General features: G+C 38.3%; 2 protein-coding genes, 1 long non-coding RNA gene and 1 pseudogene across 4 annotated transcripts in view; 3 read left to right on the forward strand and 1 right to left on the reverse strand.

Moving 5' to 3' along the window:
- The first annotated feature begins 2,487 nt into the window (after window positions 1-2,487).
- Window positions 2,488-30,561, forward strand: LOC146458841 (uncharacterized; annotated as a pseudogene). The gene is made up of 20 exons (XR_014858116.1): window positions 2,488-2,867; window positions 9,812-9,882; window positions 21,747-21,830; window positions 21,927-22,010; window positions 22,210-22,272; window positions 23,923-23,988; window positions 24,087-24,138; window positions 25,557-25,627; window positions 25,777-25,851; window positions 26,412-26,468; window positions 26,543-26,663; window positions 26,768-27,048; window positions 27,248-27,409; window positions 27,560-27,607; window positions 27,698-27,769; window positions 28,045-28,116; window positions 28,721-28,800; window positions 28,929-29,037; window positions 29,146-29,190; window positions 30,314-30,561. The product of XR_014858116.1 is annotated as an uncharacterized LOC146458841 (transcript).
- A 16,704-nt stretch (window positions 30,562-47,265) lies between these two features.
- The window catches only part of LOC146458842 (sepiapterin reductase-like), a 36,944-nt gene continuing 12,120 nt past the window's right edge, over window positions 47,266-72,089 (forward strand). The window contains exons 1-3 of the mRNA XM_085090251.1: window positions 47,266-47,514; window positions 48,786-48,936; window positions 49,714-49,833. Of these exons, the coding sequence (XP_084946377.1) occupies window positions 47,504-47,514; window positions 48,786-48,936; window positions 49,714-49,833 (282 nt within the window). The 5' untranslated portion in view covers window positions 47,266-47,503. The remainder of the gene's footprint in view (window positions 47,515-48,785; window positions 48,937-49,713; window positions 49,834-72,089) is intronic.
- Window positions 60,376-72,089, forward strand: part of LOC146458843 (uncharacterized) — a 16,326-nt gene continuing 4,612 nt past the window's right edge. The window contains exons 1-19 of the mRNA XM_085090250.1: window positions 60,376-60,438; window positions 60,537-60,715; window positions 61,053-61,287; window positions 61,800-61,936; window positions 62,184-62,296; window positions 62,517-62,667; window positions 63,057-63,245; window positions 64,317-64,428; window positions 64,598-64,762; window positions 65,013-65,171; window positions 65,261-65,374; window positions 66,118-66,298; window positions 66,637-66,774; window positions 67,559-67,626; window positions 67,825-67,893; window positions 68,052-68,088; window positions 68,229-68,321; window positions 70,748-70,837; window positions 71,812-71,892. Of these exons, the coding sequence (XP_084946376.1) occupies window positions 60,406-60,438; window positions 60,537-60,715; window positions 61,053-61,287; window positions 61,800-61,936; window positions 62,184-62,296; window positions 62,517-62,667; window positions 63,057-63,245; window positions 64,317-64,428; window positions 64,598-64,762; window positions 65,013-65,171; window positions 65,261-65,374; window positions 66,118-66,298; window positions 66,637-66,774; window positions 67,559-67,626; window positions 67,825-67,893; window positions 68,052-68,088; window positions 68,229-68,321; window positions 70,748-70,837; window positions 71,812-71,892 (2,344 nt within the window). The 5' untranslated portion in view covers window positions 60,376-60,405. The remainder of the gene's footprint in view (window positions 60,439-60,536; window positions 60,716-61,052; window positions 61,288-61,799; window positions 61,937-62,183; window positions 62,297-62,516; window positions 62,668-63,056; window positions 63,246-64,316; window positions 64,429-64,597; window positions 64,763-65,012; window positions 65,172-65,260; window positions 65,375-66,117; window positions 66,299-66,636; window positions 66,775-67,558; window positions 67,627-67,824; window positions 67,894-68,051; window positions 68,089-68,228; window positions 68,322-70,747; window positions 70,838-71,811; window positions 71,893-72,089) is intronic.
- Window positions 68,760-69,777, reverse strand: LOC146458844 (uncharacterized). Its single transcript, XR_014858117.1, has 2 exons — window positions 69,425-69,777; window positions 68,760-69,009 (listed from the first exon to the last, which is right to left on the reverse strand). It is a non-coding gene; the product is annotated as an uncharacterized LOC146458844 (long non-coding RNA).

The following is a 72,089-nucleotide window of genomic DNA, read 5'->3' on the forward strand; positions in this document are numbered from 1 at the left end:
TGTGTAATATAACATCACCTCACTGGTGTATTTCTGCTCACTAAGCAAGGAAATTAATGAACATGGATGGGGAAAATATAACTGAAAAAATAACAGCCTCGTTCCAACGGTCTCTTCTCTTGCCGTCCCCTGGAGTGAGAGAGGACGGAAAGAAGAGAGATCCTGGAAACGAGGTTGAAATAATCATTCAAAAAAGTGATCTATCTATAGATTTTTGGGGGGAGAAGGGTGGGGGGGGGGGGGGTGTAGGGAGGAGGTAGGATGAACGTGAAACGGTACTGAAATTTCCGTTTCATAATCACCTTGTGGTCAGCAGTGTTTGTGTTTCATGTGTGTTTCTCATGGGAGCAAATTTAATTTGGATAAACTTTTTTCACTAAACTTGTCAGTTGTCTTCAAAATCCCTATGGTCAAGTATTGGTGTGTAAAGATAAAATAGTGCCTGCCGTCCACCTTAGCGAGAGTTTAACAATGAAATATTTAATCCAGATATAAATTCGCGAGGACGTAATCTCGTACCCAGATCCTATCACTTTTCTGGAGAGAACATCTGGTAAAATTCCTTTTCATGTGTCAGAAATACGACACATAGCACAACTGCTCATGCTCAACATTTGTAGCAAAAAGAAGAATTGGCCAACACGGATTTTAAAGATCAGTTTGTCGGTATAAATGTCAGTAATTTTCGCCCTGGCTGTATTCAGGGAAAAAAATCAACGAATTCAAGTTTCTGGGAAAGATGAAAGCCGCCGCTAAAGCTTTGTTGAAGATGTTGGGCAATTGACGCATACAAGCAAGACTGTCTTGATACAAGTTACATATTTGTACGGAGAGACAATGCAAGAAAGAAATGTGTGTTTTTAAGAACCTGTCGAAGTTTAATGAACGTTAAGTTCAGAAGGACAGAAGTGCCAGTCTTCGCGGGTACAAAACAACGGATATTGGGCAAATGTTGGACAAATGTTGAACGGAGAGTTCAAACGGCTTCAACGGCATTTAACATTTCTGAGACGACCTGTTTAAACAACCCCGACATTTGGTTCAAGAAAGTGTTGAACGCATGTTGAGGAAAATGATTGATGGGGCCTTACATGCAGGCCTCGCCCGGTGGTAGACTGCAAGCAGGCCCTTTCTGGATAGTCGAGAGGTCGCGCGAAATAGGCAAGCGCGACAAAACTGGAGCAAACGAGCGGAGGGAGGGCTTGGGGAGAGGCGTGAAAAAGGGGAAAGGAAAAGAAAGGGACTGCGCTCTTAGCTGTAACAGATGCGTTCAGGGTAACTCCGCCCACAATTCGTTAAACTCATTAAAAATCCAATATACTGAATGACAGCTAATAAATAACAACTCAACATTGTTATTCAATCACCAGAATATAGGAGCGAAGAGGAAGAATCGCTGAGCTTAGGCATTGATCCAAGCTTCTCTGACAAGCCAAAATCTCTAGAAGTTGTGGTGCATTTGAATTTTTCTTCGAGGCCCAGAGTAAAAGAAATCGACCACACAAACGCCCGAAGTGTAATTAAGAACAGGACAACTGGAAAGCTGTTGTTAATATCATGTTTAAGCATCCTGCGGTGAATTCTGTCGACAAAGCTTGTTCCGCGGATGTGAAAATTACATTGTACTAGTTGGCACCAATGTCTTTTAATAATTTTAGGATCTTGCCGAAGGCAACTGCTTTTAAACCAAAGTCATTTGACTGCAACCGGTCTTCGATAATACTGCGAAGCGGAACAACAACCACGATCGAAGCCGTGATAGCCTACAATGCAGCGTATTTTTGGAGCGGGAACGCCAAATAATCCTTCGTTGTTGTCATCTCTCCCCCAGTGTCTTCTCATTTATTTCTCCTCGCTCCAGTCGCGCTGCGCTGTGAGCGCATCATCTCGACTGACCAGAAAGGACAGGGCTGAATAACGTCTGCGCATGTGCAACATGTCATGAACAATCCAAATTTTTGGCGCCAAAATGATCTGTAGTTCGTTTTCATATTTGAAAACACAATGGAGAAGAGACGGGAGAAAATGTATTTTATTTTTGGACAGAATGTTAATGTGTTCTCCTTCTCCGTCGTAAACAATAATTAGTATTCTTATAAGTTGACGAAATAGTTTGCTGGACGAGAAATAACGTGAATTACGAGAATTTTGAAACACATAGGTACCGACTTTGGTAGCGAGGGAGCTGTTTTTATTGTGTTCAACAACCGTACTTCCCTTCCTGAGAGAAATTATGTTTTGTGATGCATCGTCGGCGAAATGAGAGATAAACAAAGTACCACTGGAGGTGAGTATTAGTCCTTTAATTTTAAATTTCAAGAATTTTAAATCGAAACGAACGCATCTTTTCGTGTCGGCGTTTATTTGCTGAAATGAATTTTTCAGCACGCTGCCGTACGACGTGAAAATTTCCATTTATATAAACCACCTCTTCCATGTACACCAGAAATGGACTGCTTGCAGTCTAGTGGCCGCACGCATCGGTCTCTGTCACGCAACTCTCGCCTCAGGGACTGCACAAAATCACGCGATTTCATGATCATTTTTATTGACCAATCAGATTGGAGAACGTGTCGATTAGCGCGGATGCTAAGGCATAGGGACGCCTTGTTGTTTTTCACTTGTCGCCATCTTGTTTGTATCTGAAGAAAGTTAAGATTGCGCGAAGATGTTGTTTGTCCCTGGTTCTCGAGTTTGCTGTGTAATTACTGGCGCTAGTCGTGGCTTTGGAAGATCCGTAGCTGTCGCTTTAGCGCGTCAGTGTGCTGATCATAAAACTGAGGGACATTTTATTCTGGTTTCACGTTCTGAGGAAGGACTGCGAGAAACGAGGGATAAAATCATCAAGATTTGCTCAGCCACCGAAGGTAAGCTTATATTGTAAGTTATATTACATCAGACTATTTCTGTACTTCCATACACGAAGAGATTGATTCCCATGAAAGATTCCACGTGTTCACGACAAAGTTCACTACTAAGTTTAGTGAAGTCGTCCACACTTGAATCGGTGGGACAATCTGTACCATTTGAAATATCTGACATGGTTGGTCGAGAGGAAGAAGAATGAAAACCAAAATAATGCTCTTAACCGAAAAAAAAAAAAAAAAAAAAAACATTGCAGCTGCAGGTTATAAGTGTCCAGTGAAAATAGAGCTTTCGTAAGATGGAGGACTGCTAGGGGGTGGGAGAAGGGGGTGGGAGGGGGGGGCGAGTGTTGACTTAGCAAATCGATGGCAGTTTTCTAACATCTATACTCTCTAATTAAAATCTGAACAAAAGGCCATTTTCATGATCGCATCATTTGACTACAACTACCAGAATTCATTTCGTTTTCCTTTTCAAATTCAAATTTTGTAATCCCTGAGTGGACAGCAAAGAACAATAGCTCTAATTAGCATGAGAAAACAAAAACCAGAAGGATTCTGGTAGTTGTAGTCAAATGACGTGATAGTGAAAATGTCCTATTGTATAATGCAACTAACCTGACACACGCTACTGGTGTACACAACCAAAAATCAAGGTTTATTTCATTTTTGTGAAATAATTCGAACTTGGATCAAATTGAGAATTTCCATAGATTTCAAGTTTCTAGACAACTTCTGGTTGGAGGAATGTGTTTTCATTGAAAGGTATTGTGAAAAGAGAAAATAACGTCGCAATGGTAAAAAATATGAGTATTTTGAAGGCCACACGTAGCATTTGCAGTCTGATTGGCACATTTTTGAATTTCTCGGCTTCAAGTAACAGAACACAAATCTAAGTGAAAAAAAACTTACGGGTTTTCATTGTCTTGAAAACTGTGTCTAAGAATTAAAAAATAAGTACATGTAAGTTATTAAGTAACGAACAGCAAGCTATTAAGGGGACTGATATTTTACCTTCATTGTAAGGAACAAGGTCAACTACATGTATGTCTTTTTTTAAGACTGGCTTTCCTAAATTTTTAGTCCTTACTGAGATGCAAATAAAAGACATTTCAAATGCTCACAAGCTGAGCTTCCATCCCTATATAGGGTATTGTTTTTAATAATATTTCAAATTTGGAGAGCTTGTCCTTAAATTGCAACATTGTTTTCAAGATACGATCAGACTGTGCTTTTGAGACTGAACATACATGTACAGTTCGGCATGCCTTAGTGCAGATTACAAAATTCTGAGTGTGCCAGAAGTGTGCATAACCTGTGCATGAGCTGTGCTTAAAGTGTGCTCAAATTTGTGCCAAACTCTTGTTGTGCCAAAACTGTGCCAAAGTTGAGCTTGTGAGTTTCGCTTTGTGGTTGTTCTTTTGCTGCTTTCACAGTGTGTTCATGTTGATAAGTTCTACAATGCTACATATTTACACTGATGAGACATTTTCAAAACCGTTTCATCTTCTTATCCTCGCAAGAAAACAACATCTTAAAATGAATAAGCGCTTGCAAGAAGACAATCCAAATTTTGTTTTATACATGTACAATAACGTGGAAAAAGTATGACCGGAAAAGGCTTTATTTTCAGTTGAGAAAGCACTTATGCATTACATTTGGCATTGCTTTCATTGTCTGTACTCTAAGAGACGATAGCTACAGTATGAGCCAATCAGCACACTGGAATTTTGACAGTTATTGTAAAATGATGCATGAATAAACACAAAAACATGAGACCAAAGCTTTTAAACTACTGTGGAATATATTTTTGTGCTCCAATTTTTTTTATCCATGGTTTCATTTTTAGTTTCCTTTGTTTTTGTACGCGGTAATTAATGTATGATAATGAGTATGAAACAAGGGAAAATAAAAAATAAACCAAGAATAAAATTGAATCACCACATATTCACTGCAAAATTGTAGCTACAGGGAAGGTCAGAAAAGGACATTTACAGTACCTGGTCTTCAAAATTGTATACTCCAAGGTTTTGCTTAAATTTCGTGAGACTCTTGATTTTTTAAGGGGCCATTTGGCACTGACTGTAATTAAAAACTCAGTTGAATGGGCCAATTGTTGCCCTTATTAATTTTCATTAGTAATCTGCCTGAATTAACCTTTAATGCTACACTTTACACTGTACTTATGGATAACTTAATTGTATGACAAGAAATAAAGCGTCGTTGCTCCCAACAACGAACCCTCTGTCTAGAGTAAGCAATAAACTCCCTTGGAACCTGTCCTATCTGTTGACATGTAGAGTGTCGTCTTGGACAATTCAAAGAGAAATATAAAACCATGCCTGCCCCCCTCCCCCCTCAATTTTGATTATTGAAAAAATAATTCATTTATCTGTGTATGTAAATCCATCATTGATTTTGGAGGGGATTTTGATTTTCTTTGATTTCTTACATTTCTTGATTTTCTAACATGTATATTATCCATCTGGGTATTTTCACTGGATGGCAGACACTAGTATGGATAGTGACTTGATCTCTCTGCAGATGAAGACTATATCATGTCACATGATCAGTACTTACAGTCAATCATACATGACAACCAACCAGTATTTTTGAAACTGAACTGAGTTTTGAAATTTACAAGTCAGTTTTGAACATCACCAGTGAGATTTCAGAGTTCCCATAGAAAATTCCCTTAGTTTATTGATGGTACTGTATAAAGCTTATTAATGAATTCTTCTTTACATTACAACCTCAAGTACATGTATTTCAAAATTGACATTAAATTTATTTCCAACTGAAAGTATTTTTGAATTATTTTTGTGGTTTCACTGCCAAGTTTTGAACACTCAATCATTGGTTTATACAGTTAATGCATCTTTTTTTGGAAAGATTTCAAGAGAAATCTTCCAGATTCCATTCAAATACCGGACATTACAAAGGAGAATTTGAATGTTCATTTCATTCTTTAAAATACTGGTCATGCGTGATGTAGATTGATTGAAAGCCAATCAGACTCAGACAGAATTTAGTGGTGAACTGAGTGAGAAGAGTTATGAGTACATTTGGCATCACAATGGCGAGGGTGAGAATGAGAAATATGGTACAATTGGTGCAAGTATATTACAACTGTAGCTCTCTTGAGTCATAAACAGTGTATGTCCCAGTTCAAAATTTCATTCATGAGTGTTAACATTTGCTTATGATAGTTGGTTTATTTTAATTAATGACAAGTAATTCTCAAATGATTGAGTGTTCAAAACTTAGCAGTGAAACCACAAGCCATCACTTGAGTTTTTAACATTTTATGACATCATTTTTATGGTCTATTAATTTTAACAAATAATTATTTCACAAGTGCATTGGATATGAGATGATTGATAATCATAATTATCATATCCAAAAAATGCCAGTGGAATAATAATATAATTGTTCTTATTATTGACTTTAATAATCAAGAATTACAGTCAAATCTCTCATAGCGACCACTTCTCGTAAGCGACCACCTCCCGTAAGCGACCACTTTGTAAACAACCGTTTTGTTTCTCAGATAAATACTGTTTCAAGAGCTCTCTCGTAAGCGACCGCCACTCAATTTCTTTAGAGACCGCGACTACTTTTTAGACCAGAAATTACACATATTCTTTTGTTTTCTGTTTCCGGTAAGCGACCACCCAACATAATCACGTATGATCTTTAGTACATGTAAATCATTACTTAGAAGTGACAAAAGTTCAATTTTTAATGATGCTACCCCGGACTGCTGACAGATAATAACAGTTTACAGACAGAAAAGATAGTCATAATTAGATCTGTAGGTAAACGGGACAGATCTGTTCCGAAATGTTATACAAAGTTTCATCAGAAGAATGAATAAATGTTAAAAAGTCAAATAAATTAGTTTCTATTTGCCTAATTTAACTGCTAAGGTAAAATTACGCTCATTTTGTTGATCTTTCCCGTAAGCGACCACCTCCCGTAAGCGACCACTTTGTCGTGCACCAAGGGTGGTCGCTTACGAGAGAGTTGACTGTATAGCTAGATCTTGCTGATTTTGCTTTGAAAGAACAACCAGATGTCAATTTGTGAACAGTAAGGAGTCAGTTACGTACGGTGGCCCACAAGTGCACTCTGAATTCCAAATGACAAGTGCTCCCAATTCTAAACCTCACTCCCAATTCTTTAAGTCCACTCCGAATTCTAAAAACTCACTCCAAATTCTTAAAACTCACTCCGAATTCTGAAAACTCACTCCGAATTCATAAAACGCACTCCGAATTCTTAAACCTCACTCCAAATTCTTAAAAGTCACTCCGAATTCTTAAACCTCACTCCGAATTCTTAAACCTCACTCCGAATTCTCAAACCTCACTCCGAATTCTTCAACCTCACTCCGAATTCCAAAAACTCACTCCGAATTCTGTTGAGCTAGAATCGCCAGGGACTAGGTTTTCGAAAATGTATCACGGGATATTAGCTACATTTTCAAGATGGCGGCGGCAAACTTGACACCATCACTAAAATGTGAAGTTTGCACAGCAACAGTGATGCTTTACAGCAAATTTTGTGCCACCTGTGGTGCTGAACTTGATGAAGAAACACTAGCACTGAAATATTTCAACGAAGGATACGATTACGAGGTTATTCTGTGCTTTTTGCTGAAATACCATTTTCCCGTGAGAGGAGTGAAACGATGTAAAGTATATGAAATAATTCATATATGAACTGCGGATATAGATGAAAGTGAGAAGTGATCATCGCAGTGAATTTTCCAATTTATGCAATTGCAAATTGGAAATTGGAAATTGGAAAATGGGAACTTGCTCCCAATGTGTGGCTTCATAGCTCAGTTGGTAGAGCATTTTTTTCAGGCTTCCAATTTCCAATTGCATAAATTGGAAAATTCACTGCGATGATCACTTCTCACTTTCATCTATATCCGCAGTTCATATATGAATTATTTCATATACTTTACATCGTTTCACTCCTCTCACGGGAAAATGGGAACCTACAATTGACCTTGCTCCCAATGTGTGGCTTCATAGCTCAGTTGGTAGAGCATCGCACCGGTAACGCGGAGGTCACGGGTTCGAATCCCGCTGAAGCCTGAATTTTTTTCAGGTTTCCAATTTCCAATTGCATAAATTGGAAAATTCACTGCGATGATCACTTCTCACTTTCATCTATATCCGCAGTTCATATATGAATTATTTCATATACTTTACATCGTTTCACTCCTCTCACGGGAAAATGGGAACCTACAATTGACCTTGCTCCCAATGTGTGGCTTCATAGCTCAGTTGGTAGAGCATCGCACCGGTAACGCGGAGGTCACGGGTTCGAATCCCGTTGAAGCCTGATTTTTTTTCAGGCTTCCAATTTCCAATTGCATAAATTGGAAAATTCACTGCGATGATCACTTCTCACTTTCATCTATATCCGCAGTTCATATATGAATTATTTCATATACTTTACATCGGAATAGAAATGAGCCTGCGAACGCTCAAGGATAGATTCAAGTCACTTGGCCTTCGACGACGGAAACTATTGGATTCAAATGACCAGGATGTCAGAGCTAGAATACAGGAGGAGTTACATGGGCCTGGCTGTCTGTCGGGTTACAGGAGCATGTGGCATACTTTGCGCCGTGAGGGTTATCAGGTGTTGAGGCAAGCAGTGGCGACCTGTTTACAAGAAATGGACCCTGAGGGGTGCGAAAGAAGACGAAGGCGGAAGCTCAAGAGAAGAGTTTACACTAATCCAGGACCGAACTACTGTTGGCATATTGATGGGTATGATAAATTGAAACCTGAAGGGTTCCCAGTCCATGGCTGTATTGACGGTTACGGGTTACTGTTTGTTCTATCCAATCTTAACCATATTACCCTTCGGCTGCAACCGCCAATACAGCCATGGACTGAGAACCCGTCAGGTTTCAATTTATCATACCCATCAATATGCCTACAGTATATACCACAATATGCCACATGCTCCTGTAGCCCGATAAACAGCCAGGCCCATGTAACTCCTCCTGTATTCTAACTCTGACATCCTGGTCATTTGAATTCAATAGTTTCCGTCGTCGAAGGCTAAGTGACTTGAATCTATCCTTGAGCGTTCGCAGGCTCATTTCTATTCCGTGGTATTTCAGCAAAAAGCACAGAATAACCTCGTAATCGTATCCTTCGTTGAAATATTTCAGTGCTAGTGTTTCTTCATCAAGTTCAGCACCACAGGTGGCACAAAATTTGCTGTAAAGCATCACTGTTGCTGTGCAAACTTCACATTTTAGTGATGGTGTCAAGTTTGCCGCCGCCATCTTGAAAATGTAGCTAATATCCCGTGATACATTTCAAAAACCTAGTCCCTGGTGATTCTAGCTCAACAGAATTCGGTGTGAGTTTTTAGAATTCGGAGTGAGGTTGAAGAATTCGGAGTGAGTTTTTAGAATTCGGAGTGAGGTTTAAGAATTTGGAGTGAGTTTTAAGAATTTGGAGTGACTTTTTAGAATTCGGAGTGAGTTTTTAGAATTCAGAGTGAGATTTTAGAATTCGGAGTGGGTTTTAAGAATTCGGAGTTTTTAGAATTCGGACTGGACTTAAAGAATTGGGAGTGAGGTTTAGAATTGGGAGTGTCATTTGGAATTCGGAGTGCACTTGTGGGCCACCGTAGTTACGAGTACAGTGTACATTAATTTTGGCATCATAATGGCGAGGGTGAGATGAGAAATACAAGTAGCTGTCTTGAGTCAATACTGAGTCATATACTGCACAGTGTACATGTATCTACCAGTTCAAAGTTTCATTCATGTCCGTGTTAAGATTTGTTTATGATAATGACGCGTTAATTAATGAGAAGTAATTCTCAAATGATTGAGGACTTTGTTTCTCCCCACCTAAATGAGGAAATTAAGATGTGTCTTCATTTAAGCTACATTTTTGTTTCAGTTCATGTTATTGTTGCCAGTCTTGGTGAGATGAAGACATTGGAAGAAACTGTAAATAATGCCTTCAGTAAGGTAATTGAATTATAAATACATTTATACTCTTCATTCTTTCAAATCTTACTTGTAAATAATTATCTTTTATTATTACACGTACATTGCTTAAGCTCAGGGCATACATACATGTACAGTATATATAATGGTAAACCAATAATTATCTTTTAAATTAATTTCTGTCGGAGGTACAGGCTAGAAAAGAAAATACAATCAACTCCCTTTATTGCAGACACCATCTGGGACCTCGTGTTAGTATCCTTAACAGCAAGACTCTGTAATAGCGGGAATTTTAATATTTCAGTAAAATGTCTACAATTTATTTTTTTCCGGGGATTTAGCTGCTGTCTGTATTGTCAGGGTGTCTGCAATAGTGAGGTGCCCACAAGGTGAGAGTTGACTGTATGTTACATGTTCAGCGACAAATTGTACAATGAGTTTTACATGTAACTGCACCTTATGTGGTGATTGTACATGCTTGGGAAACAATATAATTTTGACAGATGAAATCACACTCAGATCCTACATTGTAAAGCACCATATCACAGTCCAAGTTTAAGTTTACTCATAAATTCCAAAAGTTATATTAGCGAAAAAGAGAGACTGGCCTACAGGAAGTGAGAGCTAATCTTAAGGCGGGCCACACTTACAGTACAACTGTTTAAGGATAAAATTACTGTTATAATTACAGTTATTATAATCAAAGACAGAAATAGAATTAAGTGGAGGTAGAGAAATCACAAGTAAGACACACACACACAAAAAAAGGAAGAAAATTAACGAGTTGCAACTAATTGACCTATTTTCTGCACTATAATAGGCGTTTCAGTCCATACACACTGTACATGCAGAGTTCATTTCAGGAAGAATATTTTCAGGTCTGAATTTGGGGGTTCTTTTGAGGGCACTAATTACAGATGAGTGTACAAGTTTGTATGTCTGGAATATTAAAGTTCAATTATTAGAAGGCTTTAGTCATAACCACTAGAACCCATAACTTTATATAGTGCAATTGTTAGCTCACTTTAAGTTGTTAAAGCTCAGATTTGCTGGTCAGTGTTTTTTATGTGGCCTTCAATGGGTGGTAACTTGTTACATGAAGGCTTTTTTTGGTCCAGTTACAGCCCTTAATTCGTTCAGAAAACATTGCCCCCAGATTTTATTTTGGCTTAATTTACGCACTTCATTTTGAGTAAAAATTCATGATTAAGGCAAGTGTTCAATTCCATTTTTATCCCCACACAGCAGGAGATGAAAGATTAGAGCAACTGTCATCAGCTGAGGGAATTTAAGGGCACATACCAAAAACCTGGCCAATCTGATCAGCGAAAAGAACGAAAAGCAAGCTAAACATATCTGTAATGTTTGCTGGTTTTATCAACAGAGTTGGTATTATTTTTTTTTTCTAAAGAAATTTGAGTGCTGATGTTTAGAGCATTAAGAGCGGCTGCCTGTAAGAATCGAGAACTGCATTTCAGCGACCACTTGGTCGAATTTCTGATATTTCGTCTGAAGATACCCTTGGATTAACTGTTTTCGAAAATCATATTTTAAAGTTCCAAGGTATTTTATTTTTTGAGAAAATTGCAAGAGTTTGAAATGCGGCCTAGGTGCGGTCACGGGCCGATGAAAACCACGAAAATTTAAGTCAAAGGACGAAGCCCCGTTCACGGTGTAAAATAACCCAATGAACTTGAAACTTTACACAAACCTAGACCAACCATCTCACTAGAGAATTAATACAACAAACATGCCAGAATCGCTGGCTGCTTTCTAAAGCATGCAGATTTGTGTACGCTACTCAAAATGGCCTTGAAACTAATGCCTATTTTCATTGAAGTAAAAGTGTTTCTGGTATGTAATTTTCTCTAAATTAAATCTCATATATCGAAAGACAAAGAAAGGAACTTTATTTGTACCAAGTTTCAAGCTCTGATTCAAACTCTTTCCCACTCAAGGAAGATCGAATATGCGTGCGATACTTGCGGCTCGCAATTCACGTCACGAATTATGAGATCACAACCGATTCACAAACACTTGACATCTGGAGTCCGTGAATGTTTCCAAACATCACATATTGGGCCCTAAAACTAATCAGACGGACTGAAGACAGCCATTCAATGTTTTTCGATCTTTCCTACTCTGCTCTAAAATAATATAGTTATTCCGGTCAATTAGCCTACGAAACATGTGCAACAAATTTGCATACCATTTCGATGTCGCAGGAAAAAGTAGTGCAAATCATACTTTACGGCTCCTTTTTCTTCTTAAATGAATTAGTCGATCAGTAAACTGGAGAAACGCGTGGGACTTTGTTCCTGTTGTGTTGTTTTGAGTGTTCGTGTTTAGCAGCGACGGCTCAATTCAATAAGCCAGTGAGACACTGATCAACTGTAACTCGATATTCCCTTGGGTGATGTGGGTAACGCGCACGTGATCCTGGCCAGGCATTTCGTTATGGAATCCTGCGCGTACAAGCTAGGGCGCTTTAAGGAACTGTAAATAGTGAAAAGTACTGCTTGTGGGCCAAGCTACGACTACCCTGGTGATGAAAACCTTGTCAAGCTAAAAGACTGTACAACAGATGCGAGAGCCCATCTTGTCAGCTTTGATTTTTTTTTTTCGCGAAAAAAATTCAAGTATTAGTGTCATTTCGTTTTTTAACTTCAATTATACATACCCTGAAACGTCGATTTTTTTCGCGAAAAAAAAAAAAGAAAGAAAGAAACATCCATAACCGCCATCCTGACAATTAAAAGTATGAAATCTGTATATTTGAGAGCATAGTAGTGAGTTCCCCACCGACCACCAACCCGACCTCCCCCCTTCCCCCTAGCTACAAGCCTCAATAATATTGTGGTTATTGTTTACTTTCCTAGACCGTTTTCTCGCTGTTCCTGCCAGTTTCTTTCAACTCTATGAAAAATATAATAGCATGAAATCTGAAATTGGAAAATGAATAGGCGAAATACGGCCCTCACCCGCACGTGCTAGTGATAAGGTAGTAACGGCCCTCACCCGCTTGCGCTAGCAATAAGTTAGTTTTCGTGGCCATCACCAGACAGACCAAGGCTGGCAAGATTCCTATCTTCTCGAAAATTGAAAGAAATCGGCAGGAACAACGAAAAAACCGGTTTGGGAAAGTAAACAATAACCACAATTGACGCTTATCGCCAGAGGGGATGGGGGTGGGGGAGGTCGCGTTGGTTGGTGGGGAATTCACTACTCTGATACCCTCTTGAGACTACTCTGATACCCTCAAATTTTATATTATTAATTGTGGGGATGGTGGTTATGGATAGACTTTTTTCGCAAAAAATCCACGTTCCGGTATCTGCATTACTGTAAGTAAAAAAAAAACAAAAAAAAAAAAAACTGACACTAATACTTGAACGTCGATTTTTTTCGCGGAAAAAACAAAGGCTGGAAAGGTGGGCTCTCAGATCTCTTGAACAGTCCTTAAGCTCGTCAAGGTCATCATCACCAGGGTAGTCGTAGCTTGGCCCAGAAGCACTACTTTTCTAAAAGCGCCCTGAACGCACAAGTGCCTGGTCAGGATCACGTGCGCGTTACCCACATCACCGAAGGGAATATCGAGTTACCGGGGCATATGGTAAAACATGGACTGGAGTTGAGTGGACTGGATTTGTAAAACATGGACTGGATTAGTAAAAGGTGGATTAGTAAAAGGTGGATTAGTAAAAGGTGGATTGGTAAAAGGTGGATTAGTAAAAGGTGGATTAGTAAAAGGTGGATTGGTAAAAGGTGGATTAGTAAAAGGTGGATTGGTAAAAGGTGGATTGGTAAAAGGTGGATAAAAGGTGGATTGGTAAAAGGTGGATTGGTAAAACAATAAATGAAACAATAAACTTTATTTTGTTTGCAGATCCTTTTCGTTCTCTTTTTATCTTGATTATCCATACAGTGATCCGATCAAACAATGTCAATGGTATACATTCCAAATAATTCATTCTTTACTTTTACTATTAATTCACTTCAACATTAACTGTAACGAAATCATAATAAGCAATAATTCCCTAGTTTTCTTTGTATTGTATCAGAACGTAAATGTAATATTTCCGCATTAGTTCAACGACAACAACAACAACAAAAAAAGAAACGCTGTCTTAACACTGTTGAATCAACAAAAGTTTTACAATAATGTCCAAACGTTCGGCCTAGTAACGAAACAACAGAACTGAGACTGGGAGATGTTGTTTAGTTATTACCATTTTATAACATTTGAATTTATCAGCTTTTTTCATGAAATGGTTTCGAATTTATTTTTTGATGGCGTGACAGTGAAAACCACTGATACATGCATCCGTAAATAGTACGGCTGGAATGAATGTTTTGACCTTTGACCAATTTAATTTGGCATAATTTAAATTTTGGCGCGAAAGCTTCACGGCGCGCTCGTGATCGAGACGGCGGCTTTCAAGCTTCCATCTCTTTCTATTAAAAAGCGAAGACGGCAGTTTTCTTTGCCAGAGTTTAGATGGAATACAGTATGCATAAAGGAAGAGATAGGGAGTGGCACATTTGGATCTGTTTATTTGGCGAAATGCACCGACGAGGAGCATTGTGTTGTCATCAAAAAACTCAAAGGGGAAGCGGCAGATGCTAAACGAAGTTTCGAAAAAGAAGCTGCTATATTGCATAGCGTGAAAGGCCACCGAAACATCTCCTGTTTTTTAAAGTTTTGCCAGGAGCCCCACGCAATCATGATGGAGCATTCGTGCTTCGACTTCGGTCCCCTTGGCGTTGAGAAAAAAGTGTCCACGCGCCGTCCGACCTCGTGCCATTTCTTCTTCCACAGCACAAGGCTATGGCTTTCACCAGACTTGGCGTTTCTATTTAGTTTTTTTTTCTAAATTAAACATCCCGACACGGTAACTATTAGTAGTATAGGTAACTATTGCTGAAAAAAAAAAAGATGTTTCAACAAAAATCGCGAAATTTTGCATGTAGGTACCGTCTTTTTTCATTCTTTAGCTGAAGAGTGTAACGGGTTTGTTTTATTTAATTTTCAATTATGTGTAGAAAAATAAGGGGAGCGTCACAAACATAATTATTAGTCGCACTAGAACGATTAGTATATCAAACAAATTCTACACTTGAGAAAATTAGGTTTGGCGAAGTAACCGGCGTCACGTTTACATTTCCTATGACATCATTACATTGAGTAAGCAGTTTGGTGTAAATTTTAGCGTCTCCGTCATAGAATAAGAAAAAACATAGGCGAGGTTTAGTCTGACGGAAACTAACGCGCGCGGTTTATTAGATTGGATCATAGTCGTTATCGAGATATATATGTAAATATTAAGCAAGTAATGAACAACGTTTGTTAAAAGCGTTTCTATCACAGGTTTTTTTTTGCGCCTGCAAGAGGTTACGATTACGATCTTAAAAAAAATTGATGCAAAAAAAATCGCACTAACTTTAGTTCACAGCTACTAAGCTGACGAGTATAACGGTTTTTTAGATCACCTGTCGAATCAGGGGGGCATCATGATGTATTAGGTTTTTCATCATCTTGTATTAGGTTTAGCGAGGTGACCAGCGTCACATTTACATTTATTGTTGCTGTTGTTTCGTTACTAGGCCGAACGTTTGGACATTACTGTAAAACTTTTGTTGATTCAACAGTGTTAAAACAGCGTTTCTTTTTTTGTTGTTGTTGTTGTCGTTGAACTAATGCGGAAATATTACATTTACGTTCTGATACAATATAAAGAAAACTAGGGAATTATTGCTTATTATGATTTCGTTACAGTTAATGTTGAAGTGAATTAATAGTAAAAGTAAAGAATGAATTATTTGGAATGTATACCATTGACATTGTTTGATCGGATCACTGTATGGATAATCAAGATTAAAAGAGAACGAAAAGGATCTGCAAACAAAATAAAGTTTATTGTTTCATTTATTGTTTTACCAATCCACCTTTTACTAATCCACCTATTACTAATCCACCTTTTACTAATCCACCTTTTACTAATCCACCTTTTACTAATCCACCTTTTACTAATCCACCTTTTACTAATCCACCTTTTACTAATCCACCTTTTACCAATCCACCTTTTACTAATCCAGTCCATGTTTTACAAATCCAGTCCACTCCACTCCAGTCCTTGTTTTACCATATGCCGAGTTACAGTTGATCAGTGTCACACTGGCTTGTTGATTTGAGCCGTCGCTGCTAAACACAAACTCTCAAAACAACACGTCAGTAACAAAGTCACACGCTTTTCTCCAGTTTACTGATCGACTTGTTCATTTTATAAGAGGACAAAGGAGCTGTAAAGTATGATCATGATTTGCACTACTTTTTCCTGCGACATCGAAATGGTATGCAAATTTGTTGCACGTGTTTCGTAGGCTAACTGACCGGAATAACTGTATTATTTTAGAGCAGAGTAGGAAAGAAATCTCGGATCGAAAAACATTGAATGGCTGTCTTCAGTCCGTCTGATTAGTTTTAGGGCTCAATATGTGATGTTTGGAAACATTCACGGGCCCCAGATGTCAAGTGTTTGTGAATCGGTTCTGATCTCATAATTCGTGACGTGAATTGCGAGCCGCAAGTATCGCACGCATATTCGATCTTCCTTGAGTGGGAAAAAGTTTGAATCAGAGCTTGAAACTTGGTGCAAATAAAGTTCTTTTCATCATCTTTCGATACATGAGATTTAATTTAGAGAAAATGACATACCAGAAACACTTTTATTTCAATGAAAACAGGCAGCCGCTCTTAAGAGCTGTAAGAATCGAGAACTGCATTTCAGCGACCACTTGGTCGAATTTCTGATATTTTGTCTGAAGATACCCTTGGATTAACTATTTTCGAAAATCATATTTTAAAGTTCCAAGGTATTTTATTTTTTAAGAAGATTGCAAGAGTGTGAAATGCGGCCTAGGTGCGGTCACGGGCCGATGAAAACCGCGAAAATTTAGGTCAAAGGACGAAGCCCCATTCAAGGTGTAAAATAACCCAATGAACTTGAAACTTTACACAAACCTAAACCAACCATCTCACAAGAGAATTAATACAACAAACATGCCAAATTCGCTGGCTGCTTTCTAAAGCATGCAGATTTGTGTACGCTACTCAAAATGGCCTTGAAACTAATGCTTATTTTCATTGAAATAAAAGTGTTTCTGGTATGTCATTTTCTCTAAATTAAATCTCATATATCGAAAGATGAAGAAAAGAACTTTATTTGCACCAAGTTTCAAGCTCTGATTCAAACTCTTTCCCACTCAAGGAAGATCGAATATGCGTGCGATACTTGCGGCTCGCAATTCACGTCACGAATTATGAGATCAGAACCGATTCACAAACACTTGACATCTGGGGCCCGTGAATGTTTCCAAACATCACATATTGGGCCCTAAAACTAATCAGACGGACTGAAGACAGCCATTCAATGTTTTTCGATCCGAGATTTCTTTCCTACTCTGCTCTAAAATAATACAGTTATTCCGGTCAGTTAGCCTACGAAACACGTGCAACAAATTTGCATACCATTTCGATGTTGCAGGAAAAAGTAGTGCAAATCATACTTTACAGCTCCTTTATCTTCTTAAATGAAGTAGTCGATCAGTACACTGGAGAAAAGCGTGTGACTTTGTTCCTGTCGTGTTGTTTTGAGTGTTCGTGTTTAGCAGCGACGGCTCAATTCAATAAGCCAGTGTGACACTGATCAACTGTAACTCGATATTCCTTTCGGTGATGTGGGTAACGCGCACGTGATCCTGGCCAGGCATTTGGGTATGGAATCATGCGCGTACAAGCTAGGACGCTTTTAGGAACTGTAAATAGTGAAAAGTACTGCTTGTGGGCCAGGCTATGACTACCCTGGTGATGAAAACCTTGTCAAGCTAAAAGACTGTACAACAGATGCGAGAGCCCATCTTGCCAGCTTTGATTTTGTTTTTTCGCGAAAAAAAATTCAAGTATTAGTATCATTTCGTTTTTTAACTTCAATTATACATACCCTGGAACGTCGATTTTTTCGCGAAAAAAAAAAGGGAAAAGAGAGAAACATCCATAACCGCCATCCTTACAATTAAAAGTATGAAATCTGTATATTTGAGAGCATAGTAGTGAGTTCCCCACCGACCACCAACCCGACCTCCCCCCTTCCCCCTAGCTACAAGCGTCAATAATATTGTGGTTATTGTTTACTTTCCTAGACCGTTTTCTCGCGGTTCCTGCCAGTTTCTTTCAACTCTGTGAAAAAATAATAGCATGAAATCTGAAATTGGAAAATGAATAGGCGAAATACGGCCCTCACCCGCACGTCCTAGTAATAAGGTAGTAACAGCCCTCACCCGCTTGCGCGAGCAATAAGTTAGTTTTCGTGGCCATCACCAGACAGACCAAGGCTGGCAAGATTCCTATCCTCTCGAAAATTGAAAGAAACCGGCAGGAACAACGATAAAACCGGTTTGGGAAAGTAAACAATAACCACAATTGACGCTTATCGCCAGAGGGGATGGAGGTGGGGGAGGTCGCGTTGGTCGGTGGGGAATTCACTACTCCGATATCCTCAAAGTTGATACCCCCAGACTACTCTGATACCCTCAAATTTTATATTATTAATTGTGGGGATGGTGGTTATGGATAGATTTTTTTCGCAAAAACTCCACATTCCGGGATCTGCATTACTGTTAGTAAAAAAAAAAAACCTGACACTAATACTTGAACGTCGATTTTTTTCGCGGAAAAAACAAAGGCTGGAAAGGTCTCTCTCTGGAAAGATCTCTTGAACAGTCCTTAAGCTCGTCAAGGTCATCATCACCAGGGTAGTCGTAGCTTGGCCCACAAGCTCTACTTTTCTAAAAGCGCCCTGAACGCACAAGTGACTGGCCAGGATCACGTGCGCGTTACCCACATCACCGAACTGAGGTAATATCGAGTTACAGTTGATCAGTGTCACACTGGCTTATTGATTTGAGCCGTCGCTGCTAAACACGAACACTCAAAACAACACGACAGGAACAAAGTCACACGCTTTTCTCCAGTTTACTGATCGACTTCTTCATTTAAGAAGATAAATTAGCTGTAAAGTATGATTTGCACTACTTTTTCCTGCGACATCGAAATGGTATGCAAATTTGTTGCACGTGTTTCGTAGGCTAATTGACCGGAATAACTATATTACTTTAGAGCAGAGTAGGAAAGATCAAAAAACATTGAATGGCTGTCTTCAGTCTGTCTGATTAGTTTTAGGACCCAATATGTGATGTTTGGAAACATTCACGGGCTCCAGATGTCAAGTGTTTGTGAATCGGTTGTGATCTCATAATTCGTGACGTGAATTGCGAGCCGCAAGTATCGCACGCATATTCGATCTTCATTGAGTGGGAAAGAGTTTGAATCAGAGCTTGAAACTTGGTGCAAATAAAGTTCTTTTCTTCGTCTTTCGATATATGAGATTTAATTTAGAGAAAATGACATACCAGAAACACTTTTATTTCAATGAAAATAAGCATTAGTTTCAAGGTCATTTTGAGTAGCGTACACAAATCTGCATGCTTTAGAAAGCAGCCAGCGAGTTTGGAATGTTTATTGTATTAATTTTCTTGCGAGATGGTTGGTTTAGGTTTGTGTAAAGTTTCAAGTTCATTGGGTTATTTTACACCTTGAACGCGGCCTCGTCCTTTGACCTAAATTTTCGCGGTTCTCATCGGCCCGTGACCGCACCTAGGCCGCATTTTAAACTCTTGCAATTTTCTCAAAAAATAAAATACCTTGGAACTTTAAAATATGATTTTCGAAAATAGTTAATCCAAGGGTATCTTCAAACGAAATATGAGAAATTCGACCAAGTGGTCGCTGAAATGCAGTTCTCGATTCTTACAGGCAGCCGCTCTTAATTAGCCCTTTGTCGGCATCCAATCTTGAAATATCACCACTTAAATTGAGCTTAATGGTGGCCAAATTACCAAGTTTAGTTATCAACTCTGTTGATACACCAAACGTTTGTTTCCACTCCCCACCAACACGGTTACCACAGTTTCTTTACATTAAACCACCCACTTCCCCCCTCCCACCTCTTCCCTATCTAAATGCACTTTAGATTGGTTACTGGTACATGTATATGCCTCAAGTTAGTAGATTTGTTACACAAGATTAGCCTGCAAAATGACATGGAATATCACTTGATACTTAGCTGACGAGGCTGCAGTCACTGAGTTCGCTGAAATCAGGGGATATTCCAAAAGACTGAGCAGGATAACTGTTTAATTATTCAACACATTGAGACCAAAGAGCTCTCAGTTTTATTGCAGAAGAGTTTGGGATTATCTTGACTTTGCCATTTTTCTCCACCCAACAACTAATTGCATTTAGTATAAATCTACTAGTGTTCCATTACGAATGCCAACCTTTGATTGCCTACACTACTCGCTATCTATTCTGTGATAGATAGTGAGTAGCGGTTGTCAACAAAATGGCGACTGCTTCTTCGCGTTTCGAAGTGTCTGCGATGAGGAAATAGATAATTCACTTGCTTACAGTAGTTTGGACCGACTAGTAGATTTTATACTAAAACAATTCCCTGGTGAAAATCTTTTTAAGATCCTTGAGGATCTTTAAAAGATCTTGAGGATCTTTTGTGGATCTTTTTGAGATTCTTGATTTATATCCTCAAAGATCTTGTAGGATCTTGTAAGAACCTTGAAGTCCCTACAAAGAACCTTGGGGATCCTGCAAGACCTTTGCAGATTATGATTATGTATAAATGAAATAGGCTTAAAATAAACATAAAACAAGGATAATTTAATAGGAAAAAATGGAAAATGGTACAAAAATACCTTTAAAACAGGTTTAAAATAGGGCATTGAATGTATGTCATGCAAGTTAAAGATATAGGGTTAAATTAGGACTCTGCTGGTTTATAGATTCAGAAATAAAATAGCTGTAAACTACATGTAGGTTGAAAATAGGTGACGGTTTAAACAGCACATCCATGTTCTAAGCCTAGAATTATCATAGTTCATGTGTTTTAATTAGTTGTAGCATAGTGAAATAGTTTTTATGAATCCACCGCTGACCATTTACAACAGTTCAGAGCTGATAAATTGCGCACTTAGTTTCCAAAAGTGAAGCTTCTACGTTGATAGAATTAATTCAACTTTGCCCCGAAATGTTGCAACACGTCGAAAGGTTTTCGCGCCCTTTTTGTTTATTGCATGTGATTGACAAATGTTCCCTTTCCTTTACCCTTTTTTTTTTGTTCAGATTCTCAATTATGTGTCGTAGGGTTTAACTATTATTGTACTCGGGCTTGCTGGATATGAGCTGAAGGATTATTCATCAGTTGGTCATTGGTTATCTGTCATAACATATCCAGCGCGCCCTCGTTAAATAATTGTTACATATTGTTGTTTTACACCTCTGTGTGTTAGCTCCAGGCCATTTTTCAGGCCCCAGTTGTTCAAAGGTCGGATAACTTTATCCGCTGGATAGGCAATCTTCAGCGTCTAAAATATACTTCACGTTAAATGTTGTCCAAGGTTTTTGTACACTCCCCAACTAAGCTGTGGTTAGAGTGTGCATATGAGCTTGTTTACAACGAAATACTGAAATCTTTGCACTGATCGAAACTGTCGCATAGTGACTTATCCACTGAATAAAGTTATCCGCCCTTTGAACAACTGGGGCCAGAACTCCAACAGCGAAAGGATAAAAGCACAACGAGAGCGAGATAACTTTAAAGCGAAAACTCAGGAGGTAAATTTCGTTCATCTAATCTTTTCTTTTTTTTTGGGGGGGGGGGGGGTGGGGGGGGGGCTTTGGTATTGTTGACGTGGAAGGCAATTGACTGAAAACTAAAATTGTTTGTTTGTTAACTTTGTTTTCTTAATTCCCAAAGCTCCTTCGCATTGTAAGAGAGCTGGCGTTTGTTATCGACGACATGCAATCCCGCGAGCAGAAGAAACTCCCTAAACAATCGCAGGTTTGTCGCGTAAAAATAATTCACGTTATGTTTTCATCGATTTTCTCGAGGAAAAAACAGTTACCCTTTAAACTGTTCCGCCTTTTATATTTTCAGGTAATCAGCAGGTTGCAAGAAGAGCTTTCGTTCACAAAAGCCAACCTGGGTCAAACACTGCTTCTTAAAGTGAATGATGAGTTGGTAAGTCCCAATTTTATTCTGTCCTTCCCAAGTTTCTGGCAAATCCCGGAATTTAGATGCCAAAACCTGGCATTTCTCGCCAATTCGCGGAACAAAGTATTTACTGACATCCCCGAAACAGTCTCTATTAGAGGTGCCACCCCTCGTAACTGATGTTCAGGTTTTTGCTGACTGATATAATTGTATGAATCAATCACAGGAAATAGTAAGCAAGGGAAGTGGAAGCACAACAAAGACTGAAAGTAACACTTTTCTCGCAATGGTCTATGCTTGGTTCTTTATTTGATTAGGACGATTCGTCTATAGATATAGAATAACAAGAATACGTCAATCAGGAATAGTTAGCTGAAATTTGGAAAAACAGTAGACGTTGAAGACGAGTTTTTACATTATCATCATGAGTACCCAGCTACATACCTTTTTTTTTTTTCGGAGATAACATTTTTTAGGTTTTTCGTTAGCGCGCCAAAAATGTGGCACTTTTCACTGAGTAAACAGGAGATTTTTCCAGCTCACTGGAGTGAAGGAAACCGTTATGAACTGCGCGCAGGGCAGCTTTAATGACTTTGTCATCTTTTCCTTGTAGGAAGGTGTATGTTTTTCTTTTGCCAGAAACACAGCACCATGGAAAATCAACTGCTTCTGAAAACACCCTGTCTACGCTTATTTAACATTTACCCAACAATATGCTCGCCTTGTTTTTATGCTCCACGTGTTCTCGCGCCAATGACGTTTACAAGAAACAGGTATACCAAAATCGCCAAGATCACGCACTGCAATTATTGTAGAAGAAGAAGAAGAACCTTTATTGATTTATAACGCTCAGGGTAGCCCCTTCAGATGCAAAAAGCTCTCTGTTATCAATGGGAGCCCTGAGCACAACAATGTACTAAAACTACAATATACATATACATTAAACTAATAGTGATAATAAAATAGATAGAAAACTATGTACGAATAAAAATTTAGAAACAAATACGAAATACCATCAACATAGTTTGTTAAAAAGAGTGCAACTATAGTAGTAAAAGGATCGTTTTGCGATCTCAGTCCTCACACTAGGCGGATGTAAAAGGTTGCTTTGTCTAGTGGCGCGCGCGTGGATTATGTTATTACGTTTAAAATATCCTTTAAATTATTGGGGACATTGACCTTGCAGGCATTTCTTAACAAGTTTAAAAACAGCTTTACGACGGCGCTCCTCCAGTGTGGGCCAATTCAGAACCTCCATTGCCGGGTTGCTGCGCACAGTTCTTGCAACTATTCTGGCAGCCCGGTTTTGGAGGGCTTCAAGGCTTTGTTTGTGACCTTGTCCGCAGCAGCCGCACACACTTACACAGTATTGTAAAATCGGCCTAATTAGACTACAATAAACTATATTTGCACTCTCTCTAGAGAGGCTTCTACGAAGCCTGCCGAGCATTCCTACGCGTTTCCCCGCCTTTGAAATAAGGTGCTTTATTTGCTCGTTCCAGCTAAGGCGGTCATCAAAAACTATGCCGAGATAAGTGAAGTGAAAAACCCGCTTAATAACATTTTTATTTAAAGTAATAGAAAAAGAGTTTACGGCAGATAATCTAGGGGCAGTTCCGAAAAGCATAGCTTCAGTTTTTGATACGTTAATAAACAGACTATTGAAAGAAAGTTAGTGTTCAATTTCAGACAGATCAGCAATCAGCTTGTCTTGAATAATAGAGGCTTTAGAGGATGAGCAGTATAAAACAGTGTCATCAGCGTACATCAAAATACTGTATTCGGACACTAACTCCGGTAAATTGTGTACGTACATTAATGAAAAATTGCATCCTGGCCTAACTCGCCATATCCAAAGCTAGCTCGCTGAATAGTATCTTCACGAGGATTAGTTTATGACAGGTGGATATATTAATTAATAAGTTGTCTTGGTTGTTAGGGCAAAACTAAGAGCGAACGAAAGAACGGCCAGAAAACAAGGACAATGACAAGAAAGACAACTGAAGTAAGATCATCCATATTTGATTCTATTTACAATCTATCGTGCTCTTTTGGCAAAGACTGAGATGGCTATGAGCTGTTAATTTCCCTTACTCGCTGCAGATAAACTTATCGTCGGGAAGAAAGCTGTTACTCGATGACCAGTGCTGTTCGAGCGTTGTTGTTGTTGTTTTTTTTTGTTATTTGTTTATTTTTATTTTAGCACACGTTACAATACTTAAAGAAATTTTAAAATAAACTGATTGCAGTTTACAGTTTATCTACAACATACCGAGAGGAAACAAAGGAAAAGTTACAATTTACAAAACACTGCTCGGAATAAGTTACTTAAAAACACGAAACAGTACTTACAAATAACTACTTACAAGAACTTATTACAAAACAAAACATTGCTTTCAAAACTACGATTCGCAACTAGTGAAAAACACAAAAAAAAGGGAAAGACCGAAAAAATATGAAATAAATAGCAAATTTAAGGAGACCGAACTTAATGTAGGATATGATAAGGTTAAGTTAATTTTCTGCTAGGTGTTTAAAGCTGCTACTAACTTTTTCCCATTTTTTAAAATGAGTAGCGAGTTTATCCCTCTCCCTCGCAATATGGAGTTCGATATTATAAACACGTCTTATCCTGGCAATAAAGCCTCTCAACGAAGGTAAACTTCCAAGGCATTTCCTCACATAAATATAATATTTACCTAAAAGCATAACATGATTAATTAGAAAGAAATCTTCCGATTCTTCAAAAATTCCTAAAAAAAAACCTATCTCATTGAAGGATTCTAAAACAATGTTATATTCTTTGAGCCAGGACAAGACTTCTTTCCAAAATTCAGAGGACACTTTGCAACGAGAGAGTAAATGTTCTAAGGATTCTGGTTCTTCATTGCAAAAAGTGCAATGTGGAGATTGCGAAAGGCCGAAGCGAAATAATTTATCATTTGTAAAGACAATGTTGTTTAGAATTTTATATTGAAATTCTCTCAATTTGGAGTCAAGTGTAGTACGGAAAGGAAAAGAATAAACCTTTTTCCAATTAATGATCGTGTCTGGGTATTTGTCTGATATTTTTTGTTGGGCTGTCGGAGGGATTTGTTTTTTGCACAAAAAAGAGTCGTATATCTGTTTAGAGGTGACATCTGAGATAGGGAAAGAGCCACAGTTAAGTTTAATGTACGGTGTGTGAGGGATTGGTCTTTTATCGTTTTTACAGACCGAAGATCTAATAATTGTTTTCCAGTCCGATGGGAGAGAGTGAACAACTCCCATAATAAAGAAACGTTGTTCAGGAGAGAGCGTCACATAAGGATCTTCGTGGAGGGAAAGATTGTTATCCGTAATAAGGTCGCCCACCTTTGTGATTCCCAAGTTAACTAAATCACTTCTATAGACAGACTTTTTATCAATACATATAAACCTATTATTCCAAATGATCTCGTTCATAACATCATTAAAAGTGACGGGTGTTCTACTATTTAAACCTGACCATGTGTCAAAACATTCTTTATAATATTTCGGGAACTGAGTTTTTAATTTGACGGTGTCAAAGTTACAATGCATAATTAAGCTCGCGCGTTGTGCTCTCCTCATCAACGGAATCAACAGTGGAGGCCCTATCAGACGCAATACCAATGCCTTTTGTAGTAAGTTTCCCTTTATCCCGTTATACATCGCTATCATTAAGCAGCTATATCTACGTAACTCACGTTACAACCGAATTTTAACGCAGCAAGTAATACCCCACAAGAAGTGTTATAGAATGTTTAAGGGTCGATTTACTCTCCTTTCCTAGATAAGTGTCGACGAAGGACAACAAGTTCACGGAAAGAGAAACTCCAAAGAAATCGAGGAGCAGCTAATACCACTTGTGAGTGAAAGATTTGCCACGTAATTATTAAGTGCTTGCCCTGAATTCCTGTGAAGCAAGGATGTGTGTCACTTTTAAAGAAAATCTACTCTGCCTCATTTTTAGGCAAGAAAATCAAAGAAATCCATAAATACTCAATGGTAAAGGTGTACTGACTATGGGAAATATTTTGTCAAAGGCTGGGTGATCTATATAAATGAAAAGTGGGAACTGATTTGAAATTTTGCATGCATTCACTATTTAACTACGAGCCTCTCTACTAATGCGTTTGTGGGATGTACGAACGTTGACATAATAGGCTCCACCAGCTTTCATCTCATGTACTTTTATTTTTGTTTGCTTAGTATTTTTTTCTTTTGTACGACAAAGGCTAGTCCATGGCACCTCCCTGTCCCAACTAGGACGGTCTAGCGATCTAACCACCCTAGATCCCTAGCACTGAGATAGGGAGTGGCAAAGAAATATATAGTATAACCCATGGCACTGTTACCTGTGAGCCCATTTAGCTGCAGCGAAATTGTATTTGATCACCTCCTAATATGTTTGTCATTGCTTTTAAGAGTACCTCAACACCCCTGAAGAAAATGAAAGTTAAGTTAACCGAAGAGCCGGAATCGGTGAGTAACCACCCTTTCATTATCTATTTGAATATTGCTGTCAATATTAAACTTATGCCCGATTCTTTCAGCAGATGCCCCATAAAGATACCACCAGTAATATGACGCCACCAGGAGCGGCGGAGACGAGAGGGCGACAAGAAGTGGACGTTTTCGAAGAAAAAACAAGAACAAGAACCTTCGGAAAGACGTGAGGTAAAAGGTAGAACGGCTAAGTAGAAAGGAATGAATTATGTTGGTAATGCAAATGGTTTACTAGAAAAAAAAAATTACGACTGATGAGCTGTTTTCCTTTGCAGGTATCCAGTGACCTGTTTGTTGCTGTCGTGTACAGTAACTGTGATTGTTTCTTTTTGGGGAGAGTACAGAACACGGAAGGTGGCACTTTAACAATAAAATTTTTGGTGCGAATTGTTGGACGAAATGATGTGTTCGGTTGGCCTGCCCAGGCAACAGTGGAGACCGTGGACGCTGAACAGGTGTTCATCACTGACCTGGAAGCGGAGGGAGCTGACACAAATTGGCTAACATTCCCCAGAATACGAGAAGTCGAAGCAGCATTTCCTCAGTGCAAAAAGGCATTATTTAATAAAAAGACTTAAGATTTCTCAGGTAATTACCATAACTTGATAGCTGACATAACAAGCCTAAAAAGTGTGGTAGCTGGGAGTCACCAAGGATTGGCCACCCAAAGAGAACTAAACTAAAAGGAATTTTAACCCTATTATTGTAGTCATTTCGACGTACTTCTAAAGTATTCCCCCGGTTTACACTTTAACAATTTTGCAAAATTTTTCTGCTTGTCAGGTTCAAGCCATATGGAATGACACTTCCAAGGAAGGATGTCAAAACACTGGAATTAGGGATGCCAGACATCCACGAATCGGGTGTCTCTATTTGGGCCATCAACAAATTGGAAAAGAGGATGGCTAAATGATTCAGTAAGTCGGGTTTTATTGCGCATCCACCAAATTCGAAAGGAACAAGATTCGTTCTCTTAATTTTCGGTTTCGCTTTATAGAAACAAATGCAGAACAAATTTACACTCTTTTATCGTTGCCAGTTTCTAATAGTCTCCTTTAATATAACAGGTTATCAATGCTTACATGACACTATTTGAAAAACGGGCCAACAAAAACGTAAGTATAAAATGACTGTTACGGTAATTATTGCTTCACATCGTGAGTAGCAAGTAAAAGTAGTTTAATAGCTTTCTTTTACAATTGCAGGGCAAGTTCGTTATCACTGCGAATAGTTTTTTCTTGGAAAGGACTAAGCAAGGAAAGCCCTGGCGCAAAAGGGTAAGTAGGTGACATGCACGTTCTATTCATACCACTTTGAACGTGCAGACTTGATTTTTTTGAAATTGTTATGCGTAAGGTATACGCAAGGTTTCTTTAAAACTGTTAATGGAAATAGAGGAGAAAAAAGGGCGTTGGTCATTTTACAGTAAGACTATTGTGTTCTTCTATGTTCAGTCTTAACTATCCGTCATGTGACAAAGAAGAAACTGTCATAGTTATTTATCAAACAATACACTTTTTTTGCAATGTCTGCTTATTGCATTTTGTTACAGCTGGACATTTTGACATACAAGAAATTTGTGTTCCCCTGTCAGGCTACCCAGCGATATCATTGGATACTAGGCGTAAGCATACTTAAGGGGAAGTACGGGCTTAGTTACCTAAACATAACTGCCACTGATAACAATCACCTAAGACAAAGTGAAGCTCATCGCCTTTTCTTGTAATAACTCATCATTTTCAGATTTACAAAAGGACCATGGACATAAACAATTTATCGTATAACCTGGGACTTCCATCTGAAAAAGACGGGGATTAAACCCCCAACGGAGGCTAGGGCTTTGGGTGTGAATCAAACTTTATTTGATCCTTAAAAGGCATGCATAATTTCAAAACAGACCGACCAATATACACTGTATAAGAGCTACGGTGACCTAAACGGTATCATCGACGTTTGAATGCCTAGACCACAATAACTAGGAGTGCTTGTTATTTCCTCACGCTAAACCTTAAGCGATAGCTTGATGAAAGTATTTTCGTTCGACCCGTCTCGGATATCCAAAGTGATAATTTATTATAATCCGTTATTAAGACTTTTAAGAGATGACATGCATTTTGACTTACTCCTTTCACATTTTAAATAAAATGTCGTGCAGGAATTTATCTCATTACATTTTACTAAATAAAGTTATAGACAGAATTACATCTATCAATGCCTTGCTTTCGTAGGTAATAGACTTGGAAAACTGTACAATTTCCGAAGTGGATCCGGCGGGGAGGAGTAGCCCAGATTTCTTCGACGTAGTTCGGTACGAGATATACTGTCACTTGTGAAAGTAACTTGCACCATAGATACGTTTGTGTCAATCTCAGACCTAACTGGTAAACCTATTCACATTCATTATGCTCTGTATTAATTTCACAATTTCCTTGCAAGGGACTTCCTAACTCAAAGGAACGAGCTTGAAGGACGTCACTGGACTGACTTGGCCATTCCTCACCCCTTACAGAACGATGATGCCAGCTGTGGAGTGTACGTATTGAAGGTAATCCTTTAGACTGTGGTCCGCTTTCTTGATACTTGAACCGAAATAACCATGGATATGGTTATACTCTGACAGGCGTTGGTTGACACAGTTACTTTTCTTTCTAAGATCGCGGAGTGCATTACAGAAAGAAAGGAAATCGCATTCCAACAGGTATGTATTAACTGAAATCCTGTACTTCATACTCTTCATCACCCGAGCTAATTTTTAAATGTCATAACTGCGATGTAAGCAAAAACAGAACAAAATATTTAGTCAATTTTATCCCAACGAGCCGACTTACCAGCTATAAATCGAAAATGATGGTCAATTTGTAAGGGACCAGTTACTTGGCCATTCTTAACTCTTAACTCAGTTACATCAGTTACATTTGCAAGGAAATTTCTAAGTCCGTTGGTATAATGGACAGATTTCGTTTCTTTTTGTAATCAAACACTAAAAATATCTTTAAATTATACCTTAATTTATCCCTATTTAACTTATTGTACTACAGTTTGGTCTTCTACTTATGTAACAAACTTAAATCGCATTTTTCTTCTTCAAAAACGAGCTGTGCGAGCTATGATTGACAAATTCTAATCACCTTGCACGTTCTGCACCTTTTATTTGCACAATTGAATATCCTAAGTATTTTTAAAGTGAATTCCCTTTATATTGCAAAATTTATGTTTTCCTATCACCAACGTTGGCTGCCCTCGCCCTTTTTAAATTTATTTCCGACTAGTGGTCAAATTCATCATTATAATACTGTTTAGAACCTCAGCTCACACCTGCCGAACTAATATCAAGCAATTTACTATACTCTTGAGAGGGCCAAGAATATGGAATGCTTTGCCATTATCAATTACGTCTTCCCCTAGCCTATCCACCTTCAAAAGAAAGCTTCTTGATTTCCTCAGTTAATTGTATGAAACGTCCGACTCTTTTATGTCTTTATAGCCTTACCACCGTATGTTAAAAAATCTATTGTAAATACAATGTCTTTACTAGTCTTACAGTCCTAACATATCTCCGAGGAGAACTCTCAGTATAAGCCCGGGGGTTTCTTAAGGTCTCCTCGCAACTTCTTACTTCTTCCTTTACTGTTATTACTCACTGTAAACTTATGTAATATCTTAGTCTATTATTTACTGTGACTTTCTGTGAATGTATGTCGTGGTGAATAAATTAATGAATAAATAAACTTGGGCACAAATGTAGTTCTTTCTGCAAATGAAGTCAATTGCGTAATTCAGGGAAAAGTCAATTAATATAAATACGTTGTCTTCCCCTATAGCATGACATTGATGACTACAGATGGCAGATTGCCTACAGGCTGCTTAATGATGGCAACTGGTAGACATATTTTTTGTTAGGTGTCAATGGCTTATAGATCGGTAAACACTTTGTATACTTTAAAGTGGTAGAGAAGTAGAGCGAAGTTTCTGCAAATTTTTGCAAAAGCAAGCATTTCTTCAAAAGTATAACAGTGCCTCCAGTTAACGTGCTTACTAGCCTAAATAAAATGAACTTTGAGAAATCGTATTGAGAAATTTGATTTTGTAAAGACACACAAAATTGTCGATTCGGAATTGCAGGAATTTTGCCTTACCGCACCAGGCATATATGAAGGGAAAGTCGTACAGAAAGGGCAAAACAAGAGCAAATGTCTCCTTCGGCAAAGTTCATTTTAATTGTGTCGCTTGTAAGGCTGCTTTTGCTTTCAATGAATTCTAATAATAAGGTGTTGATTGTCCCACTCGTGATCACCAAGCCCATTGTTAGAGTGCGTGTGAGATAAAGCAACCCTTACGAGATAATCGGCCGCTTCAGCATTGCAATAAATGCTGGTTTCAAATTTGCTGATCTCAATACAGTTGATGGGAACTTCCAGGTTTTCTGTGATCTAGCCAGCACACCGCAGAGGTAGGCTATCTGGCTATACTGAGTACACAAAGCAACGTTCATTTCAGTGGGCGGGAAGTTAAACAAATCACTGATAATTTCATGTATCGCCAGAGTTATTAGTAGCAGTTAGTAAGGAGGGTTTCCTCGATAAGCCTAGAAAGGCTTCTGAGAATTCCTGCTCAGTGCTGTCACCACAGTGATGAATCAAAAATTGTAATAGTTGTTGATTTTGGGCAAATAAATAAATAAAGAAAGAAAGAAAGAAATGAATGAATAAATGAATGAATAAATAAATAAATAAATAAATAAATAAATAAATAATTAAAAATTGGCTGAAACCAAGAACAGTTACGCGAATGTTAAAACAAGAAAGCTCCGCGTCACGGAAATCGTTCAGCGACAACTCAATGCTGAGTCACCCTTAGAGATCGCAAAAAACACGATAACATGAACCCTTCGCTAACTCGAAGTGGTCTATTGTTCCCTCAGGTTATATTTGCTATGATTTTCGCTCGACTTCCAAGGTGTAGTGGGTCAAAAAATACTATAAAAAATTAAATTTCTGTCTGAATTAAGTCAGGCTCACTGATGTATCTTGAAAGTATTGTACGGTGTTTCACAGTACTGTTTCTCTGTTAACCATTTCCCCCATTTTGAACAGAATTTACTCAAAATAACCAGTTTGGTGTTAAGTCTTTGTGCGTAGTAAACACGTTGTTTGAAAAGCAATCACATGTAAACGAAACAATGTATCCGATATCCGCTCATTTTTTCCCATCTCTCCCAAATTTATGTTACTTCGTTTTGTTAGCAAAATAACCAGTTTGGTTTTTAGTCTTTGTGCGTTGTAAACACGTCGTTTGAATAGCAATCACATACATGGAAATGAAACAATGTATCCGATCTTCGGTCATTTGTTCCCATCTCTCGGAAATATTCGAACTCCCGCTAACTCGAACCCTTGAGATACGATAAGGTAGAGAGCAATAAAAACTAAATTACTCGGTTTCTAGAGTATAGAGCTACATGTACACTGGCATCTATTGGCTTCGACTGAGAACAGTTCTCACATTAACAATAAGTCCTTTTGACACGAAAATTGTTCACTCGGAATTAATTGCATGCCGTTTTCAGCTTTCACGCGTGGACAATTTTGTGGAATTGTTCCCGACAAGTTTAGGCGTATATGAAGGAAAAAGGGTACGGGAAGGACAAAACACGAACAAATGTCTTATTTGACAAACGTTTAGTTCATAGTGACGCTTGTAGTGCTGTTTTCGCTTTCACAACAAGCTGCCGATTATCCGGCTAAGACTGATAAAGGCAATTGAGCCGGAAACTGTCAAAATTATGCCATCATCTCTTCTGACGCTAAGTGGCTGAATTAGCGAACAGTTCTCGGTAAAAGAAAACGCTAATTGGCCCAATTGGCTGAAACCGAGAACAGTTATGGGAATGTGAAAACAAGAAGGTTCTGCGGCACGAAAATTGTTCAGCGACAATTCAATTCTGCGGAGTAATCCCGGTGGAGTGCACGAAAGAATTAATAAGAACCAGCAAGATTTTAAAGCCTTCTCACAGACAAGAAAGACAAGAAATGGTCGGCAAAGTTCTTTTTCACTCGTTCTACCCATAATCCATTAAACATGAAACCATAGGTCAAGCAGAGAGTAATGAAAACTAAATTACAGTCGACTCCCGATAACTCGAACCTTCAAGGGAAATTGAAAAAGGCTCGAGTTATCGGGAGTTCGAGTTATCGGGGGTAAAATTATGTAGAAAATGACATGAAGGGAAAGGAAAATTGGTTTGAGTTAGCACGAGGTTCGAGTTAGCGTGAGTTCGAGTTATCGGGAGTCGACTGTACTCCTTTTCAGTGAATGCCGAGGTACACGCTACATTCACATCAGTCTATTGCTAAGTAAGAGCATAGTTAGTACTACTAACTATGGTAAGAGTGAGAACAGTTCTCATAATTTAACAATAAGTCCTTTTTCTACGAACGGAAAACACTTATGCCATCCTCCTCTGAGGCTGAGTGGCTGAATTTGCGAACAGTTCTCGGATAAACAAAACGCCCATTGGCTGAACTCAAGAACAATTCCGGGAATGTTAAAACGGCAAATTATGCAACACAGAAAATTCAGTGCGGCACCCTCGCAGAGCGCGATAAAAAAAATACGTTGGGTGGGTAATTCCCACTAAGACGCGAAAGTTTACTATCCGGTTTGACGTTGATAAATTATTTTATGGAAGGCCACTGAGGCAGAAAAGTAAACACAACAGATTTTCAGGTTCCACTACAATAGTGTAATGTACGGGGGAGTAGGGAATCATTGAGTTTGGATTCGAGTTCGAATCCGAGTTAGACTTCAAGTTGGACTGGCGAGTTGGACTTCAAGTTGAAGTTCGAGTTGGACTTCATGAAAAATCGATAATATTGATTTGACACACGAAATCAATTTATCGATTTTCACCGATTTCCGTTATCAATCGGTAAAAATCGCTTACGTCTCTTTCTTCCCTTCGGGCGACGATCGTTTCCTCACAGGCGACCACCGCGGCTTGTATTATTTCAACAGACCCATAATAATCAGTTCGATCACGTTCTTAGTTGTATCAACAGACTCATTTTGACTGGCGAGCCGCTGAGCCGCTTGAATAAAACTGCTTGTCAGTCTATTTGACTGACGAGCCGCTAAGCTTCTCTATCTATAGCCCACAAAATGAATGTGAGTCACTTGCATGTGTTGTTTCGAACTGGTGGAAGCTATTGAAAGTGTATAGATGAGAAAACAAACCCGCGGTTACTAGCCACGCAAAAAATTCAAAGTTATAAATGCACGAAAAAGATAGCTAACCGCCAGGCTACATCTTTCGGGTAATTAGAAATCTGACCTACCATAGTTTAATACTAAGCCACTCGACCGTCTGAGCATATAAAGCTAGGGACAGATGAATCCAACCACAAAACGTTATTTGTTTGTTCAGTATCTCCCAAAAGACTGTTTAGATCGATGATGAAATGCAGACAACACTTACATTGTATCGCCACGTGCATCATCTTTCTCCGGTGATGATGGTATCTCTATAATTGTTTCCTCGCTGAAAACATAGTAGTATATACCGATAAGTATATTCTTAATTGTGTTTTCGCCAATTACACAGCGATTATAGACATGGTACTTGGCCAATGTTTTCATAAAATTATAAGATTTTAAAATTTGATATTCAAAGCTAACAAAAATTGTCTTCTGTTAAGAAACAGTTATCATGAAAGACACTTACCGAGTCCGGTAAGTTACCGGGACTTTCGAGAAATGGTCCCAGGAAATTTGTGAACTGGTAATGCGACCCGATAAATGTGTCACACCGGACAGCGGTATCGTCACGTCACTTTCACTTTCGCATCGCCACCTTATGAACAGATCGAAACTGTTTTCTTTTGTTGTACACCATTTTTTTTATTAGTATTACATGTATAGACCATGCTTACTATCTACATTTTGCGAAAAAAATAATGGTATACATGCCATCCTTCGTTTGGGGAAGAAGGGGGGGGGGGGGGGGCTACAAATTCACTTGGGAGCCCTTGGAGAGCGCGCTATCGAAAATAACGAAGTATTTTCCTTTTTGTATTTTTATAGTAGTCAAAAAATACAGTCGGACCTCTATTAAGCGGCCACTTTCCAAAGTCCCGAATTATTTGTCAGTAAAGTGCTGTATTCGATACCTCTATTCAACGGCCACCTTTTTGCTGTTGCAAGTTTAGTATTTATTGTTTTTTTACCTCTATTGGGCGGCCAGCAAATTATCTTTTCAAGCGAAATGGTGAGAGAACTGCGATTTTAATCTCCACTATAACGACAAGTCACACGCCGCAATATACGTGCAAGTCTTTCACATCCGGCGCGATATAAACATGATAATAGATACAGCGCCCACTGTTTTGCTACACACAAAGACTGTGCAGCAAAAAACTCATTACTACTGTGTCGCAAGTCTATAGAAATCCTTGCTCTTAGAGTTTTGATATTAGCCATTGAATAGAGAACTCGTCTCTGTACATACTCAACACTAAAAAATACTCTAGTTATCGACTACATGCTCTCTGTCAGTTAGAGCTAGAACTTTGCACGGACTTGAAATGCGCAAATACAGGGCACTTAATGTCTTGTTTCAATGATTTTTGCAATTATCTTCATATATGTTCACTTTTCAACAAGCGTTTCGCTATATAGAGGGAATAAAATTACGTTGACTGCCATTTCTACCCAATTTATATTGTACCTCTATTAAACGGCCAACCTCTATTAAGCAGCCAGTTTTCAAAGTCCCCAGGGTGGCCGCTTAATAGAGGACCGACTGTATTTTGCTTTTTGTATTTTTATAGTAGTCCAACTCCGATTCCAACTGTTTAACTCGAAGTCCAACTCGAACTCGAACTCGAGTCCAAACTCGAGGATTCGGGATTCCCCAGTAGTGCCCGTTCTGTTGAAAATCTCGAGTCAACCAGCACTGAAATTCCCGGCGTGACCAATTAAACTAAATCTCGTCCCACGTAAAGGAATCCAAGAGGGACTTGGATAGAGAGATAGATAAATCGTTTATTAGATATTATATCTCGTAGTCGTACAACTGAATTATGAACAATATACAGAAAAAGAAAAAATTAATTACAATAAAAATATTTGAAATTTAAAACTTCGGATAAATGGATTCCGGATTCCAAAGGTTTTAACTCTTATTGTTATTTGCTCCTGCTATTAAAGAAAGAAATTTGTGCACTATACGTGTTAAAATGAGGTTGACAGTCCTGCGCGACTTTCGCTGTTTGTCCATTGTGTTGATAAAAGACTTCGCGCGATTTTCCTTTTCTATATGAGACCAAGGGATGTTCGCTATGTATCTCTCTGAGTAGTGGCTGGTTTTGTATTGAATACTAAATACCACTTGTCCATTAGAATGTTTTCAAACATGGCAGTGATGGTTGAAATTGTGTCACAAATGGTAGAATTTTCTTGTGCGCTTTCTGTTTTTGTGTTAGAGATTTTTTTTCTATCTGCGAAGTGAACTTCTGAGAGGATTTCGTCCACCAGACTATTAGGATAACCTCTCGAGATCATGCAGGCGCGCTCTAAATTAAGTTTTTAATATTCTTCCTAAACGTAGCTCTAGAAGAGTTTGTCCTTAGAATCCTAGGAGCTTCCACTTTAAGAAAGGCTTTTTTAACGCCTGATGGGTGGTAACTGTTGTACAAGTTTGTGTACTGAAAAGTTTCAGTAGCTTTCTTGAATCTCTCTCCCTTATAGACTGTTGTGTCCAAGAATGTTGTTCCTAATTGTGAGACTTCAGCGGTAAACCTTATAATTGGGTGGTAAGAATTTGCGTGCTCAATGAAATGTTCTATTTCTTCTTTGTCTGCGTCCCATAAGGAAAATACATCGTCAATGAACCTTTTCCACGTTAGGGGTTTGTTTACGTTTTGCCTTAACATCTCCTTTTCTATTGATACCATATAGATATTGGAAAAAGCTACTGCCATTTTCGTGCCCATGGCAGTTCCGTGTGTTTAGAGATAGTATTTTCCGTTAAATTGGAAGGAGGTCTCCATAATTATTAGGCTGAGCATTTCTCTGGAAAATTTTTAGCTATAGAAGGAGGTAAAGTTTTTGTCATGAAAGTTTGCGCATGCGCTGCTTACTATATTGATTCCTTCCTCCTGTGGGATATTCGTGTAAGGGCTGGTGTAGTGCTTTCAATAAATCCTATGAAATATCTCGTATCTTAAAGATACGAGTCCTGTATTTGTGCTATTGGCTGATGTAGTTTGTCTACGAATGATCATAATGATCAGGCGATGATAGGCGTTCTGTTAGGCCATCATACCAACATATGATAGGTCTTCCGACCCATGTCGGTCTGTGAATTTTTTTGAAGGTATAAAACCAATTCGAGGTGGATCTGGTGTTAGTTAAACCATTTAATCATCGTTTCGTCTGTGCTCCCTGTTTGGTGAAGGGTATTAATGAGGTGTTCCAAATGACCTCAAAGTCATCGAATCGTATACTGAAGGATTTAATCTACTGCTAATTTCTCCCTATCAGCAGTTAGAGGCCCAGAATTGCGAATTGTATGAACAAAGTGATAATGCGATTTAAATGGGTCAATAGATTCTTCAAACTAGCGAACACTGATATAAAAATTAAAGAGGACTGAGTACTTCGTTTAATCATTACGATTTGTTGCTTAAGTAGAGATCACTTCCTCTTCAGCCTCCTCCCGTTTTTTTTTTTTTTTCAGAGAAGAAGTAACGGATCTCTGCTTGCAAGGCACTGACAACGGGCAGACATCGAAACATTGTCACAAACGTTTCCTTCCAATAAATTAACTAACGATTAACAGCATGCAACCGACGAAAGCACCCTTTAACAGCTTTCTTTTGAAAAGTCACAACTTAGAATTTCACCCAAAGTCTTTAACATTTTTAGCTACCATACCATACATGGTACCACAGGAAAGTTTTCACAGTATCTTTAATCATCCTTTAGCATTTCGCCACTGACAGAAGAAGATGTTAGAACCGCCTCAGTGAACAGTTCCTCAACAGCAACAGAAGCTAGTTTTATTAATAGACTCTTTTTTGAATACACTTCTACTTTTTAACTAATAATGTTAAACATGTATTTATACTTGTATATTCAATAAAGATTCAAGACAGACTGACGTACTCTTCACTAGCTATAATCTGATAGTAATAACAACGATGATGATGATGATGATAATCATGATAATAATAGTGATGAGGATGATGACGACGATGATGATGTATCCATGTACAATAATTAATATTAGCATGCAGATATCGCTTTTAGGAAAGAGACTGTCTACATTCGCGTAGACACTTTAGCTTAATCGTACGCCTTCCAATTTTCGAATTTCGCCGGTTCACTCACTCATTATATTTACGTAGCCACAGAACTACTTACAATCAATGACTAATTATCGGAGAAAAGGGGTCGATTAATTTATAATCATAATCGGTAATCTTTCATTTCTACGAGTTTAATTAAGCTCAAAATCCCCATCGTAAAAAATCTGATATCCAACCAATTTGTTTTGTTCAATGTTCATGATTGGGATCACCGACTAGGCCAAAGTATTCCATTGATCGCTAGTCCGTGTAACGTCGTCTCGCTTTCAAGAGATCGATTACGTTAACGTTCACAAAAAAATTGCAAATGGGATCCAATGATGCATAAACTGATTATTTCTCTGTATTTAGAGTTTGTTTTATAATTTTAATTGCGCTTGTCTTTTTTCTTTTGTCGTGTGTTCCGCGCTTCGTGACTTGAAATCACCTCAGTAACAAGTACGGTTTAGTTCTCTGATAAAAAATTCGTCCCCTCCCTGCTGTGGCCCTTCTAAGATGTGGCAAAAACGGGTTGTTGGTAAACCTGGTTAATTATTATGTTACTCATGGCCAATTTCTCACAGCAGCCGTCACCGTACAAGCTAATGTCTGTTTCGTTTACGTAAGACGATTTGGATCACCGACTTTGCAGCTAATTTTACATTTTTTCGCTCACCCGTGTAACTTTTGTCATGTTGTTAAGCCATTACGTTAGTGCTGGCAAAAATTTACAAATGGGACCCAACGATGCATGCACATATTAAGCGACTTTTTTTTAGGCGTGGTTTCCACGCTCGGTGACTTGGTATTTATCTCACACCTTGAAATATTCCATACTGTGGCTCCAACAAGATACGACAACGCACTTACTCGCAACTGTCTTGCATAATCTATCAGGTAGTTATAACTTCGGTTATGTTTAATTTGGAGTCTATGCAAGCGTGAAAGTCTAAAATCGAAAAACTACTCGGAAGTTCTTCCGCGTCTGTGAACAGAATCCTCAATCATGCAACTATTCAACTGTTAAAATAAAAGTTACTGATTCTTTTTTTTTTTTTTTTTTTTTTTTTTTTTTTTTTTTACCGTGGCTTTTTTTTTTGGTCTAATATATGTTTTTAAAATGAACTGATTTGGTTTGTTCACCAGGCTTAAAATATAAAATCACATTTCTTTCCTCAAAGATGTTGTTAATGTTAGCTCAATGAAACTTTCATCCTTGTCTTGATCTGTAACGTATTGCGGAAAAATATCAATTGAAAACACTTTGTTAAAATACACTTAATCTGACCAACCGATGGATGCCTTTGAGGTTCATCGAATTACATGATTAAAATCTAAAGAGAGGAGTTAAATTTATATAAGAGACCTTTAATACCATAAAGATCAACTTGCTTCTCTAACTGAGCGCGTGTGCGTGGAAAGAGCGACGATCTGACGATAGGGGGTCAGTTCGACAAGTATGATGTAAACACAGATTATCAATTTAACCAGAAATTGGTGTTATAATATTTTACCTGAAAAGAGAAGAGAGTTTCCAGAGATGTTTTTATAAAAGAAATCGTGTTACTACTCCCAACTAAAACCAAAAAAAAAGACTGCTGGGAGGCGATTCAAAACTTATACCGGCCAAGAACACTCGGGACTTCCCGCGCGATTCCTATGGTGGTCTATGCAGGTTGCTTGCGGGTGCTTTTTCACCGTAATGACAACATAAGGCGATAGTGCTTTTTAAATGTGATTTTACACGAGAAAATTTTTAACGATGGTTTTTAATGCAGCATGAATTTAGTTGCGGCAACGCATTGCGGCCTCGTTTTGAAGGTAGATCAAAAACTTTCAAGTGTTGTCGCAACACAATCGCTTCGCTAAACATTGCGCGCGCTCTGTTACACGATAGCAATGTTTCGTGAACAATCGTCTTTGTGTAATATAACATCACCTCACTGGTGTATTTCTGCTCACTAAGCAAGGAAATTAATGAACATGGATGGGGAAAATATAACTGAAAAAATCACAACCTCGTTCCAACGGTCTCTTCTCTCGCCGTCCGCTGGAGTGAGAGAGGACGGAAAGAAAAGAGACCCTGGAAACCAGGTTGAAATAATCATTCAAAAAAGTGATCTATCTATAGATTATTGGGGGGAGAAGGGTGGGGGGGGGGGGGGGGTGTAGGGAGGAGGTAGGATGAACGTGAAACGGTACTGAAATTTCCGTTTCACAATCACCTTGTGGTCAGCAGTGTTAGTGTTTCATGTGGGTTTCTCATGCGAGCAAATTTAATTTGGATAGAATTGTTTCACTAAACTTGTCAGTTGTCTTCAAAATCCCTATGGTAAAGTATTGGAGTTTAAAGATAAAATACTACCTGCCGTCCTCCTTAGCGAGAGTTTAACGATGAAATATTTAATCCAGATATAAATTCGCGAGGACGTAATCTCGTACCCAGATCCTATCACTTTTCTGGAGAGAACATCTGGAAAAATTCCTTTTCATGTGTCAGAAATACGACACATAGCACAACTGCTCATGGCCAACATTTGTAGCAAAAAGAAGAAATGGCCAACATGGATTTTAAAGATCAGTTTGTGGGTATAAATGTCAGTAAATTTGTCCTGGCTGTATTCAGGGAAAAAAAAGTCAATGAAATCAAGTTTCTGGGAAAGAAGAAAGCCGCCGCTAAAGCTTTGTTGTTGGCCAATTTACACAACATACAAGCAAGACTGTCTTGATACAAGTTACATATTTGTACGGAGAGACAATGCAAGAAAGAAATGTATGTTTTAAGAACCTGTCGCAGTTTCATGAACGTTAAGTTCAGAAGGACAGAAGTGTCAGTCTTCGCGGGTACAAAACAACGGATATTGGGCAAATGTTGGGCAAATGTTGGACAAATGTTTAACGGAGTGTTCAAACGTACGGCTTCAACGCCATTTAACATTTTCAAGACGACCTGTTCAAAGGCCCGGGGTTTACCTAAAACCAGGGATCCGGAATCCGGAATCCGGAATGTTAAAAAATAAATAAAAAAAAAAAAATAAGAATGAAATTCGTCGACATGAAAATTTCAACGAAGGTTAAAGTCACTTGGGAAACAGTTTTTATAGTTCTTGACAAATCAGTCAGGAGCCCAGTGAAATTTTCAAAAGTTTGCCTAAGATTTCAATTGCTGCAGTTTAGCCTATGGTGTTAATATTCTAAGCCAGTCCCTTTACCATACCTGCCAACTCTCCCGGTTTTCCCGGGAGTCTCCAAGTTTTTCATGAAATCTCCCGGTCTCCCGGGTAGAACACCAAATCTCCCGGGAAATACTAGCCTCCCACGCAGTCGTTTTTAGGGGACTCGAGGAGATAATACGATTCCCCTAAAAACGACTGCGTGGGAGGCTAGGGAAATACCTACCGCGGTCTTTTTATTAATATTGGTTATTTCTCGTCGGCTCTTCGCCCCCCCCCCCCCCCCCCCCCCTACTGAAGCTCTAAATGTAGGCTTGATGACACGGTTCTGCTGGGACGCGGAACAAAGAGAACAGATTTCTAGACGTCTCCAGATTTTTGTACTCCGGGGGTTGACAGGTATGCTTTACTGAGCGTAAAACTTTAAAACACATGCACCAGAACGACACCTATCTATGTTTATAAAATCAAATACACGGAAGCCGTAAATCAGGAAAGACTTTCTTTTCTGTCTATTTTTCTTTTTCTGTGTAACTTGCCGTATGCTGATTGGCTTGTGAGTAGGGGTGTTTCGTTCTTTCGGAAGAGCTAGGGGGGAGAGATGTGTACGATTGGTGGTGTTTTGACAGGTACAGTAGGCAAATTAACGCATTCACAATGCTGACGATCGAAATATATCTTTACACGTGTTTTTCTCGTCCAAACGACGATAGTCGATATTTATGGAGGGCGACTCTTAATAGGCCTTACATGGAGGCCTCGTCAAGTGGCCCTCCGGTCTCGGTCACGCAACTCAGGCCGCAGGGACTGGACAAAAATGATCATTTTTATTGACCAATCAGATTGGATAACGTGTGGATTAGCGCGGATGCTAAGGCATAGGAACGCCTGGTTGTTTTTCACTTGTCGCCATCTTGTTTATATCTGTGAGAAAGATAAGGTGTTGCGCGAAGATGTTTTTTGTTCCTGGCTCTCGAGTTTGCTGTGTAATTACTGGCGCTAGTCATGGCTTTGGAAGATCCATAGCTGTCGCTTTAGCGCGTCAGTGTGCTGATCATAAAACTGGGGGACATTTTATTCTGGTGTCACGTCTGGGGAAGGACTCCAAGAAACGAGAAATAAAATCATCGAAATTTGCTCAGCCGCTGAAGGTAAGCTTAAATTGTAAATTATATTACATCAGACTATTTCTGTACTGCCTTCTTGAATACACGAAGAGATTGATGCCCATGTAACCTTCCACGTGTCCACGACAAAGTTCACTACATGTACAGTAAAATAAGTTTAGTGAACTCGTCCACACTTGAAGCGGTGGGACAATCTGTACCATTTGCAATGTCTGGCATGGTTGGTCGAGAGGAAAAAGAATGAACGACAGAATAATGCTCTCAATCGAAAAAGAAAAAGAAATCATTGCAGCTGCAGGTTATAAGTGTCCAGTGAAAATAGAGCTTTTGAAAGATGCAGGACTGCTGGGGGGTGGGGGGGGGGGGGGGTGTTGAATTAGCAGATCAATGGCAGTTTTCTAGGATCTATACTCTCTAATTAAAATCTTAACAATTGTATAATGCAACTAGCCAGACTGACACACACTACTGGTGTACACAACCAAAAAACAAGGTTTATTTCATTTTTGTAAAAATTTATTAATTCAAACTTGGATCAAATTAAGAATTGCCACAGATTTCAGGTTTCTAGACAACTTCCAGTTGGAGGAATGTGTTTTCATTGAAAGGTATTGTGAAAAGAGAAAATAATGTCACAATGGTGAAAAATATGAGTATTTTGAAGGCCGCACTTAACATTAAATTTTACAGTCTGATTGGCACATTGGAGAGATTTAGTATCGTGTTTACGGCAAACGGCAAACGCCAGCCTAAAATTTTCTCTCTGATAAAAAACAATGAAGCTTTTTTGGTTTAAGCTTATCTCCACCCAGTCGGCGACAGCTATCGAGCAAACACGAAAAAGAGAGAAATGAGTACAAGAAACGCAAGTTTAAATGCATTTTAGAACAAACAGCGGCTTGACGTTTCCCATTTGGCGTTAGCCATAAACGCGAAGCTAAATCTGTCTGTTTTTGAATTTCTCCACTTCAAGTAACAGAAAACTGTGTCTAAGAATTAAAAAATAAGTAAGTTATAGTAAGGAACAGCAAGGGGACTTACACTGTACATGTAAATATTTTACCTTTATTGTGAGTACGAAGGTCAATTTATTTTAGACCATCTTTCCTGAATTTTTAGTCCTTACTGAGATGCAAATAAAAGACATTCCAAATGCTCACAAGTTGAGCTTCCATCCTATATGGGGTATTGTTTTTAATTTGGAGAGCTTGCCCTTTAATTGTAATATTGTTTTCAAGATCAGACTGAGCTTTTTGAGACCGAACATACAGTTGGGCATGCCTTAGCACGGATTACAAATTCCTGAGTGTGCCAGAAGTGTGCATAACCTGTAACAATAACAATAACAATAACAATAATGTTTATTTGTGCTTTTTTTCTATTTACATGTTGATTATTACAATCTTTTAGTGGTGTTATATAAATCAAATTAATTATTAGTTAAATTAATGTGCAAAGCAAGGAAGCTAAATAAACCATTAGGTTGTCTATATAGCAGGCAAAAAAGAAAGAAAGAAAAAAAAAATGAAAAAGCAAAAGGAAGGAAGAACTTATTAATTGTAAAAACTGTGCACAAGCTGTGCTTAAAGTAAGCTTAAATTTGTGCCAAACTCTGGTTGTGCTAAAACTGTGCCAAAGTTGAGCTTGCGAGTTTCGCTTTGTGGTCGTTCTTTTGCTGCTTTCACTGTGTGTTCATGTTAATAAGTTCTACAGTGCTACATATTAACATTGTACCTAAGTTGTTAAAAGACTGATGAGACATTTTCAGAACCTTTTCATCTTCTTACATGTATCCTCGCAAGAAAACAGCATCTTAAAATGAATAAGCGCGTGCAAGAAGACAATCCAAATTGTGTACTTTATAATATTCAAACTTCTTTTAATTGTGTTTTGGATTCTAAAAATGTAAAATGTTTTTTCTAATCGAAAAACCCAAATCCGAGTTCCAAATCGCTGTTTCATCAAATTAAATTATTTATTCAAAAATGTGCTGTCTCATTGTGCGTGTACAATTTGTACTTGTGGCAAGAAACTTGCGCTGAATAAATAACTTTGCCTTTTTTGTTATTCAAAAATTACAGAGAGATTCACTGTTTCACGTTCTTGCGAAATGCACCAGCAAATTTGATTGCCTCATTCATGAGATGCTATTTATACGCAAACTGAAGCCAGAACTGAACGTGCAAACTGATTCAATTCGCGCTAAAGTATTTGTTTGACCATCTATTAATATGTTAATTTTCAGCTCTAGCCTATTTAAATATCCGCGTTCACAAACTGATTTTTTCTCTTGATAATGGAGTCAAGATGACTCCGAAACGTCGAACCTTAAATCTCTCTGTAATTTTTGCATGTCTTTGCTTCAGCAAATCCCTTTTAATTAAAAGTTTTTTGTTATTTTTGGTTTAATTCTTTACTATAACTCAATCCCTGCAAATGGTAGAAACCTCCAGAGCTGAATGTTTTTGCCTTCACTAAATTTAGCACACTTGCCGAAAAATGTAAACAATCAAAGAACAAGCGTTTACATTTTCTATAATTACATATTACATGTATATATAGTCTTATATTTACTGGTTCAAGCTCTATTCTACACACCCCAAAAAATTCTAATTCTTGTTTGTTTTTCTCGCTTCCATTTTTTTCTTTCCTTTTCATGGTGATGAAAAACTATTAGCTGTCAAATTAAAACGGTCAGACGCCAGTTCTTTATTGCTGAAAACTGTGCATAAAATGTGCTAAAACTGTGCCAAAACTGACTGCCTAGAATGTGCCAAGACTGTGCATCAAAATTTGCTTACTCACCAATATTGTTCATTCACCAATGGACGAATTTCGTGCCTAAGCACCATGTTACACTTGTGTACACCAGTAGCGTACATACATGTAAGGCCAGCTCCAGGGATTTGATTGGCTAATAGCAGCCATGGTATATGAACCATTATACCATGCCCTAGAAAAGCCACTGCACTGTCTTAAATTGTCTTCCCGTTGTTCTTTCAATGTGAAATCAGCAAGATATTATCATATAGCAATTTCATTATACACTGTAACAATTATTATTCCACTGACACTTTTGGATATGACTAATAATTATTAATCATCTCATATCCAATACGCTTATGGAATATTTGTTAAATAGACCATAAAATGATGTCATAAGATGTTCAAAACTCAAGGGAAGGCTTGTGTTTTCACTGCCAAGTTTTGAACACTTTATCTGAGAGTCATATTATGGTCTATAAGAGTCAGTATAGACCATAGAAAGCTGCAGTTGATTTGTTTTATACATGTACAATGACATGGGAAAAGTAGGACCCAAAAAGGCTTTATTTTCCATTGGGAAAGCACCTAAACTATATGTTATGCATTACATTTGGAATCGCTTTCATTGTCTGTGTTCTTAAGGACAATACCTACAGAATGAGCCAATCAGAGGGGGGTGAATAGGTCTACTGATCGGCGGATTTGGTAAATATTTTAGCCCGGATTCTGGATTCAGAGCAAAATTTTAACGGATCTGCGGATCCTATGATCACAGTGGATCGCGGTTTTTTCCAGTTTTGGGGCCCGGATTGTGTGGTTCCAGAAAATATCCATACCCCCACCACGGAGGGAATTGGAAATTCCAGAGGGGTGGGGGGGTCAATGGCCCAGGAAATTCCAGAGGGGAGGAGGGGTGAATGGTTGAATAAGTTTCCAGAGGGTCAACTTCACGTTCATGTCAGACGTAATTGTTCAAAATTATAACTTACCAAATTAGCAACTTCGTAGATCTTTCTTGAGGACGTAACTTTGTTTAAAGAAACCCTTGTTACATTAAAAACATGTTTCCTTTCTCCGAAAAGCCTTTGTAAGCGAAGTAGTCCAAGTGAGACAAGAAATCTTTGTCTGCGTTGCGTGACTCAGTTATTATAAAACTGTCGTTTGTGAAACTTTCTTGTGTAGAGAAATATTGTTCACTGGCTACAATTGAATTTTTACCAATGTTTAAAAGGGAAACTTTTGTATAGCTATAAAGTGAAAGCCCCAATTTTACATAAAACATTTAAAAATTTGTTTGTTATATTTTTTGTATAAAGTTACGGGCAAAGGTCAATTCCTGTGGTCAATTGATCAGTTTGTCAAAACTGACCTGTGTTAAAACTTATTTTGTCCAAAGTATTTCAACTCAAAGTCCAAAACTATTAACTTAATTTCTATGCCAAAATTTAGCAAAATAGAGCCAATTCAACATTCTTTTAATGCATTATTGATCTCATACAAAATTTGCATAAGAACGTGAACATGCTACATAATTTCGTTTTGCGGCTCCATTTCGTCTGCGGTTTCAAGTTACAATCTGAAAGGTCAATTTGTCTCCCTGCCCTGCTAATGCTTATTTTGTCCAAGCTATTCCGATTCAATAGGAAAACTATTGACTACAATAACTGGACTGAATGATTACCATGAGAAATATTGACTGAGTAGAACTAAAGCGATAATCCTTTTGATCTCCTACAAATTTGCATAGGAACGTAAACATGACATATGCAAATTAAATGAAAACACATTTTTGCATTGCCGGACTTATTGCAACAATTTAGATTTAAAATCTTCAGCGAAGCTAATGGTAAAGTTTGATGTCAATGACCACAGGTAAATATAAAACACAGCAATTATTTCCGTATCAAGAGCTTTTTGGCAAACTCTACCGGTGAAATTGAACGGCGCGCGCGCTCTTCGCTAACGCATATTTTCTCCTCGTGTAGGCAGTTTTTGATATTTCTAAAATGTTCACATCAAACTGATTTTTGAGGCGTTCTTTTCAAGTAAAACTTTTCCAGACGGGGGTGGGGGTTTATTCTGTATTTGCGGAATTTCCGAAGGGGTGGGGGGGGGGGGGGGTTAAAAAATACCTGGAAAATGGAAAATCCTGGGGGGTGGGGGGGTCCTATGTGAATTTCCCTCCGTGGTGGGGGTATGGATATTTTCTGGAACTACACATTTTGGATTTTGGTTGTTAGGAAGTTCAAGTTTGTTCCTTTTCCTCGTATCTGCAAGATTTTGTTTCGATACAGAGGTTGGTTACATAAATACATGTACAGCGTACATGTACACTGTATCCGTTGATTGGGGTCCATGACAAATAATTTATTCTTAATGCACCATGACCATATTTTGGGCAGTGTTACAATTATTGTGTTGAATAATAAATTTTAATGTTCAGGCAGTGTCTTTGTGTTTAGGTTGAACCATCTAAACTCACTCATGCCATTCTTGTGAATAACGCTGGATCACTTGGTGATGTATCAAAATGTATTAAGGATCTGCCAAGCAGTGCTGAGGCCCTTCAAGATTATTTCAACCTCAATATTTCTTCTCCTATGTTTTTAATGTAAGATTTTATGTTTAGTAAATACAGTACATCTATGTTGTTACACTTTCTGGCATTCCCCATGAAACTTGGTTTTTGATTTGTGGGAAAATTGTCATTCAATTTTTCTAAACAAGACAGTTACATGTATGTGATTGTCCTGTGGATGGCTAGTCTCGGGGGAGACTGCATTTTACCAAGTATGTAATTACTTATACTGTACAGCTGTGTATGTAACAAAATTCACAATTGAAGGAGTGCCTGGAAAAGAGCCCCAAGTGACTGATAAACTGCTAGATTCTCCTTCCTTATTGCCTTGTTTTTCCTTGTAAAGAGGGGGAGAATTTTCAAAATGTGAGATCAAGAGTCACTTAGGGCCTGATTTTTGCACACACCACTTTAATTGTGATTAATCAATTATTTTCTATTTTGTTATTTTGCACATAATGCAATCCCAAGTGTGCCAAGTGTGAATTTCCCATTGGAATAAAATTATTTTATAGAAACAGGAGACAATAATAATTACTGTTTTGGACTAGAAATTTAATCTGGTGGACTTGTTTTGGCAGGAAAGGGCTTAGCAGAGACATGGGGTTTACAGAATGTATACAGAGTCATTTCATTTGGACTTTTTTTTTTTTATCGTGTTCTGAGTGGTTGGTTTTTGAGTCCAGTTGAAGCCTTTAAACAAGACTTTTTTGAGTCTAACAACTTGATCTCATTTTTACCTACCCATCCCAAGTATACCTTAGCACTCCCACCATATATAGGGCAATATAATAATTATTGTACTAGTTATAAAAATATTTATTTACAGTACATAGTATTTTACAAACACGTTTGACCAGCTGTTTGAAACGATCAGCAATATAATTTTATTGAAGGGCTGAGAGCATAACCATCTTTTATTAAATTTTAGGCTGATTTTTCATTTTGCTCAAAAGTTCTGTATGTGGCCTTCAATTCAATTAAAGCACATCACTGTTGTTGTTGTTTGTTTTTTTCACTTAATTTTTCCACTTTTCTGCTTTTCTTTCACTGACTTGATATTTAGGGGTAAGCATAAACCTGTGGGGGGGGGGGGGGGGGAGGGGGGAGGGCATATGTTCTGACTAAACTGAAGACCACATGCATGCAAAAACTTGAGAAAAATGAAGAAGCCATGTGACCTAGAATTTAACATAAGGCAATATATCTGTTCTCAGCCCTTCGATTATTGTCACATTTCTTTTTTAATTGATCTCAAAGATATAATACTTACTGGTGTGGTGGTTTGTGCATCCTTTCCTCAGATCAAAGTTTCTTCAGAGATTTAAAGATGCTAGCTGCACTGTAGTGAATGTGTCGTCACTCATGGCAGTAGAATCGTTTTCTTATTTCTCTTTGTACTGCACTGGAAAAGCGGCTCGGGACATGATGTGTCAAGTGCTGGCTAAAGAGGAGGTTTTTTAATTTTCATACATGTAGAAATCAATATTGGTTTATGGCACTAAAACAACCTTTAGTATCCAAGTGAGCAGTCATGTGAGAAGCGTCCAAAGGGATTGAAACAGCCGATATTTCTCACAAGAATCGATATTTTTCAAGAAAGCCCCAGTATCGCATATCTGGTATCGATTTTAGCCCACCCTTACCAGAAACCGATTCCAGAATCTCTACAGGGAGCCCAACATCGTCATCATTATCATCATATCTTTATTTACACTGTACCCTGGGATCTTTAGAGTAGCTTAATGCAGCTAATATCTCCGATCATTTACCCACCCAATCATGAGAATATACACACAAAGACCAGATCACAACACCGGGAACTACGTCCCCTACTCTTTGTGAACAGTGAGTGGGTTCTTTAACGTCCCACAGAGTTATTAACAAAACAAGGTTTGTGAGACGGTGCCTACGGTTTATCGTCCTTATCCGAGAAGACTAGAAAGTCTAACCATTTGCAGATGTCAAAGCAAAGGCAGCACTTTCTCCTCAGTTATTTCAAGACCCTAAGTGTGTGGTCCGGCCGGGGTTTGAACCCGCGATCTCCCGCACGGTAAGCCGGCACCCTACCAACTGAGCTAATCGGCCTTCCAAACCACAAGTTCTAGAACTCCACAGGCCTCTCAATAAGTCTCTAGAATCTCCACGGGGCTAGAATAAGCGGCAAAGAGCTGTATCATTCTCATGAAATGAATGAACCACTCCATACACCTGTCATTGTGTTTTCCACAGGCGAATGTGCGAGTTCTGAGCTATGCTCCTGGCCCTCTGCAAACAGACATGTACGAGGAAATATGCGACACGTGTGGCAATCAAGAAATCGCGGAAACCTTCAAGGCTAGTAAACAGCAAATAAGTACCATTATTATATGGCTGGCTCCGCGAGCGGGCAAGATGAGTCAAATCCTGCGCTGTGATTGGCTTCCCGAGCGGGCAAGATGGAGCTATCTTGCCCGCTCGGGATTACCCGTTGCCCGTCCGCTTGGCATCGAAAGTTTTATAATCCCAACAACAATGCGGGTTTCTTCGATTTTCTCGTTGTTTTGGGGGAAAACGCTCACTGAAAAGTTCGGTAAACTCTCAACATTTACCTAAAGGAAAGGAAAGAGAATGGAATCGTCCTGGTGTAGTGAAAACTTTGTTTCAGCTACAATGAATATGAGTTGAATCGGTGAGTTGCTGTGCGTGTAGTATTTTAGATAGAATTGATTTTGAAAAACTTATTGTCTCAAGTCGAGTGCCAAATTGATAAGTTCTCTAGGTTTGCAATGACTGTATTTAAATCATAGCGTAGTGGAAGTTGCGGTTAGTATTTAGAGCAGTTCAGAAAAGTTTTTTTTTTTTAAGTTCGCCGAAGAAGCTCACGTTTTTGATTTAGCCGCGTCTTGCGTGTTGTAAACAACAAAATCTTGTCAAAGTTTCGCACAGTTTTCTGATTTACCTGCTCTTTTTTTCGGCTTATGTTTGCATATAATCTCAAAATCTATTGTTTCATTCAAGAATTAATGATTGGAAGCCGAAAACTGTGTAAAAATGTTTATTATTTACGCCACCGCGCGATCGGCTGAAAATGGCGAATTTGCCGGATTCTATTCAAATCTTCGAGTCAAACAGTACCTCGCTGAAGCGGCTCTATGATTGGCTGATTGAAAATCTCGGTTTTTCTTAATTTGGGCATGTAGGAGCACCAAAAAACCAGTCACTTCAACTGTTATTTCAACCATTTCTGTGGTATGACAAGTGCAATCTGTAAGAGATCAATAGTTTTATATTAGGAATTGCAAACTTTCAAAATATCAAGCCAAGTGAAACGACATGCAATTATAATACATATTACTAATTGTTGTATACTGGTCTACTGGCCCCAGTTGTTCAAAGGCCGGATAACTTTATCCGCTGGATAAGGAACTCTTCAGCGTCTAAAATATACTTCACGTTAAATGTTTTCCAAGGTTTTCGTACACTCCCCAACTAAGCAGTGGTTAGAGTGCACATATTCGGTCGTAAAAGAGGAAATACTGAAATCTTTGCACAGATTGAAACTGTCGAATAGTGACTTATCCACTGGATAAAGTTATCCGGCCTTTGAACGACTGGGGTCTGCAATAGGAGTAAAAAAGGTTATGAGTAGACAAATAAGTGTAGAAAATGTGGCAAGCGTGCTTAGTGTGTTTAACAAGTCAACTAAGCGTAGCACGCGTAGCAAGTGAGGCAAGCTTAGCAAGTGTAGCATGCGTAGCAAGTGTAGCATGCGTAGCAAGTGTAGCATGCGAAACATGCGTAGCATGCGTAGCAAGCGTAGCATGCGTAGCAAGTGTAGCAAGTGTAGCATGCGCAGCAAGTGTAGCAAGCGTAGCACGTGTAGCAAGCGTAGCAGGCGTAGCAAGCGTAGCAAGCGTAGCAAGTGTAGCAAGCGTAGCAAGTGTAGCAAGCGTAGCAAGTGTAGCAAGCGTAGCAAGCGTAGCAAGTGTAGCAAGCGTAGCAGGCGTAGCAGGCGTAGCAAGCGTAGCAAGCGTAGCAAGTGTAGCAAGTGTAGCAAGCGTAGTAAGTGTAGCAAGCGTAGCAAGCGTAGCAAGCGTAGCAGGCGTAGCAGGCGTAGCAGGCGTAGCAAGCGTAGCAAGCGTAGCAAGCGTAGCAAGCGTAGCAAGTGTAGCAAGTGTAGCAAGTGTAGCAAGCGTAGCAAGTGTAGCAAGTGTAGCAAGCGTAGCAAGCGTAGCAAGGGTAGCAAGCGTAGCAAGTGTAGCAAGTGTAGCAAGCGTAGCAGGCGTAGCAAGCGTAGCAAGCGTAGCAAGCGTAGCAAGTGTAGCAAGCGTAGCAAGTGTAGGAAGCGTAGCAAGCGTAGCAAGCGTAGCAAGTGTAGCAAGTGTAGCAAGCGTAGTAAGTGTAGCAAGTGTAGCAAGCCTAGCAAGCGTAGCAAGTGTAGCAAGCGTAGCAAGCGTAGCAAGCTTGCGTAGCATGCGTAGCAAGTGTAGCAAGCGTAGCATGCGTAGCAAGCATAGCAAGTGTAGCAAGTTTATCAAATATAGCAAGAGAGTTTTCTTGCAACGCTAGTATGGCTCACAGCGAACAGCGATTTGTCTTGGAAGAGTCGAAGTGCTGTCCACACCCCATCTGTAGAGGAGATGAAGAAGTGGAAGAAAGCATAACTAAAAAAGGAGGTGGCGTAGAAAACCTTTTGGCTGCTACTGACACTGACACTTACGCTTTAGGCTTTATTCTTTCAAACACTTTCAACACTTTGTAACTCACTCAAATATGTAATCAGTTGTTGGCACTTAATCATAATTAATTATGTATGTTTCGCCTAGTTGTTATATAGTCCTAACGGTTTTCCAAATAGTCTGGAACTTACGATGATGTTCGTAACATCGAAACATGTCTTTTAAATTAAAGAATGTCGTAATCTTCTTAAATAATCGCGATTTTTTTTCTGCTGTCTCGTCCTTTTGGTTCTATTTTTATTCCGTTCTTTCGAATTCTTTTAAGCCTGGTTTTCACTAGCGACGCAAGCATAACGCAAGCATAAGCGCAAGCACAAGGATCAAAATTTTTCCTTTTTCTTGTGCTTGCGCTTATGCTTGAGTTCGCTTGCGTTGTGTGAAAACGGAGCATTACGCTTGCGCTTGTGTTTGCGTTTATGCTTGCGTTGCTAGTGAAAACCAGGCTTTAAGAGGCACTACTAGAGTTCCGGCATTTAACATTTCTATCCGATCACACTGGTAATCAGAAAAGGTAAGCAGATCAAATGAACCTGTTCTCGACAATTGCGCCAATTACTGAATAAACACCCAAAGGTACTTCTTTAAATTTCCCCCTGATATCATCAATACCGTACAGCACAAAACGTTTTGAGGAAGTTTTATTCGACAGGGGTTTTGTTTATAATAATAATAACGTTAGTTACATGTAGTTTAAGACTCTACTGTAATAATTCAAATCTAATTGCAACACTATCGAAGATAATCCTGTAGAACAGTTAAAGCAAGCCTATATATGTTCATTTAAACCATTTACAATGGCGCCTACTTTAATACTGATAAATTTATCCCTGCATAGTGGGCAGCGGTTCCCGGGCAACCGTCTACTAGCCGACATCGGATTTTTGAGTTTTCTTGTTTTTGCGGGCATGGATGATGGAGCAATGTTTCGCTTTCTTCAAGAGGGTGTTTGTATTTTTTAACCTTGTTCTAGTGAGGAGTTGTATATATCCGCCAAGACTGGGGAAAGCTCAAAGGCGAATTCTTTCCATACAACATTAGGGATTTCGTCCGGTCCAGGTGATTTCTTTGTCTTCAAAACACAAAGAGTCTTATAGACCGCCTTTGTAGTCAGAGACATAGAGATGCTCTGGCACAGGGCCCATCATAACAGGCAGAGGTTGTAAAGGCTTGAAATGGCTTGTAAGTCCACCAAGGAACTCATTAAACGACTGTGCGAGAGAGGCATCGTCAGTGATCTCATCACTGATCAGATGACTAGTCCAATCACCAGAGTAAGTGAGACCTCCCAATTCTTTGATATCTTTCCACTAGCGTGCACTGTTAGATTGTTGGAGGCTTGAGACCTTGTTGTTATAAAACCTTTTTTTACACATGGAGCACTCTCTCTGTACCCTATTTCTCAGCGCCTTGTAGACCTGAGAGGATTTTCCGTGTATGGCTAGGGCTTTCTGACGCTTGGCTATTAGGATCTTCAAACCAGCCGAGATCCACGGCTTGTCAGTTGACGACACCTTCACCTTACGCAAAGGGAGGAATAAATTCACAGCAAACGTTAGACAGCTATACAGGAGATCAACTTTCTCTTGGAGACTGGGGATCTATTTAATGATCGACCAATCCATTGATGTGACCCAGGCCCCAAACTCTCTTAGCCGACTTCTCCTGATGTCCCGTACCAGAATACTTTTTGGTCTCATTTTGTTGGAGGGATGAATGTTGCTCACAGGGCTGATCATGATCGCATTGTGATCACTGGTTCCAATCTTGGGAAGTTGTACTGGATTAGACAGGAGATTCGGCTTGTTGGTAAAGCACCAGTCAAGAGTGGCATCATTCCGTGTGGGAAATCTGACTATGTCTCATGCCAGTTGCCATGGTAACATCAGCAGACTTAATTCGTGTTGATGGAGGATTGAAATCGCCAATCGCTATGGCTAAGCCATCAGGGCAGCTATTAAGAAAGGCCCCAATATTCCTCTGAATGTGAGAAATCAGTAGCGGATTTTGTTCGGCAGAGCTGCTCGGAGGGTGATAAACAGTCCCAATGAGCAGAGCTGAGGTTCCTCTAGGCAAACGGTGTGGCCGTACTTTGACCCAAATCGACTCAATTTGAGGATCATCAAAGTCAGGTAGAAGATGGCATTGATGCGTTGACTTCACGTAGATACAGACTCCACCGCAGTTGGCGAAGCATCGGTCCTTACGGAAACAGGTATATCCTGATAACGCACAAGCCGAGTCCGAAATATCAGCATTTAGCCAAGTCTCAGTTAAACATATAAATGATGCATCATTATTATCAGCAATTGCTTGCAGTTCATCGAGTTTGGGAAGAACCTGTCAAATATAGCCTTAGACCATAGCCGGGATTGAAAATGACGATCTCGTGACCCGTTTAGGAGGGTCTATGTGTATAGCATTGCTTACATTACAGAAAAACAATGATGAGGCCCGCAGTGGTAAAAAGTGCTCATCTGAGAATAAAACCCCGCAGATACCGCTAGCTTGTTGGCTTAATTAATGAATGAAGGGATCGAAGCACTTCAAAAAAACCCAAGGAAGCAGCAAAAAATTTAACGGCGTAGTTGCTATTTCATATCACGGTTACACTTACAGCATAACCTCACCATCCTGACGATAAACGGAAAATTTATTCATGGCATCATGGCACGTAAAAAAAAATTTCGGGGGGCCGGGGGTTGTAGGGGGATTTGGAAAATTGTGCGTACCTCTGGAAAAATCCTTGCTACGCCCCTGGGTAGAGCACTTCATGTTACTTTGAAAGGATCTGACTAGGTTCTAAAATTCTTTACTGGATGTAGTATTGGTGAGTTTGTTATTGAGTTACAAATTTCCTGTGTTTCTTGTAAGCCAACCATTCAGGAGATCCTCTTGGTGTTTTTTGGGCATTAAGGAGAATCGCTTATTCAGCTCTTTACTCAGGGTTGGTGTTTTTTGGGCATTATGGAGAAGCCGGATTGTATCGCTTATTCAGCTCTTTACTCAGGGACGAAGACATTCAGGTAAACTGTTAGACTTAACTTTAGCTTTTCTATGAGGAATATGTTCATCGAGGATGAACTTGTAAAGGGCTTCCTATGCCCAAACGCAATCGTCGATATCATCAAAGATACCAGAGATAAACCATGGAGCAGAAGCAAAGCCATGTTATAGAGCTTTGCCGGACTAGCTTTAATCAAGTTGACAGTATCATAAATCAGGTGATGATCGGATTCCAGGGTTGCACGCACCATGACCAGAAATCTTGGAGGGAACAGAGGTAACTATCAAGTCAGTCAGAGAAGATGAACTGCCGTAGAACAATAACGTTTACATCACTAAATATTGTAAGATGACATCCTCAGGTCGGTGATGGCATGGGGAAAATGAGCGCCTGAAAAATGGATCACAATTTCAAACTAGTTGAAGTATAGATTGTGTGTGTCTTTGGAAAAATTCCGGGCATACCTTTAATAATTAGTGGAGTCATTCGAATTATTCAAATAGCCTGTCTGATCTGATTCGTTTCGCAATTTTCGATTTTATACTTGCTGTAGAAGTCTATTGTTCCCGTTTAAAATGGCACTAGTATACGTAGGAAATGAGGAACGATTTTAATAATTCATGAGACTCATTAATTATTCATACAGTGGTTTTATAAATTGAAATTTTTATTGAGTGTGTATGAGTGGTATGGAGTTGGGAGTGTTTTTTTGGCCAACTTCTTTTCTCGTTTGTTTATGTCCGTTCTATGAAGATGGTCTCAAGTTGTTTTTATTGAGTTTAAATTTTATGATCTATTTTCGTTGGAAAAAATGAAAAATTCAGAAACTAGATTGATACATTACGAGATTTTAGGTTGTTTCAAAGCTTTTGGTTTATTGTGTGGAAAATATAATGGAAAGTGGTTGAGGAAACTTCGAATACGTTTGGATTATACAGAATTTGAAGAAGTTTTGAAGGTTATAGAGAGCGGACGGGAGTTATTACATTTGTATGTTTTAACACCTAGAAGAGTCGCATATGGAGAAATCTATAGAACTGATTATTTTTACGACGCACGTGTGAGAAAAACCCTATCTGAGCATTGGTACAAAGAAGTTGAAGCGGTGGTGGAGAGATTAACATCTGCACTTTTGTTTTCAGGTGAATATGGAGAAAAATAGAGAGTCGGTGGAAATAACATTGAAAAATACGTTTTCATATTATTACGGTAGGAGACCAGAGGTGAGAGGATATATGGGACAGAAAACGCCTCGTTATATTTTAATTTGGAAGAAAAAAGATGACAGACGAGGAAAGAAACGACAAAATGGAAAAATTACTTGAGGAAATAAGACAGAACCCAAATCATAATTTAAACAAGCTGTGTGTTATTTTATGAGTTACTTTCAATCAGACTTTCACTGTGTGTGCAAAAGCATTAACTCTCCCAATTTCACCACAAACACAACAACTAATGCTATTAACACGCCATAATTCCGGACGAGGTTTCATAACAAAAAAGGAAAAATTAACGTCAACGGATTGTACCACGGTAGATCACAGGGAAGTCGGAGGACTCGAACTCGCAACTCTGTCCACCATGGAGGGAGTGTGTTGAGTCATAGCCGATCCAATAGCCCTTTTCACGGTTAACTCTACTCATTTGAATTACAATGAAATCTAGCATGTATGTGTGGCAATTTCGGGCTATTTTGTAGTTTTAGCCCGAAATTGCCTCTCATCCACGTTGGATAACAATGTAATGCAAATGAGAAAAATCAACCGTGAAAAGGGCTATTCCCCGTGATCTATCCCGCAGCCGCCGACAACTAACACTAAAAATATCACGGTTTTAGTATAACGAAACCGGAAACGGAAGTGACTATGAAATAACCCAAAGATCTTTCATCTTGGGTTCTCCCATTACAATTTTATGCTGCTTTGCTAAAGCTGCTGACGGGCGATCTCTATTAACGTGTGACGAAGCTCCAGCTTTAAACATAAAAGGAATCCTCTTCAAACCCCATTTCAAATCAGCACCAAAACTTTTTCCCGGCTTATATTTTCCACCTAGTTGTCTTCTTCTAACACCAGATCCCATTAAAGCAATAACCGTATCAAGATCGAGATTAAAATTATTACCACTTCGAACTCGTTTACGTTTTCTTTTAGTTCTACCCATATCTTTTCAACTCACTTGTTCGTCGTACAATGAATAACGCCAAGTTCGATCTTTAGGTTTATAAGCTTTTAACCCTAATTTCTTCCTGACCAAATTTCTAAACTTATTCGCATTAGCATTTTTATCTAAAAATTCGATTAAACGACGAGTCATCTCTTTGTCGATTTGTTTTATTTTCTCCTTCAACCCCCTTCCACTCTGTTTACGCTTATTATTTTTCGATTTTCTCTTCTTTCCCACACGTCTCGCCATCCTCTTAATCTATGACTCACAAAATTACACACTTAGATTTTTCAGCATATCCCTTATTCACAGCCCAATCTGAATAACTATCGGTCGAACCAGATGATTCGTACTCCGCTCTATACCCTTTCACTTTCTTCTTTGCAGCATTCACATCTTTAGGACCTTTAAATCCGTCTTTAATTAAATCGGAAACTGTTTCACCACCTTTTTTAAAATCGACGAGCCACGGAATAGCACCGCCAACTTGTCGTCCCTTCTTCCCTCTACCATTTTGATTTTCTATACGTGATTTCAATTTACTAATAGTAGATTTAACTCTACTACTCTGACGATACTTTTTCCGTATCTGTCGACCTCTTTTCCTCACCATTCTTAACTCCTTTAGTATTCAAAACACGAAGATCTTCACCTTCTTCAAGTAAACACTTTCCCTTTCGAACGACTCTTTTCATTTGATTGATATTTACCCCACCAAATTGACCTTGAATCTCCTTTACTTTCACAATCTTTTTACGAGCCCGTCTTCGCCCACCCATTTTACCTACACACTCATACACACTCAAAAATTTCAATTTATAAAACCACTGTATGAATAATTAATGAGTGTCATGAATTATTAAAATCGTTCCTAATTTCCTACGTATACTACTATGGCTTTGTTATGACTAGGTTATTCCATAACGAATTTAATTGTGAAACGAACATTTGTAGCTGAGGATGACATGGAATGTGGAATCACATTTTGATAACTTTTGACTTTTGTTCCCTTAGCAAGATTTGCTTTACGAGACTGTTGTTTCTGCTTTTGTTTTTGCGCCCGTTTGGAAGAAATCAGAAGTTTTGAAAGTGTCCCGTGTAACTGGTACTGGCCGCTCAGTAAAGTAATTGTTATCGTATTAAGGTGGTACACATAAAATTATGAAAGGAAAATAGTTTTCGAAACGCCACCAAGCAGTTTCCCCCTCTCCTCAAAAACCAACATTTCTAAATTCCAATTCGATCTGGACGTCACGCACTTTAGTCATGAGCCTCTGGCTCGGGTGATCGCGCAAGCACTTCCTGTGTTTGACGATAAATTACATTTTACATTTACCAATTCGCAATAGCACGCCAGGCTGGTACGAGACTTTTTGGGAGTCCATCCAATAACCTTAAACTACAGATTTTTATTTTATTTTAACATCACCCAGAATTTACAAAACGCCCCGAAACATAAAATTGTGTAATTATCAAAGATGGAACGTGAACGAGATGTTTCTATTAAACCCATTTTTGGCGGCCGAAAACGACATTCAGGTGATGTACTCCCTCTTTAAGCGGCCACTGGAGGTGCTGGGGATATATTTCAACGGTCTTTCACATTTGATATCTTGTTGACATATATTACAAAAAACAAAAACAAAAAAAAATACAGAGCAAAACAAAACAAAACGCTGATGGGAAACTAACAACGGCCAGGTACACCATAAGAAGGGTTCCTCAAAAGAAAAAAAAATTGGTGCAAGCAGCTCCCCATCCCAAAAGACCTGCAACGTTAAAGAGGTAATTCTGCTGACATCTTGGAATTGAAAAGATAAAATTCGTGAAAAGATATCTAATAATTTTATTTTTTTTTTCAAGCATCTGAGCGGGCCGGAATCCTGAAACCTCAAATTTGATTGGCTAATCATGCGCACGTTACCGCTCCAGCTTACGATACGGCCCCCATGGGCCGGAATTTTTCCCCCGCTGCCTAAATATCGCGGCTCCCAGAAGTGAACGGTACTCGTCAATCTTTTGCCTTCTTTTACACATCCATTGACGCTTAGTCAATGCAAGTTTATCTCTGTTCACTTTAAAATGGCAAGGAAAGTCACTGTAAGTAAATTCAATTACGTGTTTTGAAGTTGTGAAAGTTTGTTTGGTTGTTTGTAGCTTGGCGCTGTAATTGCGCGTAACCCTGTGTTTCTCTCGCCGTAAATTTCAGTCCAGTTTACCTCTCTGATCGTTGCTGTATTTAGGAGAATTTCTCTGGAATACACATAACGAATTTTCTCACTTTCTGCCATTCAATTTAAAGTAGAAAAGTCCGATTCAGTTGATTTTGAAACCTATCAAGGACGGACATAAATTGTTTTTGTAGTAAAACTTCAAACTTCGCACGAAATTTCACACCGCAAAAACAATTTTGGAGAACTTAATTAGTGAAATAAATACAGCAAACATAAAGTAGTTCCAAAAAAGTATGTTCTTTAATACATCTTTCTTTTGTCTATTTTTACAAATCGTTGTTAGACGGCGCGCAAGCCCATTGGATTGTTATTTTCCGGCTTTATAAGGTGGGTCCGTATGGTGAAAAACTGTGACCTTGGGCTTGAAAATGCTGCCCTCGGCCTCGGGTATCATTTTTAAGCCCTCGGTCACAGTTTTTCACCATACTGACCTCCCGGCCGGCAAGTAACATATATATCTGCCTCTATCATAGCGCGCAGGTATGGTACTTTACCCAAGGAAATGCTTTACTTGATAACAACGCAAGAGGTATATGTTTTATGGCAAGATGGCAAGTTATCAAGCGCTATCCACTCGAAACCTTTTTTGTTCAACCTTTTTGTTCATTTATCTCCTGCAAAAAGAACTTCCTTTTGAGATACTTGAGATACCTAAGAAAGCCTTTTCATTTCAAGCCGATGTCACTCATACATGTACGATTTTTGATTGACGGAGTTGTCACATGCTTCCTTGCATTCACCGCTGTGTGCAGCTAATGTGTGGTCTTCTCCAAAAACTTCCACGTTTTTTCCACGGAATATGTCGGGCGAGTCGGGCCAAGAAACAATTGAGGTACATTAAGCCCCCTTTTTTATCAGTTAATGCTAATGTTATCATCATTTTGTTGTCTTAAAAGGTTTAAAAGCTGAATTTGGTTCCTTGGTTTTCAGACCCGGGAGACTGACGTGGAGCGATTCATTGCTCAAGAAGGAAAAACCTACTTTTCTTCTGGAAATCTCTTTGGGGACTTTACGTTGAAAGTTATCGGAGAGATAGATTCAAAGCGAAAAAATGCGGGAGAGTGGGTTTGTGTATGTTCGACCATGAATCGGGGGAATCTTGAGTCAAGGTAAGAATACCGCATTGTATTAAATTAACACGTGTTCTGCTGCATGTTGGTCAAACTCACCATTCTAATAATCTAATGTCCAGGTATTTGATATTGATATATATTTTTTTCTTCACATTTACTTTCCTCGGGAATTCGAAGTATATCACCCAATAATTCTAGCACATTGTCAAGCAAAACTTTACAACGCAATCGCGACTGTCGGCAGACTTTAATGCTGGCAAGCACAAAAGGGCGACGCTTTCCTGCGATTTTCTACCACTTTAAATTGATGGTAAGTTTTTATTTTTTGGTGAAACATTACAATGTATTTCTCTTTTATTATTTTTTTTAAAAGAAATATAGTGCTAAATGTGGGCGTCTTCGACTCCAAGCAACGTTTCCTGGATGGCTTGCGGGCCTCCTTCGGAGGCGGGACGTTTTTATTAGGAAATAAAGTGTCTGGAACCGATATTGGAGCATACATTTCATTCCTAAAGAACGACTATGCGGAACAAGAGCGACAGCGAAAATTTAAGGAGGCCGAGTACATCGGGTTTCAAGAGGGAATCTACTGGCTCCTTTCTTCTGAGGTGATTGACCAGAATTTCGCGAAGGTTTTTCTTTTCTGTGCTTTTTTTTTTGCCGTTTTTCTTTTCTCCTTGAAGTTTTTGCCGTTTTTCTTTTCTCCTTGAAGACCTATACGACAGGTTGTCCGCAATTCATAGGACAGTAGTCCCATAGTTAATGAAGTTATACTGGACAATTTCATTTGGAAAATCATATATAAAATTTTATTACACAAATTATGCTGTCTCTCTGAAGATTTAGCAATATATAAGCTTAGGTTTTACTAATTGATATTTTACCTTTAACGTTTGGGTTTGCAGATGTTTTAGGACATGTCTGACTTACAGACTCCCTTGAGTTCTAGTTGTTAACTTGCATACACTCCTTTTGCTCCCTAAGAAAATGTATTTTAAGAATATTGAGGCTGAAATTTGCGAATTTTTTGGGGGTTAAAAGAATGAACCTGAGGCCGCGATTTTGAAAAGAATATAATGAGCAATTACAGTAAGTGCAATTTATTTGTTTCTCAATATAGATTCAAATCGAGGAAAAGAGGCTCCTTACTGCCTTGGAGCAAAGATATCTCATCACCAACTCTGACCTTAATCAGTATGAACTGGTAGTGAATAGTGACCTGCTAAATTATGGATGTCTCAAGCAGGCCTTCCACAGGTATATACTATAATAAACATTCCATTTAAAATATGACAATGATGTATCAGATAGTTGCATATTGTTTGAGAATTTTGTTATAATTATTACTGTGTTCCTTAAATCAGTTGTGTTAGATCAGTTTCAAATAAGCCAATTGATTTTTTTTCATTTGTCAGTATCTTTGGGTGCAGTCTCATGATCAGCTGATATCCTATTGCCAATAGCACTTCTTGCTGAACATATTTTATTTTCCATCTAACTTAAGGTTCCATACTTTGTCCCAATGCTTTGGACAAAATACTCCGGCATTTCAACTGGCAGCAGCGTTTGTCCTTTCAAAGATTTTGAGAAATGCTACGTCGCCGGGTGATGTGTGGAGTAAGTCATCATATTCAAAATTTGTTATTAATTGTTTAGTGTTGTTGTTGTTGTTGTTGTTTCTTTTTTCCCTCCAAAAGATAGAGTGCCTCAATTGTCCATTTGAAGAAATGATAAATCATATGCAAAATTATATTTAATAATTACACCTAAACTATAATGTTTGAAAAGGATGATATTGTGTAAATTGTTGTCACTATCTGTATTTTACCATTTGCAGCTGAAAGTTCACTTGGAATGATTTATTCAGAGACAAAGTGCATTGGCAAGTCACTCAGTCTTTACCTACTTGCCCTCGCCCAAGGGATCCCTACCCGTGCCCACTTGATGTTCCTAAGTGGTGGAAATCAAAACCTTTGTGGAACTTCTGCGTACGTCTCAGTGGTATTCGTCCTTGTATAATTTATTTTAGTGAAGACCTTATCATGTCTATAAACTTTGTTTTGCTAAATTTTGTTCTTGTTTCCCATGTTCTAAAACCAGTGTTGATTTCCACCATTCATTGTCTTATACTCCTTTCTTTAAATCTGAAAAAAGTTAAAAAAACCAAACTGCATAATAAATAAATTGTAAGCCAAGTCATATATTTAAATCACAATTTGTATGTGCATGGGTCGGGGAAGGATTGTGATTGAGTTTGTGTGTGTGTGAAGGTATGGGGGAGGAATTGCAAAGGGTATGACATGTGTTAAGTTTAAATTTTAACTAGTCACAGTTCCGTCCTGTTATAAAATGTCTAGCTTATTGTATTGTTTTGCAGTAAAAAGATGCAGGACAGCTTGACATCAACAAATGGTGTTGTATTTATTGATGACCCAGACATCAATAAACCTTTTGGGGAGTTCCTTCTACAAGTACAGGGCAGATTGTTGTCTGGGTCTAAGAAAGAGGGCATGAGTGCATCACGAGCTGGAGTTTTACTGTCATCTAATTCCCCAGAAATATCACTGTATGTTTTGCACCCGGTCAGTACAGTTTAATACAGTTGAACCTGTATATAACGGCCCTGTATTAAGCGGCCAGTTTTTAAAGTCCCGATTGTTTGCTCATACAAACGCTGTATTTGTTACCTGTATTAGGCGGCCGCAGCCACCCTGTGGCAGTCCTTAATGTTTGTCTTTCTTTGTCATTTTGACCTGTACTAAGCGGCCACCCTTGAATGGAAACTAAGCCATAATGTTATTTTATGCGGTATTTTATTGTGTTTAAAATGCGATCCAGCATCACTATTAAGAAATAACATGTGCAAAGCTACTGTAAGCTGATACTCGGCCGTTTAATATAGTTAACGCCTTTCAGATATTCGCAATGTGCTGAAGTATAGTACCATATCACGAACGTTAAAAAAAAGTTTGTTTTGAATATGCTTCACTCTTTAGCGAGAAATTCCTCTTTAATTAACTTGTTCTTTAGCCATGTGACATTGAACATTGAGCGTAACAACTACGAAATGACAGAATGGGATATTTTGTTGTGAACTGTAAGTCATAGAAATTAAGAGCACTGTACACTGTAGAAGAGTAGAGGACAATTTATTGTATAGTACTTTTACACAATGTTACGTATATAATACCGTCAAGTTACAAGTTGAAACTGAACTTTGTTTAAACTATTGATCACTTGAAAGAGTGTTGATTGTCCTATTGTTTCCTTGCATAAAGTGTTTTTTGTATGATACGCCATTAAAATTGACATTAGACCACGCCCAGTGAGTATTTTTAATGATCCTGTATTAAGCGGCCACCTTTAAGCGGCCAGTTACTCAAGTCCCGAGGGTGGCCGTTATATACAGGTTCGACTGTATTTTTAAACATTTATATTAAATGTCAATTTTAATTTTATATAAATTAGCTCCATTGCATGTATTTGTACCTACAAATTCAGAGAGGCCAATGTAAAGGGTGTCAATGCACTAGATTCTTGCAGTTGTTAAAGTAAAACATTTTGTGGTCTAAAGTCGTATATTATAATGCATGATGATCAATGTTTAATGATACAGATCAACATGTTTTGTTTTTAGAATCGTTGGGCGTGTGGTTTGTTTCAATTACACCGGCCCTAGAGAAGGCGTGCAAGCACATGACAGCTGGATAATGGAGAATTCCCTGATACCTCACATGCAGGAAAATAAGGTATCATCAGAAAATTATAGTTATGTTCCAGGCTTGTGCCATTGTTGATTATTTCATCTTTCACAAATATTTACTAGTTGGAAAGTAGATGCAGTTTGACTATTTAATAGTAACAACAGTGGCTATTTAATTTTTTATTACTCTTATTCCTTTTTACCATTAAATTAAGGGCCTTTTCCTGGCATGGGCAGTGATGTACCTGGACATTTGGAAGAGGATCTACTCTGAGGCCTCTGGTATTATAATGTCCATACTGTCAAGAGTTTTTGAACAAACTCAGCCACAACAGAGATGGCTGAAAGGTGTCACCTCTGTTGTTTTAGCGAACACAATGGTAAGTTAAGTTCGTATGTTGTGATCGTCCAGGTGAGAGTAGTTCTGAAAAGAACTGTTGTTGGTGACTGACGTTTCGACAACCTGAGCGGAATTCATCTTCAGAGTCAAGTGAATAGTGTTTGTCATTCGATGATCAATGTTTAAATGATACAGATCAACAAAACATTGACTGACAAACACTATTCACTTGACTCTGAAGATGACTTTTTCTTTTTTTAATGTGTTTTATTGTTTTATCCCTTATTTAGATTAGATTATCGATAGGAAGACCTGCGAAAACTGGCAATGTCATCTCATATTTCATATACGACACCTTATCAGAAGATACACATAAGGCCAGTGAGTTGACACCTCTTCAGAAATTAGATAGAAGTATTCTCTCTGCAGTCAAGTCTGATGAAAAAAGTGTAAGTATTGGATTAAAAATTTAGACTGTTAGTACAACAGTCAATGCTATTTAAACAGTCAACTAATGGCGAGTGAATGTGAATTCAAGGTCCTCACTTGGTTGCATCCTGGAGTAAATGTGGTTGACAAAACAGGGAGGAAAGTACCTGGAGTGGCAATAAAGAGCACCACTATTGATGGCTTTGCCAGTGTCTCCCACACAGTAAGCTCTCAATGATTGTTTATCTCTTTTGCCTAAATCTTGTAGCACAACTTAACTTAGTGTAGCTATCCAACAAACATTTTTCACAAGTTAGTTAGCTCTGTACATGTATTGTGCCCAAATTCAATTCCCACAACTTTGTTTGCAAATGTAATCAACGGTTTGGTGGTGATGTCTTTTAACGTTAAAATTAAGGAGGACCAGTGTTACAGTTCAAAGAAATTCTCACTGTCTGGTTGGACATTCAACTTGTCAAAAAAGTTTGTTGGGTAATTGCTGCACCAATTAAGGCACCTTAACTTGCCCTGTAATATTTGGTGTACACTGTTTGAGACCAGGGAATGGAATGTTTTACTCCTTAATTATTTTATGTTAATAAATTAATACTTCAGGTCATATTGTTGAGAAAAATGTGTTTCTTACATTTAAAATCTGACTCCTCTGGCACTCTAAAAGCACACCTAAACCTTAAGTTAAAATTACAATGTATTTTTCCTGAAAATGCCATACCCACCCTATGAAGATCATGGGAAATTCCAATGGGGAGGGGGGTCTCAGCCGCCAAAATGGAATAAAATGAAGCACAACAAAAACTCAAAGGTGGGTGGGAGAGTCTGAGTTCTCGGGACAGGTATGCACTGGTACATTTCCAGGAGCCACTGCTTCATCGAATTTAAAATTTTTAAAATATGATTTCTTTATCACAGAAAAAAATAATGATTATGATTGATGTTATTTTATAGGAAATAAGACGATTGTATGAGGACATGGTGGAAAACCCTGCAACAATAGGGTGTTATTTCTGTAGACATTCAGATGGTACCCTGAGTAATTTGTCAAAGCGCGAGAACACTGTTCAACATAGGGCATATCGCATACCCTTTTCGTTCCTAAGGCCATATACTACAAATTACATCAAATATGGTGAGTTTTAACTTAGGTATATATTTTAATGCAACATTATGCCTTGACTGCTACCAAAGCCTAATTTAAGCATCTGCGAAAATATATTATTATACATAGGACTTAATTTTGTGATGCCTAATCTCTAGTCCTGCATTTAAAAGATATGTTTGCAAAAAAAGAGCAGAAATCAGCTGCTCTGAGATCATTAAAAATTGGTTACACATTAACTGCCAATCAGGCTTATTAAAGTTTAAGCTTTTTGTAAATTACGGATAATTGAGGGAGAGTAAAAACTAAACAATGCTACGTTGATAATGTTCATTCTCTTGTATGTTTCTGGCATTTGATCAAAAAAGCATCAGGAGTTATTAAGGAAAAACCTAATAAAGAAGAAGAGGCCCCAAGTCAGGATGACCTCAGTATGCCTGAACTGACTCCAGAGGAGGAAAAGACGCTGAAGGCCATGGAACAAAACCTCAAGCAAGCCATAGATGGTATGTTGGTTTTAGTTGTATACCTCATCTTTCTCTACATTAAAAACCTGAGAGTAAGAACCTGCATTTTCCCAGGGTAGCCTATATAAGTATTATAAAAAGGTTTTAATACATAAATGACAATTTTTTTTAGGCAATTCAGGTTGATGACAGAGTTGCTAAAAGAGTTTTCAGTTGTAATCAGCCTTTATTTTCTTATATTTGTAATCTATATTTAAATATGATTGTGACTCACAATAAATAATATTTGATGATTGTCAACATCTGGAAGTTATATACACTGCAACTAGAGTGAAAAGGCTCCTAGGTGCCCAGATGAGGTCATCAAAGATGCCAACATATCTCATATCCCTAAAAGTGAACATTTTGAAGTGATTTCCAAGAAAAAGAGCAAGTACTGTAGTTTCCAAATTTTAGGCAAGTGTGGTTCTTATAAAAATGGGTTAAAACTGAATTTAGCCTGGGTTTTTAAATTTGTTATTTGGACTCCCTATTGTTATTTATAGGGTTAGGTTTGCTTTTAGCTTTCAGTTTCATGCTTGTCTAAATTGTGATGTTACATTGTACCTGCTATAAAATTTATTATGTTGGCAATTTTGAAAATAAGGAAGTTACTGTAAATTATCATTCCTGAGCCTGACTCTTTACATCACACTCTGACAGGTGCTGCACCAAACTAGAGCAAGAAACTAATCACCATACATGAAATCAGTAAATGAAATCACTGTTTAATTGTTGAAATCAACTCTATTGATCTATTAAATATTAGAGTTTTTTATAACAGAATGTGAGAGGCAATCTGGCACAAGACCATCAGAAAGGTCACCTGTTGACAACATTGGGGTGTCAAAGGCAAGTATAAGGGATATATGTAGAAAGCATAAATTTATTATATACTTATAAGTAAAAGACAGACCCCCCAAATGAAGACTGCATTCATATCATTTATGTGTTCCCATGAGAGTAATCCTTAAAATGTTTTTTTCCAGGCAAGTAGATTTAAAAATAAAGTTGACAAATACTATAAATGATTCTTTTTTTTTTCTTCAGGACCTAACACCTAAAACAAGACAAAGATACATATCTTTGACACCAAGGAAGAGGAAAGCCTTTGACATGGTATGATCTTACTCTTTCAGAATTAAACTGGTCTGTCAAACCTCCAGCTCGTGGTTGATCATGGGAGCTTGTCTGGCACACATGGGTTGGCTGTATATCGTAACATTGTTTCCTAATAACTTTAAATTTTATTCAAACAAATACCTTTTTACCACCAGGGTCTTGAAGCTGGCAAACGGATGCAGGCCGCAAAAGGTAAATGTAGAGAAAAACATGGTTTAATTTTATTACCAAAAGAATTGATGTTATTGGTTTATAATAAGTAATACATGTTTATAATCACCATTATATTGATTCGAAGAATACCATCAATCCATATCATTAATCTACTTCAGACTGTGTTGACAATCCATGCGCAGATCCAGGTGATTACAGCAGTGAAGCCCCAACTGCTGTAATTGACAATCCAGGAAGCAGCAAAAGTAAAGGTACAGAATTTTTGTGATAATTTATAATAATCATAATCATTTTGTTTAAGAAGTTCTCACCCTGTTGGTAGGAAAGGTTAATAAGGTACAGCCTTAAATAAGCACCAACCCGGTGTGAAATAACCCCATGGAATTCCATGGAAAATTTTCCATGGAAATCCATGGAATTCCATGGAGTTCCATGGAAATACATGTAGCTCCATGGAGTTGCTGCATGGAATTTAATGGAAAAATTTCCATGGAATTCCGTGGGCTAATTAAGTTCCATGGAGTTCCATGGAACACAACTGCATTCTTAATGGAATTTGAATGGAAAGACATTATATCCATGGAATTCATTGATGAAAACATTTCACTGATCATGCTTTGCCATTAATGGAAACAGCTTTATTTATAAAGCTTAAAATTACACTAAAGGCTTTGACCACAAGTAGTGACTGAGGGACACACTGGAATTTATTACTTTTCTGTGATCAGGCTTTACATTCATGTAAATTCATGTAATTAATGTTCCTGAGGAGTACAGTGAGTAGCAAAAGGCACGATTCATAACAAAATGAATCAGTTAAAATAGAGTCCAACGAGCATAGTGGTCGACTTATCTTGTTGCACAGGATTTGGTGACTTGACTCTGAAGCTCAGTACAGGATCTTGAGTATCGGCTTGACAACAATATTGAGTTGAAAATCTGTAGTAAAACAGAAAATTTGAGCGCTTCTGAGTGATCACAGTGATCTTGTTGGTTTCTGAGTAAAATGAGTGCATTCTAACATCTGAGGTGACAGTTACAAAAATATACACCCAATGGGCATGAAGTTGATCATGAACTGATGTCCATGCTTCCTTCAAATCAAGATCATGTGAGTCTTCAGCTTATACCAAGACATTATATCAAACCGGCTACAAATAACAATAATAATATTTATTACCCTGTAAAAACAATTGCGAAGGCTTTGTATTAAAAATAAATAGGCAATGTCTACTTCAAAAATCACGAATTTGCTCTATAAAATTTAAGAGGGGCAATTGCACTCGCTCAGAAGATCTATAAAATCACACATTCTCACGTATTCTTTTATCAAAATTATTGTGTGAAATCTTACCTCTTTCTAAAAGTAGTTATCCACATTTGCTGCTTTAATCCATCATTTTTTAGCTTAACAGAGGTAAAAATCCAGAGGAAATGTCTCCTAAACGCTTGAAACCCGCCTAAAATCTAAAATGAAACGGTCTTTTCCCGAGCCTGCAGTGCCATATCTGCTGACCAAAATGGCTTTGTTCATGCCCAGTCTTCCCAGTCTGAATGAAATCCAAGATGGCTGCCGGTACTCAGTCAGACTCCAGTCGCTTTCTTGCTCATTTTAAAAGCTAGCATTGCGCATGAAGGTCGTTGGAATTAATGATTCAAAGCATTGCTGTTCTTTTTGGCATTTAATGGAGTCAAGATTCATCAAAGAAGGTTTGAAAGTAATAGTGTTTTCACAAATGCAGTTCAGTATACGGCCAATGTTGTAAGCTCATGTTTTTTAGTATTAAAGCTTTCCTTGAAAGGAAGCCAGTTGCAAATACTTATATCAGTTGCTCATCTTGGTTTTATGTCTTTATATGTCCAATTAAAATAACATACAAATAAAGCCCACTCTTGTGGTATAGAATACGTATACAATTGCTTTCTCTTACTTCCAAACCATTTGTTATTGTTGCATATTAATTAAAATTTGCCATGGTTTAAGATTAAAACTTACAACAAAGAAACTGTGAATTATACATGTAAATTCCAGAATGTACAGTAAAGTTCTGATTGGTGTCAACCCCATTATTACAATGTGTTACATAAGATTTTCAAGTACTCCATGGAATTCTATGGACACTCCATGAAGTTTAATTTAATCCCATGGATGTCCATGGAACTCTATGGAACTCCATGGACACTGCATGAAATTCTATGGAACTCAACAGACACTCCATGGAGTTCCATGGACATGCCATGGAGTTCCATGGGATTCCATGGAACTCCTCCATGGGGTTATTTCACATGGGACCCACGCCTCCAAAAAAACTGAAATGCACAAGAGGAATAACCAAGAGTGTGCTAATTGACCTTAACGACATATTACAGACTTCACTGAAGAACAAGTTTTCTTAGTATTTTAAAGAAACTTTTAATGAACAATTTTAATGCTTAGAATGATGCATCTTAATTTTGTTGATTAATTTATTGCTTTATGGCATATTACTACTACTTGCTAAAAACAGTGAAAATTTAATAAGCACCACTCTAAGGTATCAAATAAATACTGTATATAAGGTAAACAAGGTTTCACACCAAAGACAAGCACACAAACTTATGGATGAAATAAAGTGAAATGATAGCACCTATAGATTACATGTAGCTTAACTGTTTAATATTCACTCAATTTATGCAGATTGTGACAACACTAGCACCGGGGGCCCAAGTAGTAGCAGTAAAAGATCAGCTGCTGCAAGTGCTACTCCTTATAGCAGTGCCAGTTCAGGTTTTATTAATTAATGTAATTGAGGGGAGAGGACAATTAAACCTGGACTGCTGGTCCATGAATTCCCTTGATGGAATCATGACCCCGCTGGTCCAGGTTTTGTCTTCTCCAATGAAGTAGATTACTTAAGAGTCTCTTTCAACCACAGTCCTTTGCATCAGTCACCCTTTGTTCGCCGCCATTTTTGTTAATACCAAAATTTGGAGTCTTTGTTTGTGGTAAAAGTTCTTTTATTTAATATCCTCTCCATCTAAGCTCAACCAAGGCTCTATTTAGTTTTTACATAGATTAGAGGCGAAGGCCAGCTACGTGTGTGACTGAAGACCACTGAAAGGCAGGAAAACAATAACAGAAGCACACAAAGGACAGGACTTTGGTTGAAAGAACCTCTTTTACAATCCATAATCTGACTGAATATCCTTGAAAACCACCCTTAATTGATATCCTTGAATTGCAAATTTTGCAATTTATGCTCACATTTTAAGCTTTAATCCCAGGTTCAGTTGTGCAAGTGTTAAGTTATAATAGAATGGCAATATTTTAAATGCCTAGAGATTTGCTGAAATGGTTAAAAGTGGTCTGTTTTCAAAGCTCGCAATTCCCTTCGAGCTAGAAGATTTGGGAAAAAATAACTTTAAGTATAAATCTACTAGCATTCTATCACGAATGCTGTTCTCTGATTGGCTACACTACTACACTACTCACTATCTATTCAGTGATAGATAGTGAGTAGTGTAGTCGTCTGCGCTTTATAACAAAATTACGGCCAATTATTAGCATTTTAGAACTGTCTTTGAAGAGGATTTCGATTAAGTTTTGAACGACTAGTAGATTCATACTAAAACAATTATATTAATGTTTGCTCTCGATTCCTATCGCACGATACTTGACTCAGGCTATGCCCTCGTCAACTATCATGCGATAGAAATCTTGAGCTCATAATCTAATTGTTAATTAATCATTTTGCCTTGAAGAGAGCAGAGAGCCTCCTACTGTTGTAAGGCAGTTGTTTGCTGATGGAACTTTTGGTGTCATGACCCGCCAAGGTACTTCTGGTATGTGGTGCCAAAAAAGTAAAAAATAAAGTTCAAAACCATTCATTCACAAATAACTATCAGTACGCACACGTAACATCAAGTTATTACAGCTTCTTATCTCCCAGAAATATCACTGTCTGTATTGCACCCAGTTAGTAGTTTTATATTTTTAAAAATTTATATTCAATGTCAATGTTATGTAGCTCTCCAACTTT

The sequence above is a fragment of the Pavona decussata genome, unplaced genomic scaffold, assembly GCF_977016875.1.
Source record: "Pavona decussata unplaced genomic scaffold, jaPavDecu1.1 SCAFFOLD_227, whole genome shotgun sequence".
NCBI classification, from domain to species: Eukaryota; Metazoa; Cnidaria; class Anthozoa; order Scleractinia; family Agariciidae; genus Pavona; species Pavona decussata.